At 43.0% G+C, this 67,151-nt stretch overlaps 1 protein-coding gene across 2 annotated transcripts; it reads right to left on the bottom strand.

The window, feature by feature from the left end:
* Positions 1 to 13,046: 13,046 nt before the first annotated feature.
* LOC110537434 (calmodulin regulator protein PCP4) lies at positions 13,047 to 43,656 on the bottom strand. 2 transcript variants are annotated; one of them, XM_021623474.2, is made up of 4 exons: positions 43,508 to 43,656; positions 17,802 to 17,850; positions 15,350 to 15,388; positions 13,047 to 14,198 (listed from the first exon to the last, which is right to left on the bottom strand). In XM_021623474.2, exons 1-4 carry the CDS (start codon positions 43,514 to 43,516, stop codon positions 14,062 to 14,064), a joined length of 234 nt encoding a protein of 77 aa, XP_021479149.1. In that variant the 5' UTR covers positions 43,517 to 43,656; the 3' UTR covers positions 13,047 to 14,061. The 2 variants fall into 2 exon arrangements, with proteins under 2 accessions (XP_021479149.1, XP_021479150.1); XM_021623475.2 differs by lacking the exon at positions 15,350 to 15,388 and having other exon boundaries at positions 43,508 to 43,654.
* Positions 43,657 to 67,151: the final 23,495 nt, after the last annotated feature.

Genomic DNA, 67,151 nt, shown 5'->3' with positions numbered 1-67,151 from the left:
TAAATAAAAGGTGCGGGCCGGACTGAATTCCCTCTGATATGAAGGAGAAATATGGAGCTGTCTGTCACTGGGCCGGGCTGGTATGTTGATTGCATCTATAGATGGACGTGGAGCGCTGCTTGATTTGCTTTAATTAAGACATGTTAAATGCAATCACATGGTCGGCCAGGGGTGTATGTTGTGTGTGGAGAGGGGGGTATGGAGTTGGTGTGGCATCTGGTGTGACATATGGAACATAATGTTTTTTTTATGAGATATTGGGATATGGGTACATGATGACAGGGTAGTAGGAAGATTAATCGTTTCACTGTCCTCATTTCAGATGTTCTTTAAAACTACGACCATATGACTCAATGGAGATGATATAAGAATTATTGAACTGGGTGTGTGTTACAGTTCAGTTGCTGTACCGTACATCCTTCTTGGGTTCAAGAATCCATGGCATGGGTGTGTGTTACAGTTCAGTTGCTGTACCGTACATCCTTCTTGGGTTCAAGAATCCATGGCATGGGTGTGATTGCTCAGAGTTTTGGACCTCCAATTTACTCTGAAGTCAGTATATTTATCCAATGTACCACCATCCTACTCAGTATACTGGTCTATCTCAACTCCTACTCCCAACCCTGGTTTGTATGCTGGCTTCCTGCCAGCTTTGACATCAAACAATGCTGCAGCATCTTTCAGGAAGAGAAACCACTTCACATATCTACATATTGTTTCCTTATGCCAGGCAGCACATCCCACTGACACCAACGTCGCAAATATGAAGTTCCATCTGCATGGACTCTGGGGTGCACTAACCCCTTGGCAAATCGCTACTGTAGGTTAAACCACTTAACAGCGGTGTTAGTTAGCTTACCAACAGGGTCATCCCAGTATATTTTCATTCAGTAACTTAAAATGTACAAATGCCCTTTGTAAAAACTGCATACAGTACATAACAGCAAGATTTTGAGAAAGTGTAAACGCGAAGACAGAGACAGAGTGTCATTGATCTTGGGCAATGTATTTATAGTAGAGCGGTGAGAGTCTGTCACCTCTGACAGAGACCCTCCATTGACCACCAGCACTGAGTCATAAGGCTGGATCTCTTGGTGCCTGAAAACACAAGTGCTTCAGCAGCTGTCAGTAGAAAGCATGAATAGGACATTCTTGGGTTAGGGTCAGCCCTAAAAACATTCAAAATAGACTGAAGAGGATGATATAGTTCCACCATAGTAAACCGTATGATGTGGCAAATCAATAGTCTATCCATACAACACATGTAGATGTCAAACCCAATACATGTTAATACCATCGTCACCAATCAACTGCATTACAGTTAAAAACGACTTTGACTACAGTACCACCACCGGTATGCTAGCTCTACTACCAGTTTATATCAGCGCGAGTTAGCATTCACTTCTTCTAAACCTGAAAACTTCTAATGTGATGCTGCGATAGCCAAATATATCCAAATTGGACTTTAGTAACCACACCGTGGGCCTGTTACAATACACATATCATGACGGATTAGACAAACATCCACTGTTAGTTCATATTTGTTAAATGTGCACCAATCCGTCGTCCTTCTTCAGTACCCCACGGCCTGCGTTCCATTGACCTCTTTACCGCATCTATAGCCAGGTTATAGATTCCTGTATGTAGGATTAGAACAACACTTAAGGCTTGCACAACCTCAGTGATAGTATTTTTACCGCAAGTTTGTGTCCTGGGATCCCGCTTAATAGCTTAGTGGTTAGCTGCTAGCCGTCAAGCTAATAGAGCAGGCTAGTAGTGTTAGCCACCTGGTGCTTTTATCCATGGCTGGGCACAAATGTGATAGGTGCAAGATGATTTCCACACAAGAGGAGGGAGGGAAAGTGGAATTGATCAATGGACAAGATTTTGTCTGCCCTACATGCATCACCATCAAGCAGCTTCGGGAAGAGATTGTCCAATTGCTAGTGCAGGTGCAGCAAAAGCAGGACCTGCTTTCCAAGTTAACCGACCTGGCAACAACCCAGGAAAATCCTATCTCAGTCTCGATTGCCTCCTACTGCAACCATGGTGAGTCAGGCAGTGTCTTTATATTGAATGTAAGAATGCAATAAACTGATATACAATGATTTAATTATTTCCAATGACATTTTCATGCTTACTGAAACCTGGCTTAAACCTGAGGATTGTAGGACTCTAAATGACACTACCTCTCCAGCCTTTTCTTATGTAAAGAAATCCAGTCCTTATGGCTGTGGTGGTGGGGTGGCTGTCATTCACAGAGACAAATATACAGTGGATTCGGAAAGTATTCAGACCCCTACCCTTTTTCCACATTTTGTTACATTACAGCCAAATTCTAAAACTATGTCCACACAATACCCCATAAAGACAAAGCAACATTTTTAGAAAAAAAGTCAGGTCATCTGATGAAGCATTCCATCACTTTCCTTCTAGGTCAAATAGTCCTTACACAGCCTGGAGTCATTGTTCTGTTGAAAAACAAATGATAGTCCCACTAAGCGCAAACCAGATGGGATGGTGTATCGTTGCAGAATGCTGTGGTAGCCATGCTGGTTAAGAGTGCCTGACAGTGTCACCAGCAAAGCACCCCCACACCATCACACCTCCTCCTCCACGCTTCACGGTTGGAACCACACATGCGGAGACCATCCATTCACCTACTCTGCGTTTCACAAAGACAAAGTGGTTGGAACCAAAAATCTAAAATTTGGACTCATCAGACTAAAGGACAGATTTCCAGATTTCCTTGTTCGAGAGAGATTTACATAGTTATCAAAATATCACACCAGGTTAAGCATACACAAAACACAGCCCTTATTTTAGGTCATTCTAAAATACCCTATGGGAAAAATTATTGGTGGATGACTATTATGACACCTCCACTGTGGGTCTCTGTTGTTCCTTAAGCAAGGGGGAGGCCGATGAAATCACATATTCCCAGCAGATCAACTCCTTGAATGCCATAACATATATTTTTTACCATTTAGTGTGTGCACTGTATTTACACTTGGGATATTGCATTTCAACATTAAAGTTAAGACAATCGCTGACGGACATCTTTAACTCGTCGCCAAACCCACTGACTCCAGGTCATCTACAAGTCTTTGCTAGGTAAAGCCCCGCCTTATCTCAGCTCACTGGTCACCATAGCAGCACCCACCCGTAGCACGCGCTCCAGCAGGTATATCTCACTGGTCACCACCAAAGCCAATTCCTCATTTGGCTGCCTTTCCTTCCAGTTCTCTGCTGCCAATGACTGGAATGAACTGCAAAAATCACTGAAGCTGGAGACACGTATCTCCCTTACTAGCTTTAAGCACCAGCTGTCAGAGCAGCTCACAGATCACTGCACCTGTACATAGCCCATCTGTAAATAGCCCATCCAACTACCTCATTCCCATACTGTATTTATTTATTTATCTTGCTCCTTTGCACCCCAGTATCTGTACTTGTACATTCATCTTCTGCACATCTAACATTCCAGTGTTTAATTGCTATACTGTAATTACTTTGCCACCATGGCCTATTTATTGCCTTACCTCCCTTATCTTACCTCATTTACAAACACTGTATATAGACTTTTTCTACTGTATTGTTGACTGTATGTTTTGTTTGTTCCATGTGTAACTCTTTGTTGTTGTATGTGTCGAACTGCTTTGCTTTATCTTGGCCAGGTCGCAGTTGTAAATGAGAACTTGTTCTCAACTAGCCTACATGGTTAAATAAAGGTGAAATAAAATAAAATATTTAATTTAATAAACCCTCCCAGGAAAATGTTCAAGGAACCAGAGTAAAACGTTCTCAAAACCTCCTTGTAACCTACAAAGAAAGTTCCCAGAACAGACAATATTTACCTCCGTTCTAAGAATGTTTAAAAAACATTTTGTTTTACCAATCATAAAACGTACAGCTTTGTTCCCAGAACAAATTGGAAACCAAAAACGGACATTCCCACAACATCCAGGAAAGCAAATGTGTTTGCTGGGCTCATTCCTATTATATTCACACATGGCTCAACATATAACACAGATCTGAAAACAAATCCACTGTAATTGGTAACATGTTATTGGTGTAAGTTTGGCATATAGAACATACTGTATATGTAAGGGATAATGAGGTGTATGGGAAAGTTTGAGAATCCCATTATGTATCTATTGGATCTTTGAAGGCACTTGATCAGCAGGGTTTCAGTGCAAAAAGATTTTAAACAGTTGTCTCAATTGACTGCTGCAAAATTATTGGCTTTAAAGCCATATAGTAAATCACCTAGATCGATCAATGCAGTCAAATTCAGATTACAGTGCAAGCTCAGGATGAAGCTGTTAAGCTAAGAAGCCTGTCAAACAGTGTAATGATGCTTAGCTTCAACATGTTCATGGTTCAAGCAAACACCTTACCTATCAAGCTGACTTAACACATTCTGCCTACCTCAAATCCTATATGATATACTTTTGTTTTTAAGATACCTTTAAAAGTTATTTGAATTGATCATGTGAGGTCCTACAGTTGAAGTCGGAAGTTTACATACACCTTAGCCAAATACATTTTAAACTCAGTTTTTCACAATTCCTGACATTTAATACTAGTAAAAATTCCCTGTCTTAGGTCAGTTAGGATCACCACTTTATTTTAAGAATGTGAAATGTCAGAATAATAGCAGAGAGAATTATTTATTTCAGCTTTTATTCCTTTCATCACATTCCCAGTGGGTCAGAAGTTTACATACACTCAATTAGTATTTGGGAGCACTGCCTTTAAATTGTTTATTTTTGGTTAGCCTTCCACAAGTTTCCCACAATAAGTTGGGTGAATTTTGGCCCATTCCTCCTGACAGAGCTGGTGTAACTGAGTCAGGTTTGTAGGCTTCCTTGTTCACACATGCTTTTTCAGTTCCGCCCACAAATGTTCTATAGGATCGAGGTCAGGGCTTTGTGATGGCCACTCCAATACCTTGTCTTTGTTGTCTGTCGTGGTAATTTCCTGCATTACTAAATGAGGAGTTTATAAACCACACACCAGTCAGAGTTATACTTAAACTTCATCTTTAATTATATGAGCTTAATCCTTAGGCCTTTGACTCTCAGATCAATTCAGTGTCTATAAATGAATTCTGAAAATGCTAACAAAATAATTCTAGTATCTTTTATAGCCAAGATACACCCCTCTCAACTTACATGACGAACCACAGATCTCAGAAACTTCACAAAGGGCCTTTTACTTGAGAGAGGAGTATCCCATAGCCAGATAGCATTAGCTATAAATTATTATTCAGTTTGGTCTTCTAAACGAGATTCTAATCTCATTCCTGGTACTTCATAGTACCAAAACATTATTTCACTATCTGGAATGCTCTTTAGGCTTTATTGGCCAAAGACATCGTAAATCTCATCTGTCAGTGCTATCTCATAGAGGCCCATCCTCAGGGGAACACACACACACAATATTCGACAGATTCTATTCTATTCAACCATTCTAAAGCAATACAAAGATTCTAAAATAATCTTACAAGCACTATAACATAATCTTGCAATTTTCCACAACATCTCCCCATCACATGGTTTAAAAGATACATTCACATATGAAGACAGGGTTCCATTCTGACCTCTCCCCTTTCTGGGCCCCAAGTGACTTTTCCCTAGAGAAGAAAGGAAAAATGCAACTGCCGACAGTATAGTCCAAAAAGAGACATTCTAATGACAAGTATCTCACATAAGCATATTATGAAAGTAAATAAAACATCTTATTTATCTATGTTATCTAACTAATTCTGATTCAGCTACGACATGTCATTAAGCCATTTTACTACAACTTTGGAAGTATGCTTGGGGTCATTGTCCATTTGGAAAACCCATTTGCGACCAAGATTTAACTTCCTGACTGATGTCTTGAGATGTTGCTTCAATATAGCCACGTCATTTTCCTCCCTCATGATGCCATCTATTTTGGGAAGTGCACCAGTCCCTCCTGCAGCAAAGCACCCTCACAACATGATGCTTCCACCCCCATGCTTCATGTTGTGTTGGTGTTCTTCAGCTTGCAAGTCTCCCCCTTTTTCCTCCAAACATAACGATGGTCATTATGGCCAAACAGTTCTATTTTTGTTTCATCAGACCAGAGGACATTTCTCCAAAAAGTACGATCTTTGTCCCCATGTGCAGTTGCAAACTGTAGTCTGACTTTTTTATAGGCGGTTTTGGAGCAGTGGCTTCTTCCTTGCTGAGCGGCCTTTCAGGTTATGTCGATATAGGACTCGTTTTACTATGGATATAAATACCTTTGTACCTGTTTCCTCCAGCATCTTCACAAGGTCCTTTGCTGTTGTTCTGGGATTGATTTGCACTTTTCGCACCAAGGTCTAGGAGACAGAACGGGTCTCCTTCCTGAGCGGTATGATGGCCGCGTGGTACCATGGTGTTTATACTTGCATACTATTGTTTGTACAAATGAACGTGGTACCTTCACGCATTTGGAAATTGCTCCCAAGGATGAACCAGACTTGTGGAGGTCTACCATTTTTTTCTGAGGTCTTGGCTGATTTATTTAGATTTTCCCATGATGTTAAGCAAAGAGGCACCGCGTTTGAAGGTAGGCCTTGAAATACATCCACAGGCACACCTTCAATTGACTCAAATTATGTCAATAACCTATCAGAAGCTTCTAAAGGCATGACATGATTTTCTGGAATTTTCCAAGCTGTTTAACGGCACAGTCAACTTAGTGTATGTAAACTTCTGACCCACTGGAAATATTGTACAGTGAAAGTGAAATAATCTGTCTGTAAACAATTGTTGGAAAAATTACTTTTTTCATGCACAAAGTCGATGTCCTCTGTCTTGCCAAAACTATAGTTTGTTAACAAGAAATGTGTGGAGTGGTTGAAAAACAAGTTTTAATGACTCCAACCTAAGTGTATGTAAACTTCTGACTTCAACTGTACATACTTTAAAGGTCCTACACAGTCATCCTATTTTGCAAGTAAAAATTGCCTTTGAATGACAAAAACATCATGCATAATTGTTTTCCGCTCTTAAAATGTTCAGAATTGAATATATTGTACCTTTTCTCCCATCTCTAACTATTAGGAAGCATGAAATAACAGGCAGAGGTGGAAAACACACTCAATTGTCGTACTTGAGTAAAAGTAAAGATACCTTACCATAAAATGACTCAAGTAAAAGTAACCCAATAAAATACTACTTGAGTAAAAGTCTAAAAGTATCAGATTTAAATGTACTCAAGTACAGTGGTGGAAAAGGTACTCAATTGTCATACTTGAGTAAAAGTACAAAGTAAAAGTAAATTCTATACATCAAATTCCTTTTATTTAGTAAACCAGGCGGCACAATTTCCTTTTTTATGACTTTTTTTGACAGCCAGGGGCACACTCCAACACTCAGACATTATTTACAAAGGAAGCATTTATGTTTAGTGAGTCCACCAGATCAGAGGCCGTAGGAATGACCAGGGACGTTCTCTTGATAAGTGTGTGAATTGAAACTTTTCTTGTACTGATAGCATTCAAATTGTAACTAGTGCTTTTGGGTGTCAGGGAAAATTATGGCGTAAAAAGTAGCCAAAAATAAAAATAGTGAAGTACAGATACCCCAAAAAACGACTTAAATAGTACTTAAGTATTTTACACCACTGATAACAGGTTCAGTGGGCGTCGAGCTTATATTGTTGAGCTCGCCTTCACTGACAGCTCTTTGAAACACCCTTGTGGTCGTTGCCAGGTAACAAGGTAAACAATGGGCCACATGTCATTGATGACCACTAGGTAAACAATGGACCACATGTAATTCTGAGCTGATCATGGACTGTTGAATATCAGACGAAATGAAGGAATACACAATTGTATTTCTATTGTTTTCTAACTAATTTACAGAATACAGTTCACTGATACACTTCTTCACAATAATTAGTAAGGCCTGAGTCACCTTGGAAGCTTCAACATAAGAGAATGTACATAAAAACACCATACAATAAATGTACTGGACAATTTATTGGTGCCTCTGTATTAGCATAAAAAATAACAATATGTTTCGAATTGTATGTATTGATCAGACATTTATTTGATCATTTACAATAGGCCAGCATAGCCAAAATATTGATCGATTGATCGAGTGTAATGATGCTTAGCTTCAAAAGGTTAATTGTTAATGCACACACCCAATATAGGCACCTGGCCACCTAGCTCTCGAAAACCCTTCTTCTCCATATGTAGGGGTTTCAGCAGTTACATTTGTCAACATTTTATTCCTTCTGAACTATAATTCTGAGGCTTTAACGTTTAGAAAAGTCAATAATCATCGCTGATATTCCCCTTATCTTTCCAACAAGCTCAGTCTCAGTGCAGTTAGACGTTCATCCACGTTCTCCAAATGTCACATTTTGAAGTTGCTCATTCTAGGCACTCATTCCGAATGGTTAAGAATGGGGTTAAGGTTTGGGATATGGTTAAGGTAAGAGCTAAAACAAGAATAAAAAAACAGTGTCAATAACTGGGATAAAAACAGAACCTTCTGATCCAGAGTCATGAGATTATGCCCATGACTTAATTTCCTGACTTCTTCAGGACATGGATAGACGTCCAATTTTGAAGTCAATCTTGAAAGACCTGGCTGTATCTTTCATATCAGAGAGAAAGAATCTTTCAAAAAGATACACTTACTGTAGCAGTTTTGTACAGATCAACAGCTGTGTCTGCCTCCAGTTGACGAACTACACTTCCTACTCAGTTACGCTTACACACAGGTGTTTGGAGCATGCTAGATAACCAATTATGTCTTCCCTTTGTCTTCCGTAAACAAGCACTGCAAAATGGAGAAATGGCCGTGTGGGAACACTATCCCTAACCCCATAAAGGTGTGTAGTAATTTAACGTTTATTTTATTTTTTATTATTATTTGTCACTGATATGAAAGTGTACTGCAAGTGATGCAATATTTGGTTGTGCACTTTTTTGTGAAACTTTTCAATGTTTGTATTTCAAATTTTTGTGTGCCTGAAATGCTCAATTGATGCAGATTGGAAATTAATAAATATGATTTAAAAGAAATCCCGCTATGCCCTCAGACGAACCATCAAACAAGCAAAGCGTCAATACAGGATTAAGATTGAAGGATACAGGATACAGGATTAAATAAAGGCTTAAAAACCTACTACACATGCTCTGACACTCATCGGATGTGGCAGGGCTTGAAAACTATTATGGACTACAAAGGGAAACCCAGACACGAGCTGCCCAGTGACGCGAGCCTTCCAGACGAGCTAAAGGCTTTTTATGCTCACTTGGAGGCAAATAAAACTGAAGCATGAAAAAGAGCACCGGCTGTTCTGGATGATTCGGTGATAACGCTCTCGGTAGCCGATGTGAGCAAGATCTTTAAACAGGTCAACATTCACAAAGCCGTGGGGCCAGGTGGATTACCAGGACGTGTACTCAAAGCATGCGTGGACCAACTGGCAAGTGTCTTCACTGACATTTTCAACCTCTCCCTGACCGAGTCAGTAATACCTACATGTTTCAAGTAAACCACCATAGTCCCTGTGCCCAATGAAGCAAAGGTAATCTGCCTAAATGATTACCACCCATAGCACTCATGTTGGTAGCCATGAAGTGCTTTGAAAGGCTGGTCATGGCTCAGATCAACAGCATCATCCCAAATACCCTATACCCACTCCAATTCGCATATTGCCCCAACAGAGCCACAGATGACGTAATCTCAATAGCACTCCACACTGCCCTTTCCCACCTGGACAAAAGGAACACCTATGTGAGAATGCTGTTTATTGACTACAGTTCAGCGTTCAACACCATAGTGTCCACGAAGCTCATCACTAAGCTAAGGACCCTGGAACTAAACACCTCCCTCTGCAACTGGATCCTGGACTTCCTGACGGGCCGCCCCCAGGTGGTCAGATTAGGCAACATCATGTCTGACACGCTGATCCTCAACACTGGGACCCCTCAGGGGTGTGTACTTAGTCCCCTCCTGTACTCCCTGTTCACCCAAGACTGCGTGGCCAAACACAACTCCAACACCATCATTAAGTTTGCTGACGACACAACAGTGGTAGGCCTGATCACCGACAACAAAGAGACAGCCTATAGGGAGGAGGTCAGAACCCTGGCAGTGTGGTGCCAGGACAACAACCTCTCCCTCAATGTGAGCAAGACAAAGGAGCTGATCGTGGACTACAGGAAAAGGCAGGCCGAACAGGCCCCCAGTAACATCGATAGGCCTGTAGTGGAGCGGGTCAAGTGTTTCAAGTTCCTTGGTGTCCACATCACCAACGAACTATCATGTTGGCTCCCGTGTCAGACTCATGATACTTACATTTAGGTCAGTGCTTGCAAGATCCACTGACCACTGTCCGTAATGGTACAGCATTTGTCTTCAGGATTAGCGTCCTGGAAAGACCCATCGAATGTTCTCCCCAGTTGATAAAGCGACTTTGTTCAAAATGTGCACTGCACGCACACGTGTGACATAATAGTAATTTTTGGTGCAGCCTATCCACCCAAAATGAAAAGCAGCAACCACTGTCGGATGTCTATTCTGCAAATAGTGCAAAGTATAATTTACGCTATGGCATCCATTCACAACACAGTGTGTTTTTGTGGGTATGCTGGTAAGTAGCTTGCTAGCTAACAGTCCCACCACAGATGAAAGGTTACCAGTGTCTTTGGTTGTACGTTCTGCTTGAGCTAGCTAAAGGTTTGTTAATGAAGCCAAAGCAAGGCGTAGGTGGACATGTGATGAGGATTTTAAATTAATTAAAATGATAAGATGCTACTGGGACTGTTGATATTGCAAACACACAACTCAAAGCAATAGGCAAGAGAAGAACATGTATTTTTTTGCATTTTGAACCAGCTTATTTAGCTGTTCTGTGTTGCTATCTAATATTAGAGCATGGATAAGCTTTTTAATCAAAAAAAAATATCATGCCTGTTTATATTGAAAACCCTATTTGGACGTCCTACAGTTAGAATACAATTCTCCACTTTTCCCTGAATGTTGACACTCATTTCAGGTCTCAATCCAGTTTATGTAAACTCATGACAAAAAACAAAAGAAAGATATCCAAACAGCCAGCTACAAAGCACAGTGCCCCCACATAGCTTTGCATCAGGTCCCCTGATGATCCAATGATCTCAGGTCATTTGTCCTACTACTCACTAGGAATGTACTACTACTCATGCATGAACTACAATGCTGCCTTTTATGGTTTATTCATGACATTACTCCTAAGACAATCCATAGTGCTGATTATAATCTTTCAACACCGCAATTTAAAGGATTGCCATCTAAAAAAAGATAACTTCACGGGGTACACGGAAAATCAGTAAAGATAGTTTCAAGTGCTTAAGACACATTCCGGAGTTTATTATATTGTAGCTCCAAGCTATCAGCAGTATTAGCTTTCAGAGCCTGTTCAACCTCCCTAGTGATGAAATGGATAAATATGAGTCATGACATTTTACAAATAAAATGGATTTAGTATTGTCAAAGTAAGGCCTAGATTCAATCGGATTAAGCGTTAACCAGCGGGTCTGAGTTGGCGGTGTCAGAGGTGTTACTGTGTTGGAGCTTTCAAATCGGTGAACAGCTGCTTATGTGATCGTTGTCATGAAGCCACACCCACCTCAATCACGATAGAAGTTCAGAAAGAGAGAGTGTATGCTATATAGAAATAATCAACCTCAAATTGAAAATCATTCAACAAAATAATGATAATTTCTATCAGCCTAACTGAGGTATAGATAACATCTCACATTCAAGTGTTCAAGCTTGTAAACAAGGCCGCAAGGGATTTCTCTTAATGCGTCTCCGTGCAGCCAATGGCAATGTCCGCTTTAGGTAGAATGCCGAGAGCCGCTTGTGGATTTGACAGCTCTAATGCGGTTGTTGGCTAGAGCAGATCTGACAGAATCTAGCCCTAAGAAAATAATTTTGGGCCCTTGTGTTGATTTGGTGTTTGGTGTGGAGTGGAGTGGAATGGTTTAATGGGGCTGTGTACAGGGTGGGGGCTGGATTCAATCCGTGTCATGGAACATTGTCTTTGAATTTCGAGCTGTAACGTGGAATTCCCCCGATGCTTCTGCGATACAGATTGAATCCAACTCCTGGGTGTGTTGCGTGGCAGTAATATTGTGAAGGAATGGAGGAAATGTGATTTTTTCAGGTGGAAGCGGGCAGGGCCATTTGCAGGGCAAACACGGACATTGACGGCATGGGCGGCACAATCTGCTCAGACCTGGATGTGTATTTTGTCGGTGGGGATCGCTGCTGCTTCATGACTAGTTTGAATCATGCTGGCATGTTGTTTTCAGAGTTCAGCTGGGCTTGCCATGTTCGGCACTGGTGTTTCATGCCTGTGTATTTCATGTTTTCTGTGTGGACCTGTGTTTTTGCAATAAAATAAAAAAAGAACACAACTGAAACACTGGTTCACCAGTATGAATGAAATCGCAAGCCGCTTTTTTGTCCAAGCCCTTTTGTCCGTTAAAGATGGTCTGTTTGCATCTGTCAATTTATTGGCTGTCCAGTATCCAGTCAACCTGTCCCCAGAGCTTCCTATACAGTTCATCTCTTTCCATAACGTGTTGAGGCCGGAAATTAAGGATAATGAGATGCTCAATTAAAGATGTTGCAGAACTGCTGTATTTGAAGCACCTCTTCTTTCTGCCTAGTTTCCCTGATGTTGCTATGGCAATCAAGCTGTTTTTACCATCCCTGTAACTCTCGCTTCTGCGGAGAGCTCATTTTCTAAACTAAAACTCATAAAGAACTACCTAAGAAGCATTAGGCTCTCGGTCTGATATGTGCTTTTGAACAGCGGAGTAAGCTCCACTCATTGCACCAGAAACAAACACAAAGCTTCCAAGTAAATTAATTTAAAGGTTTATGAATGTCTTTTGGACGGTTACTGTCAAAATAGTTTATTAAATAAAGAAAGAAAATAGACATCGATGACAGACACATGGGCTAGTGGGGACCATAAACAAACACAATGTTAACAAAATAACTTCTGACTCAATGTTTACCTCTTGGATATTTATTAAGTATTCTTTGAACGTGTCTCTACTGAAGATTGATGGTATTGTACAGTATATTCCACTCATTTGGGTTTGAACAACAAAAGGAAACAATGGGGATTCAATAGAAACACCATTAAAAAACAATTAATGTCAAAACAAATCATACAAACAAAATAAAAACACTTTCCATTGACGTTGAAGTTGAAGGGAAGGAAGGAAATCCTCAATTCTCATGTAAATAACAGAACAAGCCCTAGATTTAGTTGGCAAGTTGAGACACCGGAGACATTGGAAAGCAAACTGTAGCCATTGATTGAATCCTAAATGCATCAGCCACTGGGCGCTGCGATAACTGGGAGGGATCAAACAAGACAAGCTGGAATGTCTGGAAACACTCCCCACAATGAGAGGGAAACACCCTTAATAACGGACATACTAGGGAAAAAAATCTTTAGATTTATGATGCCACAGTTGAAAAGAATGCAGAATCTGACGATCAATCTTCACAATACATTTGGCTACATGTTCCGCCTGAGGGTGAAACCCTGGTTCCAGTTTCTTAATTGCTTTACGAGGAAACCTACTTATCAAGCAGCGTTTTATTGTTCAAATGGGTATATTGCAGCGTACACGACATGAGAGAGACATGAGAGGACTACTAAGGTTTTGGACTGCTACAGCAACTGGAAAATATAGAGTGTAGTAGTATTACAGTATCAATAAAAAACGAAAATAGCAAAATCATAGGAAAGATCAAGATTTATCCAGAACTTAACCATCATTTATGGACACAGCAATCAATTAATAAGTTACATATAATCATTTCAAAGATATCAGTGACCCCTTGATCCTTGAACCCTGACCCCTCCCTCTAGCCTTCCCTCTTCCCCTTAACTCCCCCTCAGTTGAGTCCATAACGGTGTGATTTGATTGACATGCAAGACCAAACCCCCAACTGGTGCAGTCCCGGTCTATGGGAGACAGAGCTGCCCGGCTCTGTCCTGCCCACTCTAGGACTTTACTTCCTGCTTCTTCTTGCTCTGGAACTTCCGGAACTGTGATTGGATGGCCACAGCAGCCTTCTCCGTCTCCGGAGCCTTCATGTCGATGTCCGCAAAGTCCTCCTCAGGAGCAGCCTTAGAGTCATCTGTAGTGAGGCAATAAAGACGGTGAGAGACTGGAAGAGAGAGTGAGACAGCATAGAAAAACTGGGGAGTCTTACTGTATGTGAATCTACCACAGTTGGGGTCACTCTATTTCATCCCTCCATCATGAATGGAAAAGGTCACCTAAAAAGGTCACCTTTGTTAATAGCTATAGAATGTTTCAAAGTTCATAGAAATGTTTAATTTGAATTCAATTCAATAGATTATGTTTAAAGAAGCAGCCTTTTTCGAGCGTATACAGAGGGTAGGGGGCTTTGCAACTTCAAAGACTTTAAATCAGGGGATAAAATGTGAAATATGAAGCAAGGCAAGCCTTTCTAATCTCCCAAACATATACATGCTGTCATGTCCTCTCTTCATCCAGGAGGATTTCATTTTCTAACTCCCCTTTCATTACTCATACATTTCCCCCTCTAATCTAGAAGACAAAAGACATGTACATTAATACATCAGAATATATTTATGTTTTATTTACTTACAAATGTAAGGTTAAACGTTTCCTAATACATAGATAATCACAGCCAAAATGCCAGCAAAGACTAAATGAGTTCAGATCAGTGCCCATGCTAGATACCAAAGAGGGAACATTCTGTGAATATTAAGCCTTGGTTGATTGCTTAAATATGAGGAGTGAACATACAGAATTGGATGCGTGAAGTGACTGTGAATGACCAAAAAAGCAATACTGGGTGCAATTTCTGTGATGCAGGTTCAATTACTAGGTCTCATCCCAACAGCATTGGGATGCGATAGTATACGTCAGTCTCCATTCACATGCATCTACTATGTGGATTGAATACTGAAAGATCCATTCCTTTACAAGATGTCACAAATGCCATTTGCATTTTACATTGTACATAGTTGTGAATGTACACTCTTAGAAAGAAAGGTGCTATCTAGAACCTAAAAGGGTTCTTCGGCTGTCCTCATTGGAGAACCCTTTGAAGTACCATTTTTGGTTCCAGGTAGAACCTTTTTGGGTTCCATGTGGAACCCTTTCCACAGAGGATTTTACCTGAAACCAAAAAGGGTACCCCTATGGGGACAACCGAAGAACCCTTTCGGAACCCTTTCTTCTAAGAGTGTACTAACATATAAAATGTGCACACATACAGCAAAATGAACAACATACGTTTAGGTTTAGATGGATTTTCTTCACGACCGTGGCATCCTTTGAAGACAAAATGTTTTCAATGGAGAGGAATGTACATTTCATGATAGCAGAACCCATACAATTACTCTCCATGCCATCTTTCCTTGTGTAATGGAACAGTGTGGGGACATCCCATTTCCCTGTGGGCCTAACCCATCTAAATTGAAAAAAAAACATCTAAGTCAGTGGCTATTGCCAGTGTGGGTGCGTTGTTTTTTAAATATAGTTTCTGGAGGAAAGGGATGTTTCTCATGTACATATCTTATGTTATTCGTTAACAGACTGAGTGCCCCCCCCCCCCCCCCCCCCTCCTCTGATACATATTGCACACTTCACAACAAGGTCACAGTTCTCCTAAACCATGAATTGAGACTTGAGGAGGTGCATGTGTGAATATCTAAATTCTCCCAAATTGATGATGTCTTCATTTCTGGGGGAGATGGTAAAAGGTCATGTTGGAGCTGGTGACTGTCTGATGTATGCTGCTCAGGGACACTGGGACAATGATTGATGAAGGTATAGTCTCAGAACAACTAGGTGAGAGCACTCAGTAGCATATGGAGGTGTGTTACAATAGCTGTAATCCAAACTACATATAATCCCCATTACCAAGTATATAGTTCACCAAATTTGTCTAGAATAAAACATAGTCAATATAATACTGAATAAAGTCAGCCTTAAAAAAACTATAGGACTGAATGTGAGATTGTGGTAATAGATCATTCACTCATGTTACTAGAGCAGGCATGGGATGCCATTGTCAGTCTTTACATTATTATAGGTCCCTATGGTACATGTATTCTATCAACTTAAACTTAGGCAATAAAATATAACCAAACTGGACCAATACAAGTTGATTAGGTTACTAACAAAAATAAAAAGGTGAAAACAATCAAATGGAAATCGGCAAAAGTCAAATAAATGTCATTCAATCAAATTCAATTGACAGGAGTATGGTATTTGTGTGGCTTTTACCTTTGGATTAAACTGAATAACAATGCAACTCATCGTCCAACCAGTTGAGACTAAAATCCATATGAACACCAGGTCTTACTCTTTATACTGTCATCAGTGGTTCCAGAAGGGTGGAGAGGAGGCTCACGGCCACCCTGTTATGCTGAAGGAAGGATCCATTTAATGTGCAGAATGGCCAAATGAACCCTTTTAAAAGTGATTGGCTATCATTAACCTGCCGGCTTCATTGTGTCTTAGGATGAGATTCCAGGGATGGGGGGGGGGGGGGGGGGGGGACATAGTATATGTTACATCAATTGACTATATTGTGTATTGTTTAAAAACTTAATAGGATCAATTGTTGGCACTGTCGATACATATAGACTACAGGAAGTAGGAGGTTTCACCTTCTAGTGTACAATATGACTATCAAATACCAAAGTCAGGGAATAATCTTGGGGAATAATCAATTATTTGATCAAGAATCTATTTGAAGTAGGACTTTTAATTAAATGTATCCTGTAGTCACATTCACTTTACCTGAATGACTGAATTCTACACTTAATGTCATTTATAGATATCAAAGGATCCTCCAAAGTATTGCAAGCCTAAGTTTGACGTCTCTAACTCTGAGGATTTGAATGTCATTATCATGACAACAATACCATGCCCCAGCCTGGAAAGTAGGTCTTTCTGTGAATTTCAGGCATGAATGTACCCAAGGTAGATTGTCTTTATTTCTATAATGGCATATTTTCTTCCATAAAAAAACACAGAGAGTTAGTCAAGACAAATTATCTGTTGAGTTATGAGACATCTCTGATTCTCTGTTTTTGCTGTTTTTGGACATTCTGCTCTCCATGAGTAGAACTGCAGACTGTGGACTCTCACTCAATGTGTTCTATGACTCTCACTCAATGTGTTCTATGACTCTCACTCAATGTGTTTTATGACTCTCACTCAATGTCTTCTATGACTCTCACTCAATGTGTTCTATGACTCTCACTCAATGTGTTCTAGGACTCTCACTCAATGTGTTCTATGACTCTCACTCAATGTGTTTTATGACTCTCACTCAATGTCTTCTATGACTCTCACTCAATGTGTTCTATGACTCTCACTCAATGTGTTCTATGACTCTCACTCAATGTGTTCTAGGACTCTCACTCAATGTGTTCTATGACTCTCACTCAATGTGTTTTATGACTCTCACTCAATGTCTTCTATGACTCTCACTCAATGTGTTCTATGACTCTCACTCAATGTGTTCTATGACTCTCACTCAATGTGTTCTATGACTCTCACTCAATGTGTTCTATGACTCTCAAGCAATGTGGTCACATGAACCAACATGGATGGCGTTTTCGGAATTTCACAAGATGATTTTTAAAAGCAGGATATTAGTTAGTTACAGCAGGCCTACGTGATGTAAGTTGTGTATTTTGTTATATTTTTCCTGTATAAATCCTGTACACACCTTGTCCAGCAGGTTTGCTGTTTCCACTCATGGCTCCAGATCCTTGTCTCTGCAAAGGAAGAGATAGCGAGGGATCAATATTCCAATATTCAATACTTTACATATGGGGAAAAAACTTAGAGGTAGACCAGTAGCCAGAAGGTCTCGGGCCGTTTGTGTACATACATGCGTACATGTGTGAGCTTCTGCTGAGACTTCTGCTCCGTGGAGGAAGCCCACACTCCCCATCCTGCACATCACATCCCTACCCGAGGTATTAATACAGTGCTTTCAATGAATTTAAACACAGCAGATGAGCTTTGATGCCAGATAGGCGGCTGAGGAGGGAAATCACAACAACAACAAAAAATGGTAGTGTCCTCAGTTTCCTCAGTTCTCCTATAGAAGGGGAAGGAAGGGGAACTAATTTCAAAGCTTTGCCATCTGTCTCACTGTTAGTGTGGAAAAACTCCCAAGGATTCACTGAGGTGATGGGATGGCATCCTTGTTAGGTCTCATCTGTCTGTGTTATACTCTGTCACATGGGGTGAGGTTGATACTGGGGTTCACCAGAGGTTACTAACACCCTCCCTTACTCTCTCCATCTCATTTTCTCTCCCCCTCACTCCATCTCTATCTTTCTTTTCCTCTCCCCCACCTTCTTCTTCTCTCTTCCTCTCTCCCTGCACCCTGCAGCTCTCAACAAACAATGGAGAGAAAGAAAGAGAGAGAGAGAGAGAGAGAGAGAGAGAGAAAGAAAGAGAGAAAGAGAGAGAAGCAGAGGAGGGATGGGAAGCTAATCCAAGTTCAAAGGAATATAACACTCCTCCATATCAGGCCACATTAGAGCCATGAAATGAACTTCTACAGCCCAGACCAGCACTCCAGCGCAGTGCCACACAAGACATTACACATGGCAGTCTATCCTCTATGTAGGGAAACACTGTCAAGGAGTACCGTAGGCAACACTAGGTAGGAACATAGGGATCCACTGAACAGGTATACAAACAACACAACGGACAAGACCTCCTATAGGACAACAAATCCAAAGACTGCCATGCAAGATACTGTAATACAGGCAACTACAGTGAAACAACACACACACACACACACACACACACACACACACACACACAAGCTCAAAAGTTTACATTATGAGTTGGTATTTCCCAACTGGAAAGGAGAGGATACCTTTATTTCTTTTCCACTGGTGCTGCTGTGATACAGTAGAGAAGCTCAGCACATAGAGTGGTTACAGAGGTTAATGAAGAAACAGTCATCGCTATCTAATCTGCTCTAATCTTTGTGTTGTTGATCGTTGTCATTGGTGACCCTGTAATTGTTTAATGGTTGTTTTCTCTTTAATGACACGCAAGCAACGGCCAACAGATGTGAAAGGGAACAGCTGTGATGAAAACCATCAACATGAAGGATGGTTTCTCCTAGTCTTCATCAGTTTGAGGAAAATCCGTGATTTAGGGTCGCATCAGCTCTGTGAACGCACCCCCAGTCTCTACACACTCCTCCCTCTCTCACTTCTCTTCCTCCTCCTCCCTCTCCCTGTGATCCTTCTCTCTGCCTGGATATGGTTAGAGCTTACATAACCAGGCTGGTCATAACGTTCAGGAAGATTACTCTGAACACACGGGCACATTTTCCACATTACTCCTCTTTGCTCTTTTTTTCTCTCCAATGAGTCTTTTATCTCGCCCTCTTTCAGCTCTATCTTTGTTTTACAGCGCCCAATAAAATGTGCCCCCAAAAAATTATACATTTGCATGAGGCTTTAGAAACCATGAGTGAATTCCAAATGAGACGTTTGTCACGGCTGCCTGATTCTCACGTTCCCTCTCTACTCTCACTTCTGCTTGGCTCCTTGATGCTTATCGTTCCCGCACTCGCTCATGCAAGTTTAGCAGCTATTGCCAAAGTCCTGCCAGCAACATCATCAACAAGCCATTCAAAACATTATGTATTCTATATTATACATAATTATGGGTCACATGCTCAGTGTGGTGTGGCGGCTTTCCACACTGAGCATTTCATTAGGTGCAACAAAGTGTGGGCCGTTGTCTGTGCTGAGTGTCAGATGAAGTGATGAAGCTGTAACAGTCTGTTAATTAATAGGGTTACACATGGAGCACAGTCCCTATCTGAGCCACTTTACTAGAATACTGTAGAGGATTGAGCGGGCACAACAATAACATTCTCACACGCCCTCTGCCTATCTCTCTCTCTCAAGCATGCAGAGGAGCAACATTTGAGGATCTAGATTAGCATAACAACGTGGTCCGTTAGGCTCTTTTGCTGTTGTAACTCTGTGGGTTGGCATCATTAGTCCACCAATAGAGTAGCATGTGGATACAAAGTGAACTTGCCGTGTAAGCAGAAAGCATCTTCCATAAAAGAGGAGATAAAGCAGTGGATCATAAATATTTGGTGAATGATGTCGATGCTTCAGGGTTTGGGGAGATGTGAACTGCCTTACTTGTCTTTTTGGGTGAAACTAATGCAAAAAAACTGTTTTTGCATTTTATAGCCAAGATAAAAAAATACCCACAAATACCCATCATTTGTGACTGGCAAGAGTCTCACCACAATACATGGAGACATTGACATGATCTGCACAAACAGAGTTATTAGCATTTTGTCTCATGAAAGAAGGCTTGAATTAATATGTATGTCTGAATGAATGAATGAATGAATGAATGAGGGACACAATATGCACTGCCAGTTTGGCATGGAGGAGAGACCAGCAGATTTGTCACGCACCTGCAACCCTGTCTCTGGAAGACCTCAGCATCCACACACGCACGCACATACACACTCACACAAATGCTCTCTAACTCTCTCTTCCACTTCCTGAAAATCCCCCATCTTTGCAGTGGAGTGTGAGCAGGGACCGTCTTCAGAACCTACTGCTTTATTTCCGATTATATACACTACCGTTGAAAAGTTTAGGGTCACTTAGAAATGTCCATGTTTTTGAAAGAAAAACTTTTTTTTGTCTATTAAAATAACATCAAATTGCTCAGAAATAGTGTAATGTTGGAAATTACTTTTGTAGCAGGAAACAGCAGATTTTTTATTGAATATCTACAGTACATAGATGTACAGAGGGCAATTATCAGCAACCATCACTCCTGTGTTCCAATGGCACATTGTGTTAGCTAATCCAAGATTATCATTTAAACGGCTAATTGATCATTAGAAAACCCTTTTGCAATTATGTTAGCACAGCTGAAAACTATGCTCAGCCGTGCCTCGCAAGTGCTACACCAACTGATCTATTTTGTTATCAAAGCTCGAGTTTTGAAATATAATATGGTCTGAGAAGAACAATATTGGCAGGCCAGGCATATGCTGTGATAATGTAATGGGCATACTGCACAAACCTCATTCCTACAGAACTGTTTTTATTAGGTTAAAGACATTTAAGCCATGGTTAAAAATAAATCTGAGTGGTCGATGCCGGCTTGCTTTTGACCGCCAAAGTGATCTTGACTCAGAAAAGGTTGGCGACCACTGGTATAGATAAAGGTGAGGAGACAGGTTTAAGAAGGATTTTTAAGCCTTGATACAATTGAGAAATGGATTGTGTATGTGTGCCATTCAGAGGGTGAATGGGCAAGACAAAGGTTTTAAGTGCCTTTGGATGGATTATGGTAGTAGGTGTCAGGTGCACTGGCTTGTGTAAAGAACTGCAACATTGCTGTGTTTTTCACACTCAACAGTTTCCCGTGTGTATCAAGAATGGTCCACCTCCCAAAGGACATCCAGCCATCTTGACACAAAATGTGGGAATCATTGGACTCAACATGGGCCAGCATCCCTGTGGAATGCTTTCGACACCCTATAGAGTCCATGCCCGGACGAATTGAGGCTGTTCTGAGGGCAAAAGGGGGGGTGTTCCTAATGTTTGGTATACTCAGTGTAGAATGCAGTGTATGTTACTGATAGGAGAGTCTTCATATGAGAGGTAGATTGTAACCACAGATTTAGAGCTAAGTGTGTTTATATGAGTGTACCCTCCACTTCATTTCTGATTGTGTAACTAATATCCCAAACTAGAGATGGGGGTAATGTGTACTGTCCCCTGGCAGGCTTCAGTCCAGGAGGTCTGCACTACAGTGTGTCCTGCTTCAGCTCAGCACAGTTCAGCCTGGTTGGGCCCATGGACAGCGCAGCTCACACAGCAGCCATGGAAAACACTACATTAGGTTGGCCACTGAGAGATGCCAAAACAGATGGCTCCCAATGTTGGAATACTTGTTTGGTGTGGCCCGCGAGTGAGCAAGAGAGTGGGTGTGTGTGTGTGTGCGCATGTGTGGGTGTGTGAGTTTGTGTGCTTTGTGAGTCCAACTCATGCCAGACCTAAATAAAACCTGAAACTCAGATGTGTGAGGGTATGTACAAATCTTTATATTTAGTTGTGTGTGAACGTGTGCGTGGGTATGTGTGTGCGCCAGTGTGTGTCTGTTACACGCTGGCATGCCTCGGTTCCATCACACCTCGTCCCAATACATCTGAGCCTCTCCTTCACTCCTTTCCTCCCCTATCTGCTCTCCTCTCCTCTGCTCTCCTCCTCTCCTCTACTGGGCTTAATTTCATTAACCCACAGACCTATCATGAAGGATGACCTTGTCTCCACCTCATTTCATCTTAACTGATAGATGTTCCTGACACAAGAGAGCCTAGGACACACAAAGAGTAATGATGATCTTCCATCAGAGTAATGAATTAATGGTGCTGTGGTGAAAAACATAGGAACACAGCAATGAGAGACAGATTAACAAAGCTTTTACACAACCTAACCTTTGCACACTCAAATTTCAATCCAAAATGCTTATGATCATTTTTCAGAAATGTTGGTAAATGAGCTTTAATTGTTTAAAGAAATGATGAAAAAGATTGGTGCTTTTTCTAATCATGGCCTGGGGTTGTTCAACGACAGACATGTATTTATTTAAAAACTTTCATTTTAGAGAGACAATTAATCATGTTTTCTTTGCACACACAGAAAAAAATATGTTTTATTGTCACATACACTGGATAGTTGCAGTGAAATATGTTATTTTACAGGGTCTGCCATAGTAGTACAGCACCTCTGGAGGAAATTAGGGTTAAGTGCCTTGCTCAAAAGCACATATTCAACATATTTTCTTCCACCTTGGGTATTCAAACCAGCAACCTTTCGGTTACTGTACCAACACTCTAACAGCGAGGCTACCTGCCACCCCCTGCTATAGCGCTTAGCAAAAAATAACACACATTTTCATACACATCTAAAAGCTACGAATTCAAAATATGACAACAGTAATATTTTACACACACACGAAGGAACCCACATTTATTTGAAGAGTTTATTTCCAAAACGCTATAATCACCAATTTTTCACACACACACACACAAAACGTTCCTTTTTCAGGACACTGTCTTTCAAAGATAACCCAAATAACTTCACAGATCTTCATTGTAAAGAGTTTAAACACTGTTTCCCATGCTGAACCATAAACAATTAATGAACATGCACCTGTGGAACAGTCGTTAAGACACTAACAGCTTACAGACGGTAGGCAATTAAGGTCACAGTTATGAAAACTTAGGATACTAAAGAGGCTTTCTACTGACTCTGAAAAACACCAAAAGAAAGATGCCCAGGTTCCCTGCTCATCTGTGTGAATGTGCCTTAGGCATGCTGCAAGGAGGCATGAGGACTACAGATGTGGCCAGGGCAATACATTTCAATGTCCGTACTGTGAGACACCTAAAACAGCGCTACAGGGAGACAGGATGGACAGCTGATCATCCTGGAAGTGGCAGACCACGTGTAACAACACATGCACAGGATCGGTACATCCGAACAGCACACCTGAGGGACAGGTACAGGATGGCAACAACAGCTGCCTGAGTTACATCAATAATGCACAATCCCTCCATCAGTGCTCAGACTGTCTGCAATAGGCTGAGAGAGGCTGGACTGAGGGCTTGTAGGCCTGTTGAAAGGCAGGTCTTCACCAAACATCACCGGCAACGATGTTGCCTATGGGCACAAACCCACCGCTGTTGGACCAGACAGGACTGGCAAAAAGTGCTCTTCTCTGACGAGTCACAGTTTTGTCTCAATAGGGGTGATGGTCGCATTTGATTTATCGTCGAAGGAATGAGCGTTACACCGAGGCCTATACTCTGGAGCGGGATCGATTTGGAGGTGGAGGGTCCGTCATGGTCTGGGGCGGTGTGTAACAGCATCATCGAACTGAGCTTGTTGTCATTGCAGGCAATCTCAACGCTGTGCGTTACAGGGAAGACATCCTCCTCCCTCATGTGGCACCCTTCCTGCAGGCTCATCCTGACATGACCCTCCAGCATGACAATGCCACCAGCCATACTGCTCGGTCTGTGCGTGATTTCCTGCGAGACAGGAATGTCAGTGTTCTGCCATGGCCAGCGAAGAGCCCGGATCTCAATCCCATTAAGCACATTTGGGACCTGTTGGATCGGAGGGTGAGGGCTAGGGCCATTCCCCCCAGAAATGTCCAGGAACTTGCCGGTGCCTTGGTGGAAGAGTGGGGTAACATCTCACAGCAAGAACTGGAAAATCTACAGCTGGTGGCCACACCAGATACTGACTGTTACTTTTGATTTTGACCCCCCTTTGTTCAGGGACACATTATTCAATTTCTGTTAGTCAAATGTCTGTGGAACTTGTTCAGTTTATGTCTCAGTTGTTGAATCTTGTTATGTTCATACAAATATTTACACATGTTAAGTTTGCTGAAAATAAACGCAGTTGACAGTGAGAGGACATTTCCTTTTTTTGCTGAGTTTATATACACACTTTTAGAACCACATATACCAAGCTCATGCTTATGCAAAAGGCACCACTTTTTAGAGGCTAAAAGTTCACAAAAACTTCACATCTAGATACAGTAAAATATGTAAAACTGTACCTATTTATCTTTCTTTTAACATTTATTTTAAGAGCTTATATCCAAAATGATATATCTACCGATTTTTCTGGGTCAGAGATTAAGAGATTGCGTTGGCCCCTGACCTCAGTGGCTGGGTCTGTCTGTGGTGAACGCCAGTGGTTGCTGGTCACTCTCCCCGACCATGTCGTGCCGACAGTCATTCAGGAGCATCATGGTGATACATTGAGACATCTGTCACAACATTATGTCAGACTCTCACTGAACACGCCAACTTGCCGTTCATCATTAAACACTGCACTCAGGCAAAGGCATAAAATACACAAACATAAACACAAGCACAAACTAAAACAGATTCTCATGTTGGGCCACCAAGCAGCACAGCACAGCCATTTCCAGAGATGCCACTGATTAGGAGTAGGGGATTGGAGAAAGAGGAACAACAACAGCAGCCATGGTCCACTCAGTCTATTACATAGTGTTTCACTGAGACTCAGGCAGTAATATGGCCAGTTAAACTGTGAGTGGGCACAGTTACTGCAGGAACTGCAGAGATAACGATTCCATGGTGTTCATTTAGTTCAGTTCAGTCAGTTCCCAGTTGAGACAGGCATCATGGGCACAGCTTGGACTGAGGCACTGAGGAGCTGCTTGTCACGTCATGCTCCCAGTCCCATATGTCAAAGCCAGAGAGGAAGCTTAACTAATGGGATGAGGGTGATGATGGTGATGATATTGATAATGATCATTATGTTTCCAGCACATAAGGCTGGTTTTTCCTAGCATGGTTGTGTCATAAGTTGTAGTGAGCACACAGCTCTGAGCTTAGGGAGGTGTTGGTAGATAACTCAGAGCTATGATTCCTTCTTACACACACACACACACACAAAAGACGTAAGCAAGCATAAGACCCTGCCATCCTCTGTCCCTTCCACAGGAGGTAAATTGCTGACGGGTGAGTCGTGAATCCCCAGGGCATGCCCAGCCCAACCTGGTCCTATACTCGCATGCAGAGCTTGGAACGCACCACAGCGCAGTGCGTTTAACCTGGTGCCACCCAGAGGTCTGCACTCAGCACTCCACAGCCCTTCAGCTTGACTCTTCAACCTATCTGTCTACCTGACAAAGCCACCCCAAACTGTTTCCTCTCACTGTACACCTTAACCCCTTACTAGGGGTAGATGGGAGCCGGGTTACTGTATCTATGAGCCAAACCTCATTGCCTCAAGCTCACATTGATGGTCTGGATATATGGTATAGAGCTGCCTTTATGGCATAGCTAGTACGTAACCTTAACAACGATGTGTTGTTGTGAAATTAAATATCATCAGTAGGCAGATAGAGACATTCTCTTCCTGCTGTTAGTTAATGTATTCATCTCATCTCTCATGACTAAATGGAGTCAAATTTCTGCTGTAGTTTAAACCTAGATCGGAGCATCACTTCCTGTTTGATGTTAAACATGTATGTTTAACCATTGATATAATTTATTTAATAAAGCATGCCCTCACAATGATGTGATGAAAGGGTGGTGTGGTAGTTAGTAAAATAAATAAATGTCTCCTCGCTGACGTTTCTGGGGCTATTTTGGGTGTTTCTGGCAGCTTGGTCTCTCCAGAGGTTCTCCACACTGCAGTCAGTGTCTATTAACTATTCAACAAGGAGGAGAGGAGACGCTAGGCAAACTAGGACACAGATGACAATGTCGACAACTCAGCCCCAACAAACAGTCCTCAGCAGCACTATCGTTGTGGGGTGTGCAGGGGATGGGAGTCGGGAGCCGGAGTGACAGTGTGGAAGACTGGCTACCACGGCTCAGAGGGATAGGAGGGAGGTGGGAGCTGAAGGGAAGCAGGGTTCAGGTAGGATGGAGCCGGCTACTGAGACAGGCTGATTCAGACACTGGACTATGACAGCTATGGTTCATAGCCACCAGAACTGTTACCAAAAATGTGCACTCAAGCTTAGTGGATTTTCTGCTGCAAAGCACCCATTGTGATTTGGTACCATACATGGACGCTGAAATTGTATCCACCTAAGCATTGGGCGCTCTCCTAAGCTTATCTATGTACAGGTCCTACTGTGATTTGTATTGTTGTCTGGTAAATTAAATTAAATTGGACAAGACAAGAAATAAGCCAGCTGATTGGAGTGAATGTGGACTATTCAAATGAACCATTTTCACCACTGACCAATGGAACCCTCACTGTATTAACCTAAGAATAACCCCTTCTTCACACATTACCAGGTGTCGAAACTCATTAGCATACTGGTACGCCAATGTTCCCTAATCAAAAAGACCTGACACAAGAAGAGTCTCCTTTAAATTAATGCTTTCAAGGCAGAGCTTTAAGCTGAGATGGTCTTTGTCATTATTCCAGGCTCTATGGGATGAAAGGGATCTCCTCAGCTCAGCTGCCAACACATTAGATAACTCTGGCTTTACCATAATTCTGTTTTGTAGCCCGATATCCAGCTTAAAAGCTCCGTACTTGGCAACGTTGGATGGAAATGGGCAAAAATTCAATGCATGCACATACAGAAATTATTACTTAGCCTAATAATCGCTGGAATCCTGTCAAGTGTCCATCTACCTTGAAGGGTAGTGCTAGAATGCCTACTCGTTAAGCAGACGCACAGAAGCCAAGTTTAGAGGATAGAGGATGTCCATGTTGGAATGGGATGGCATAATGGTAAAGGTTGTCCTCTCATGCGTTAATGCTCTGGTGTTGGAGGGCACAGTTAAGGCTTTCAACTTTATATTTAAGTCATTCAGCACACATTCTTATCTAGAACAACTTAGAGAAGGGAGTGCATACATTTTCACACGGGTCACCCTTGGGAACCGAACTGGCGTTGCAAGTGCCATGCTCTACCAAGTGAGCCACACAGGCTTGACTCATCCATCTATCCAGAATCTGAAGCTGACATCGTCATTAGTAGATACAGACTAGGTCAGCGGTGCCCCTGAGAGAAGGAAAGTTAGGGGACGACCTTGGTGGTAGGAGTGACCGTGGGAGAGACTATTTTGAGATGGCCTCCTCTTCGTGACAGTGTTAAGTGACAGTTGTTGAACTTTAGTTCAATATCAGCATAGAAGTCAATTGAGTAGATTCTGCCTCTGCTCTTCACTTTAGACCTGGGAATGTTGCCTATGTTCGTGCAGTCTGCACACTGACTGATGTAACAAAGGAGAGTGGAATTTTGCAATGACAATAACAAGGCTTCAGACTTAGGTATGAGCATCATAATTCCAGATACTGTCTGAGTATAATGTAAGTTCTTTATGTTTTTCTTTCCGTCCATACTTTCTGGAAAGTTCAGATTCTGTATTACTGTCTTTGTATAAAAGGTAATTATCATTCCATGCGTTGCCATGGTAAACATTGAAGGACGGAAAATCTTTATGTAGAGACAGACAATCCAGCAAGACATGAATCTCTAATTATAGAAGAAGAGGGACCTAGTGACATGCGAGTGCTGTGCTTCTAGTGGGCCACTCATTCGAAGTCGGGTACTTCCATTGACATCCAATCTGCCCTGGCTGCCAGCCCATGATGTGTTAACAGAATCTTCCTTCCCTCACTGACCTGTATGTGTTGTACTAACTACAGTACTCATTATCAGACAGACAGGAAGTAGCAGTTTTTCTCCCTGCTGGAATAACCGGAGCAAAACTAACGATACAACAGCATGGTTTCCCCATAAAACATTAACACGCATTAGACAGACTCCAGGGCTCTCTCTCTCAGCACACATCCAACAAAGTGCACAACATCTTTCAGCAGCACATCTGTATATACAAGCGTCTCAGAGTAGGAGCGCTGATTTACAGTAGTATCAGTTTTGTCTTTTAGATTCGAATGAATGGACCTGATCCTGGATCAGCACTCCTACTCTGAGATGTTTAATGAATACAGGCCCAGAAAACATGACGGCTGTTTAGAGGATGTTGTCCTTTGTCTACACTGTATTTCTATTAGGATGAGTAATCATAATGAGAAGTTGATCCATACAGTCAATCCTGTGCCTCAGTCCTAGCTCGAGGACATGGCTATATGTAGCTGGTTATTATACAGTAAGTGTAATCCTTTGGCATCACATGGAATGTGTTTTGAAAGCATCATAAAAACAATGGGGTACTAGATGTTTAGGCGTTGCTATAAATGCATCGTATTTATGTTACTTTATTGAGATTAATGCTGAATGAGACTAAAACAAATGTCCTGAGACTGACTGTTATGAGAAACTGGAGCTCAGATACTAACCTCTCTTTATGACTCTCTGAGACATGCAAAACTGGGTTCAAATAGTTCGTTTTCTTTCAATACTTTAGCTGTGCTTGAATGAGGTCTGTCCAACGCTGGTCCGACCAAGCTGACTCCACACTCCAAGACTGCTTCCATCACGTGGACTGGGAGATGTTTCGTATTGCGTCAGATAACAACATTGACGAATACGCTGATTCGGTGTGCGAGTTCATTAGAACGTGCGTTGAAGATGTCGTTCCCATAGCAACGATTAAAACATTCCCTAACCAGAAACCGTGGATTGATGGCAGCATTCGTGTGAAACTGAAAGCGCGAACCACTGCTTTTAATCAGGGCAAGGTGTCTGGTAACATGACCGAATACAAACAGTGCAGCTATTCCCTCCGCAAGGCTATCAAACAAGCTAAGCGCCAGTACAGAGACAAAGTAGAATCTCAATTCAACGGCTCAGACACAAGAGGCATGTGGCAGGGTCTACAGTCAATCACGGACTACAGGAAGAAACCCAGCCCAGTCACGGACCAGGATGTCTTGCTCCCAGGCAGACTAAATAACTTTTTTGCCCGCTTTGAGGACAATACAGTGCCACTGACACGGCCTGCAACGAAAACATGCGGTCTCTCCTTCACTGCAGCCGAGGTGAGTAAGACATTTAAACGTGTTAACCCTCGCAAGGCTGCAGGCCCAGATGGCATCCCCAGCCGCGCCCTCAGAGCATGCGCAGACCAGCTGGCCGGTGTGTTTATGGACATATTCAATCAATCCCTATACCAGTCTGCTGTTCCCACATGCTTCAAGAGGGCCACCATTGTTCCTGTTCCCAAGAAAGCTAAGGTAACTGAGCTAAATGACTACCGCCCCGTAGCACTCACATCCGTCATCATGAAGTGCTTTGAGAGACTAGTCAAGGACCATATCACCTCCACCCTACCTGACACCCTAGACCCACTCCAATTTGCTTACCGCCCAAATAGGTCCACAGACGATGCAATCTCAACCACACTGCACACTGCCCTAACCCATCTGGACAAGAGGAATACCTATGTGAGAATGCTGTTCATCGACTACAGCTCGGCATTCAACACCATAGTACCCTCCAAGCTCGTCATCAAGCTCGAGACCCTGGGTCTCGACCCCGCCCTGTGCAACTGGGTACTGGACTTCCTGACGGGCCGCCCCCAGGTGGTGAGGGTAGGCAACAACATTTCCTCCCCGCTGATCCTCAACACTGGGGCCCCACAAGGTTGCGTTCTGAGCCCTCTCCTGTACTCCCTGTTCACCCACGACTGCGTGGCCACGCACGCCTCCAACTCAATCATCAAGTTTGCGGACGACACAACAGTGGTAGGCTTGATTACCAACAACGATGAGACGGCCTACAGGGAGGAGGTGAGGGCCCTCGGAGTGTGGTGTCAGGAAAACAACCTCACACTCAACGTCAACAAAACTAAGGAGATGATTGTGGACTTCAGGAAACAGCAGAGGGAACACCCCCCTATCCACATCGATGGAACAGTAGTGGAGAGGGTAGCAAGTTTTAAGTTCCTCGGCATACACATCACAGACAAACTGAATTGGTCCACTCACACAGACAGCATCGTGAAGAAGGCGCAGCAGCGCCTCTTCAACCTCAGGAGGCTGAAGAAATTCGGCTTGTCACCAAAAGCACTCACAAACTTCTACAGATGCACAATCGAGAGCATCCTGGCGGGCTGTATCACCGCCTGGTATGGCAACTGCACCGCCCTCAACCGTAAGGCTCTCCAGAGGGTAGTGAGGTCTGCACAACGCATCACCGGGGGCAAACTACCTGCCCTCCAGGACACCTACACCACCCGATGTCACAGGAAGGCCATAAAGATCATCAAGGACATCAACCACCCGAGCCACTGGCTGTTCACCCCGCTATCATCCAGAAGGCGAGGTCAGTACAGGTGCATCAAAGCTGGGACCGAGAGACTGAAAAACAGCTTCTATCTCAAGGCCATCAGACTGTTAAACAGCCACCACTAACACTGAGTGGCTGCTGCCAACATACTGACACTGACTCAACTCCAGCCACTTTAATAATGGGAATTGATGGGAAATGATGTAAATATATCACTAGCCACTTTAAACAATGCTACCTTATATAAATGTTACTTACCCTACATTATTCATCTCATATGCATACGTATATACTGTACTCTATATCATCGACGGTATCCTTATGTAATACATGTATCACTAGCCACTTTATACTATACTATGCCACTTTGTTTACATACTCATCTCATTTGTACATACTGTACCCGATACCATCTACTGTATCTTGCCTATACTGCTCTGTACCATCACTCATTCATATATCCTTATGTACATATTCTTTATCCCCTTACACTGTGTACAAGACAGTAGTTTTGGAATTGTTAGTTAGATTACTTGTTATTACTGCATTGTCGGAACTAGAAGCACAAGCATTTCGCTACACTCGCATTAACATCTGCTAACCATGTGTATGTGACAAATAAAATTTGATTTGATTTGATTTGATTTGAATGAGTTTGCCAAATATATGGGTCTGGCGCAATGGAACAAATGGAATAGTTCCAAAAGTACATACTTTAGTCCCATCTGGCATACCTGGCAGGCTAAGTCTAACAATCAAAGTATTTGAAAGATCTTAAATACAATTTGAACCCAGGACTGCTTCCATGCTTAAATGTGTCTGCAGTGTAAAGCTTACCACAAGCTCTACGCAGATGCAAGATTCAGAGTGTTGCAATATTTCATATTTATCTTTGCCATGCAAATGAACTGAATCCCCCAAAAAACATTTCCACAGCATTTCAGCCCTGCCACAAAAGGACCAGCTGACATCATGTCAGTGATTCTCTCGTTAACACAGGTGTGAGTGTTGACGAGGACAAGGCTGGAATTCACTATGTCATGCTTACTGAGTTCGAATAACAGACTGGAAGCTTTAAAAGGAGGGTGTTGCTTGGAATCATTGTTCTTCCTCTGTCAACCATGGTTACCTGCAAGGAAACACGTGCCATCATCATTGCTTTGCACTAAAAGGGCTTCACAGACAAGGATATTGCTGCCAGTAAGATTGCACCTAAATCAACCATTTATCAGATCATCAAGAACTTCAAGGAGAGTGGTTCAATTGTTGTGAAGAAGGCTTCAGGGCGCCCAGGAAAGTCCAGCAAGCGCTAGGAAACTCCTAAAGTTGATTCAGATGCAGGATCGGGGCACCACCAGTACAGAGCTTGATCAGGAATGGCAGCAGGCAGGTGTGTGTGCATCTGCACGCACAGTGAGGTGAAGACTTTTGTCAAGAAGGGCAGCCACTTCTCTCCAGGAAAAACATCAGGGACAGACTGATATTAGGCAAAAGGTACTGGGATTGGACTGCTGAGTACTGGGGTAAAGTCATTTTCTCTGATGAATCCCCTTTCCGATTGTTCGGGGCATCCGGAAAAAAGCCTGTCCGGAGAAGACAAGTTGAGCGCTACCATCAGTCCTGTGTCATGCCAACAGTAAAGCATCCTGAGACCATTCATGTGTGGGGTTGGTTCTCAGCCAAGGGAGTAGGCTCACTCACAATTTTACCTAAGAACACAGCCATGAATAAAGAATGGTACCAAACATCCTCCGAGAGCAACTTCTCCCAACCATCCAGGAACAGTTTGGTGACGAACAATGCCTTTTCTAGCATGATGGAGCACCTTGCCATAAGGCAAAAGTGATAACTAAGTGGCTCGGGGAACAAAACATCAATATTTTGGGTCCATGGCCAGGAAACTCCCCAGACCTTAATCCCATTGAGAACTTGTGGTCAATTCTCAAGAGGCGGGGGGACAAACAAAAACCCACAAACTCCAAGCATTGATTGTGCAAGAATGGGCTGCCATCAGTCAGGATAGTCTTGAAAAAGAAGGGTCAACACTGCAAATATTGACTCTTTGCATCAACTTCATGTAATTGTCAATAAAAGCCTTTGACACTTTGGAAATGCTTGTAATTATACGTCAGTATTCCATAGTAACATCTGACAAAAATATCTAAAGACACTGAAGCAGCAAACTTTGTGAAAATGTATATTTGTGTCATTCTCAAAACTTTTGGCCACAACTGTACACAAGCAGCATATCAAACTGGGATAATATTTTAAGTTACACTAGCAAGATTAAGTATATTTACCAGGGCATACACTAAATTACTAAAAGTATGTGGACACCTGCTTGGCGAACATCTCAATCCAAAATCACGGGCATTAATATGGAGTTGGTCCCCCCTTTGCTGCTATAAAAGCCTCAACTCTTCTGGGAAGGCTTTCCACTAGATGTTGGAACATTGCTACTTCCATTGAGCCACATGAACATTAGTGAGGTCGGGCACTGATTTTGGGCTATTAGGCCTGGCTTGCAGTCGGTGTTCCAATTCATCACAAAGGTGTTCGATGGGGTTGAGGTCAGGGCTCTGTGCAGGCCAGTCAAATTCTTCCACACCGATCTCGACAAACCATTTCTGTATGGACCTTGATTTATGCACGGGGGCATTGTCATGCTTAAACAGGAAAGGGCATTCCCCAAACTGTTGCCATAAAGTTGGAATCACAGAATTGTCTAGAAAGTTATTGTATGTTGTAGCCTTAAGATTTCCCTTCACTGGAAGTAAGGGGCCTATCCCAAACCATGAAAAACAGCCCCAGACCATAATTCCTCCTCCACCAAACTTTACAGTTGGCACTATGTATTCAGGCAGGTAGCATTCTCCAAACCCATTTCGTCCGTCGTTTCCACTGCTCCAGAGTCCAATGGCGGCGAGTTTTACACAACTCCAGTCAATGCTTGGCATTGCGCATGGTGATTTTAGGCTTGTGTGCAGCTGCTCGGCCATGGAAACCCATTTCATGAAGCTCTCGACGAACAGTTCTTGTGCTGGCGTTGCTTCCAGAGGCAATTTGGAACTCGGTAGCCACTTGTTGCTCCTAAACATTTCCACTTCACAATAACAACACTTACAGGTGACTGGGGCAGCTCTAGCAGGGCAGACATTTGACGAACTGACTTGTTGGAAAGGTGGAACCCTATGATGGTGCTATGTTGAAAGTCACTGAACTCTTCAGTGAGGCCATTCTACTGCCAATGTTTGTCGATGGAGATTGAATGGCTGTGTGCTATTGCCACCTTGACAATGGGTGTTGGACCAGCGACGATATAATGTTACCAAAAGGTGTCCTCTACTCCAAGAATCCCACTCCACCCACCTGCGTGCATGCACATAGATCAACGAAGTGAAACTTGAAGTAACCTTTAATAATTGCTAGAAATTAAATCTGCCTCCTCTCCTTCTCCTGGTGTCTGTCCCCATCCCACACCTCTGATGTTAGCCCTATGTTGTGGACCAGGTTATGGGGAGTGCACAGCAGACAGGGATCAGACAATTTAGCTGGATTACAGATCATTTTAGCATAATCTCTGCTCATTGTGAGGGGCGATTAGGGTCAGAGTGTGGCATCGTGATTCACAATGAGCACTGAATAATTCTGAACCAGGACCATGTATCACCAGCGTAATGTTGCATGTTTCGTACACCGTGGAGTATTACATAATGGACTGATCTGAGGACTGTGACCAATTTCAATTTCAGAGAAACATATGATTTTAAAAAGTTATACCTATGCACTCTGTCAGATGCCAGTTAGTCATTCAGAAGAGATTATACCAATTAATATGACATTTCCACTAACAGATTAACTCAAAAATATTGTTCAGGTCAAAAACAACAAAAAATTTACTTTGGCTAATTTCCTCAGACTTCCATTGACTGAATTGGTGCCTAAATCTGTCGAACAGGCACTTCTGAGCTGAATTTAATTCCCTCTTTCTGACTTTCATCAGTAGAAACGAGGGTAAAAAGGACACAAAGAGACACTACTCTTCCCTACCTTCCTCGCCTCTGCTACACCGACCTTTTTACACTAATTGGTAGCAACCTTCTCTCATTCTTCTTTTCCATTGATGTAGAAAAGGCTAGAGTGAAGAGGGGGCCTGGTGGTCCACTTCTGATGATGAAACAGAGGGCTTTGCTAAGTAGGCACCAAGGCCACCATGCATCCAAAATCTTGGATGCAGTTCCATATTGGACTCTTTGTCTGATGCATTGCCATTACTTAGACAGAGCATCAATAGGTTAAGATTTAAATAATACTATTTTCAAATAGAGGATGTTATGAAATTGATTAAGTTTCTATATTATAGCAATGTAATATGTCAAAATCAAGTTATATACCACTGTTAGTTGATCATAGCATGCATGATTGATGGTTTTTGAATCAATGAACCATTTCCTTATTATTCTGCATCTACTGTACACACATCCATATGAATGGCATACTTCAGTACTTGTCATCTTAACCTACACTGACAACTCACATGGAAAACACCAAACCACTGGACCATGCTCTCAAAGCTAATCAAACAAGGCTGACTGCACCCTGTTTTTAAGCCTGGAGGCGACACTGGCTGTGCTGCTCTTTCTGACTATATATCTACCAATCTATCTCTCTTCATCTACTTTATCTATCTGTCTGCACGATCACAATCGACAACTAACTCAGAGACATTGGTAAGGTTTATTTACAGCACGTTAAGCGTCTGTTGGTTGGGTCCCCCAAGTCTCTACAGGGATAGAACATTCTGGATCATCTACCCATCTTCTTAACCACACTGCACCTTCACTGTGGAGGCAGTGTTTTATCACATCGTGTTTCATAATTTCATAATGACATCACGCTCAACGTACTAAAATGCTTATTTTTACCCCAAAATAAATTTGAAGGCAATAGAACAAACAGTGTTGTGATTTGTTGCCATTGCGAAGAGGCTGTGAAATTAAACAAGTGAGTGTCTCATCAACACGAAATATATCATGGCTGTTGAATGAGCCTGACCTGTCTAAATCTGAATGTTTTTTTTTATTTACCCTTTATTTAACCAGGTAGGCTAGTTGAGAACAAGTTCTCATTTGCAACTGCGACCTGGACAAGATAAAGCAAAGTAGTGTGACACAGACAACAACACAGAGTTACACATGGAGTAAACAATAAACAAGCCAATAACACAAACAAGTCAATGACACAGCAGAGAAAAGAAAGTATATATACAGTGTGTGCAAAAGGCATGAGGAGGTAGGCAATAAATAGGCCATAGGAGCGAATAATTAAAATTCAGCAGATTAACACTGGAGTGATAAATGAGCAGATGATGATGTGCAAGTAGAGATACTGGTGTGCAAAAGAGCAGAAAAGTAAATAAAATAAAAGCAGTATGGGGATGAGGTAGGTAGACTGGGTGGGCTATTTACAGATGGGACTATGTACAGCTGCAGTGATCGGTTAGCTGCTCAGATAGTTGATGTTTAAAGTTGATGAGGGAAATAAAAAGTCTCCACCTTCAGCGATTTTTGCAATTCGTTCCAGTCACTGGCAGCAGAGAACTGGAAGGAAAGGCGGCCAAATGTGGTGTTGGCTTTGGGGATGACCAGTGAGATATACCTGCTGGAACGTGTGCTACGGGTGGGTGTTGTTATCGTGACCAGTGAACTGAGATAAGGTGGAGCTTTACCTAGCATAGACTTATAGATGACCTGGAGCCAGTGGGTCTGGCGATGAATATGTAGCGAGGGCCAGCCGACTAGAGCATACAGGTCGCAGTGGTGGGTGGTATAAGGTGATTTGGTAACAAAACGGATGGCACTGTGATAGATTGCATCCAGTTTGCTGAGTAGAGTGTTGGAAGCTATTTTGTAGATGACATCGCCAAAGTCGAGGATCGGTAGGATAGTCAGTTTTACTAGGGTAAGTTTGGCGGTGTGAGTGAAGGAGGCTTTGTTGTGAAATAGAAAGCCGATTCTAGATTTGATTTTGGAATGGAGATGTGACAGGACGGGATAGATACACCGCACCACAGACAGAACCAAATCTCCACCCGAGCGGATTTACATAATCCTGCATGCAACAAAAAAATATTGAACAAATCTGCTTAATATCTGAGTATTTGTGGAGACCATTCCAATCTAGCCTATTGACAGAGGGACGGTCACTTGTCTCTAAATGTGGAGATGATGTGGATTTAGGGCCCGGGTTATAATGCTATCGCCAGAGGCCTGACACAAGAACTTAATGCATGTACAGATGCAGTTACAAATAATACACAGGCGTATACTTAAGAAATTACCCAGCTGCTTTTCAAGACCACAGATGGCTCCTAAAGCCCCCAGCCAGGAGGCTGCAGCGTGGACGGTTGCGATGTGTTTAAAAGACACTGAGACCAAGCAATTCTTCAAGGCTCTGGCTGAGACTGGGACCAGGGTGTGTGACTGGTTTATGATTGCATGTGATTCTTTCTCTGATTATCTCCCACCCTCCCCCATACACCGTGCGCACCACCTCTTTTCTACTCCACACATGCATAGTCTGATTATATAACCCAGTAGTAACGCAATACTGGGCCCCATCTTGACTGGTTACCTGCACATTGTTTGGAACACATTGTCATTCCATACCAGTGTCTTCATACTGGGCACAAACTGGTGAGTATATTTAGGCCTATTTATAGCTCCATTAGGTAGAAACTTTGTGTGAAAGTAAATGGGTGGTGGGGTGGGAGGTGAGCTAGTGGGGACTATTGGCATTGATTTCCATTTAATTATTTATTCACAGAGCCCCTCTAGAGCCTTGGCTTGATTCTTTATGGGCATATAAATCCATCATGGAGATGGGAAGCTAGTGAATGTCTTGTGTGCTGCAAGATCCCACTTTGTAATGTCTTATTAAATCACATTTTATTTGTCACTTGCTTCGTAAACAACAGGTGTAGACTAACATTGAAATGCTTACTTACAGGCCCTTCACAACAATGTAAAGATATATTTTTTTCAATAATAACACACAGAACAAATACACAATGAGTAACAATAACTTGGCTATATACACGGAGTACCAGTATTGAGTCCATGTGCAGTGGTACAAGATAATTGAGGTAGATATGTACATATAGGTAGGGGTAGAGTGATCTCATTTATAAAATCCTGTGTTCATGCAGTACCATAGAAACCTATATAAACATGAGCAGGGAGAATCATTGTCAGATAGGTGCTCTGCGACGGTCACACCCTGACCTTAGAGAGCCTGTTCATTTCTCTATTTGGTTAGATTTGGGTGGGCATTCTAGTTTTCTATTTCTTTGTTGGCCGGGTATGGTTCCCAATCAGAGGCAGCTGTCTATCATTGTCTCTGATTGGGAATCACATGTTTTCCACCTGAGTTTGTGGGATCTTGTTTTGGCACAGTAGCTGTATAGCCCTGCAGAACTTTACGTTTGTTTATCTTTTGTTGTTCATTTTAAATAAAGAAGATGTACACTTTCCACGCTGCGCTTTGGTCTCATTCCCGACGATGGCCGTAACAGCGACGTACAGTATGATCTCATACCTCAGTGTATTTTGTATTTGTACTTATTATGGATCCCCATTAGCTACTCGTCCTGGGGTCAAACAAAATGAAGGCAGTTTATACATTTTTTTAAACATTCACAGATTTCACAACACACTGTGTGCCCTTAGGCCCCTACTCCACCACATATCTACAGTACTAAATCCATATGTATGTATAGTGCGTATATTATTGTGTGTGTGTGTGTGTGTGTGTGTGTGTGTGTGTGTGTGTGTGTGTATCTGTGCCAATATTTGTGTTGCTTCATAGTCCTCGCTGTTGCATAAAGCAATTTTTTAAATCTGTTTTACAAATCTAGTTTTACTTCTTGCGTTAGTTACTTGATGTGGAATAGAGTTCCATGTAGTCGTGGCTCTATGTAGTACTGTGTGCCTCCCATAGTCTGTTCTGGACTTGGGGACTGTGAAGAGACCTCTTGTGGCATGTCTTGTGGGGTATGTGTAGGTGTCTGAGCTATGTGCCAGTAGTTTAGACAGCTCGGTGCACTGAACTTGCCAATACCTCAATACCTGATGAAGTCAATTTATCCTCCACTTTCAGTCAGGAGAGATTGACATTAGTTCTCTGTGTACATCCAAGGGCCAGCCGTGCTGCCCTGTTCTGAGCCAATTGCAATTTTCCTAAGTCCTTTTTTGTAGCACCTGACTACACGACTGAACAGTAGTCAAGGTGCTACAAATCTAGGGCCTGTATGTAGGACCTGTCTTGTTGATAGTGTTGTTAATAAAGCGATGCTCTGCCTTCTTATAGACAGACTTCTCCCCATCTTAGCTACTACTGCATCAATATGTTTTGACCATGACAATTTACAATCTAGGGTTAGTTCAAGCAGTTTAGTCATCTCAACCTGCTCAATTTCCACATTATTTTTTACAGGATTTAGTTGAGGTTTAGGGTTTAGTGAGTGTTTTGTTCCAAATACAATGCTTTTAGTTTTGGAAATATTTAGGGCTAACTTATTCCTTGCTACCCACTCTGAAACTAACTGCAGCTAGTTTCAGTCATTGTGTGTTGTGTTGCAGTCATTTCAGTCGCTGTAGTAGCTGACGTGCATAGTGTTGAGTCATCCGCATACATAGACACTCTGGCTTTACTCAAAGTCGTTAGTAAAAATTGAAAAAAGCAAGGGGCCTAAACAGCTACCCTGGGGAATTCCTGATTCAAACTGGATTATATTTGAGAGGCTTCCATTAAAGAACACCCTCTGTGTTCTGTTAGACAAGTAGCTCTTTATCCACATTATAGCAGGGGGTGTAAAGCCATAACACATACTTTTTTCCAGCAGTAGACTATGATCGATAATGTCAAAAGCCGCACTGAAGTCTAACAAGACAGTCCCCACAATCCCTTTATCATCAATTTCTCTCGGCCAATCATCAGTCATTTGTGTCAGTGCTGTGCTTGTTGAGTGTCCTTCCCTATAAGCACACTGAAATTCTGTTGTCAATTAGTTTACTGTGAAATAGCATTGTATCTGGTCAAACACCATCCTTTCCAGAGGTTTACTAAGGGTTGGTAACAGGCTGATTGGTTGGCTATTTGAGCCAGTAAATGGGGCTTTACTATTCTTGGGTAGCGGAATGACTTTAGCTTCCATGCAGGCCTGAGAGCACACGCTCTCTAGTAGGCTTAAAATGAAGATGTGGCAAAAAGGAGTGGTAATATCGTCTGCTATTATCCTCAGTAATTTTCCATCCAGATTGTCAGACCCCAGTGGCTTGTCATTGTTGATAGACAACAATCATTTTTCATGTCTTTCATAATTGTCATCACAAGTAGATTTTGGTTCTTGTCGACTTAATGTTGCACTAAAGACCGGTAGCCAACACACCTAGAAAGCCAATCCAAAACCCAGGTGTGTTATGTGTTTTCTAGTCAATGTGTTTCATTTGTATTTTTTTTATTTAACTAGGCAAGTCAGTTAAGAACTAATTATTATTACAATGACGGCCTACCCCAGCCAAACCCTCTCCTAACCCGGAAGACGCTGAGCCAATTGTGCACCGTTCTATGGGACATCGAATCAAGGCTGGTTGTGATACAGCCCGGGATGGAACCAAGGTAGTGTAGTGATGCCTGGAGCACTGAGATACAGTGTCTTAGACCGCTGCGCCACTCGGGATCCCACTGGGTAGGGTTGCCTGGGAATGCTTCCCTCACACACACACTGAGGCAGCCACTGACCGAGCCTCTCCATTGGACCACCTATCCAGGCAGAATGTGTACCAGGATAGAGAGGGAGCAGTTGTAGAGAGAGGAGGGGGCAGCTGTTGAGAGGGGAGGGGGGGGCTGCTGTAGAGCTAAGAAGACTAGCCTCATCTGCCACTACCACGGCCAGCCAGTCTGTCTGTCTGTCTGTCTGTCTGTCTGTCTGTCTGTCTCTTTCTCTCTCCTGTCTGTCTGTCTCTCTCTCTCTGTCTGACTCTCTTTCCCTGTCTGTCTCTTCTTCTCTGTCTCTCTCAGCCAACTGCTGCTGGATTCCATTGACAGAAAGCAATTGTGTTGCACGAGGCCAACTGTACTAACCTATACACCGGGAAAGTGACCAAAAAAAATGCAGCTCAATTGTTTCTAAGATTGGCCCATTGTTCTGAGGGAACGAGACAGTGATAAGGTCCAAGATTGGGGGCCTCACTTATTTCCATTTCCCCCTGCTCTGCGCATGCAGTGACAGAACAGAATGTGTTATTGCAATGGGTCAGCAGTATACCTTGAATTATTCAGTGACTGTAGGATGTACTCTTTTCCAGCGCTCAGTGCAGTGTTTGCATATACTGGATTCTGGGATGGCTTGTTCTGTTTTTTTCTAGCAGTGTAATAAACACAGAGACCAATTGCCTTCAGCTGAGACATGATTGTTATAGACATAGTTTTATGGCTTAACTGAACTGACTGATGCATTTGGTTGATTGGCAGACTTCGTGTCTAGGTCAATATCACTCCCGCTTCAACTAACACATATACTATTCATGCTGGATTAAGCATTACTTTACATGTCATAGCTCAACAATCTTGTTTATCAAATGATTCTCACACAGGTAGAATATTCCCTTATGTAGGCCTCTCTAAGTAGTTCTGCCTACTTCAAATGCAAAATATTAAATGTGAAGACTACATGATTGAGTAGACCTTTACAGTATGACAACAACTGTTAAATAAAGACTGCATAAAACATTTTGACTATGTATGGCTCTTACAGCGGCCATTAGACAACCTGCTTTCAATTTCCCGGAATATTTGTATTTTGCGCGCGGAACACCTGGAGCGGAATGCTGGATTGTTCTTCGGTGATTTCTGCCAGATTAGAGGCCATATGAAACTGTATCCATTCAACAAAGATCTTCAGTTATTATGTAACCACGTAAATTCATGTTTCCTCTTGTCATTGGGCTAATTGACAGTTTATAATCCTAGTATGTCCTCACTTTTAAGTATAGAGTTAGTCAGATGATTTATGGTTCTCTTCTAACAATACATTAAAATCATAATGCACCAGAAAACAAATGTGGAGCTGCTGCTGGGCTGCAACCTGGATTCAAGGGTAGAAGTAACATAGTAAAAGTTAATCTGTTTCCCTCCATTTAGTATGCTATGTTAGGTTTTGTATGGTATGTATTCATTTGTGGATGTCTTTCATCCATTTCGTATTATTTGATACGAATTACAATTTGTATGATATCCCAATCGGCTCAGATGTCAGTTCAACGTATAATTTGATTTACATTTGGTTGAGTTGTCAACTAATGTGATTTCAACATGATATGAAAAAAAGTTTGTGTTATATTGCCTACCTGTCCACCTTGACCAACCACACTCCTTTCATTTTGCCTTAAAGATTTCTTCAGGATCGGTGTCCCTTCCACGGGACGATTGAGCTAATGTATGCTAATGCGATTAACATGAGGTTGTAAGCAACAACAACATTTCCCAGGACATAGACATATATGATATGGGCAGAAAGCTTAAATTCATGCTAATCTAACTGCACTGTCCAATTTACAGTAGCTATTACAGTGAAATAATACCATGCTATTGTTTCAGGAGAGTGCACCATTTTGAAAATGAAAAGTTATTAATAAAACAAATTAGGCACATTTGGGCAGTCTTGACACAACTTTTTGAACAGAAATACAATGATTCATTGGATCAGTCAAAAATGTTGCACATACACTGCAAAATCGAAATTGCACCTGGTCTGAAAATAATACATTGTGGCTTTTCTCTTGCATTTCAAAGATGGTACATAGAAATACAAAATAACAGTTTTTTTTTCTTTGTATTATCTTTTACCAGATCCATTGTGTTATATTCTCCTACATTCCTTTCACATTTCCACAAACTTCAAAGTGTTTCCTTTCAAATGGTACCAAGAATATGGATATCCTTGCTTCAGGTCGTGAGCTACAGGCAGTTAGATTTGGGTATGTCCTTTTAGGTAAAAATTGGGGGGGAAATGGGCAGATCCTTAAGAGGTAACCATAACAAGGTAACCATAACAAGTGTGATATACTGTATTACACTATTTTGAGCATCCTGGATTTACGTTTCCTATGTTACGTCTAGTCTATGAGACCAGGCCTGGAATTGTGTTTACTTTAAGGTGTCTACCCTACAAAGATAAGCACGCAGGCTATATTTCCAAAGCTATATTTCCAAAGCATGCATCATTGTATTAACAAACTAAACAAAAAAATCCGCGTAAGGACAAAAATGACCAGTGGTGGTTCAGAGAGGACCGTTTTGGGTTGGTTTACTGGGAGTTGGATAATACATTATTTTAGATCGGCTGGACTTCACTGACACTTGCTTATATTCTAGCGAAACGTTTACTATCGTTGCCATAGCAGAAACTACCAACAATTTATTTTATTTCACGCTGTATCCTAATTGGCTACTTTGACACGATTTGTTTGCGCTCCGTTTGAATACTGAAATTAGCAGCAGCAGACTATCCATAGATTCGTTTATTAGCCTACGCTATTATGATAGCGATAATTGAAATAAAGCAGGTACACCTACCTCACTCATGATTCCCAAGTGTTGTAGTGTGGCAGCTAGGATGATTCCAGTATTTGATATACAGTTGATGTACAGTTGTCACTGGTAAGAAGTCCTGTCCACGATGCCTTGGATCCGTTATAGAGGGGAGGTTTTATACTACGTGAGTAAATCTTACATGTCATCACGTTTCCATTAAACCAATAGGAATGCCGTCGGCACTATCTCAAATCACCACTCAGAGCTAAAACATGCATTATAGTCGTACGTAAAGGCAGCATTATCAAGTTATTGTCACCTCAGCTGATTATTAGATAAAACAAACCAATACCACTTCTGTTGTCACAGCACAGTGTAGACGACACATCAAAGCTACCCAGATGTTTTCATGAAATGCAAAGCAGCTAATGTCATCCAATGTTAATGGCACTGCAAGTTGTATAGGAAATGTGTTATAGCAACACATTTAGCCTTATTATGTGGGAAGACAGCTTTGCCCCGACCAACATAGCTGCAGGAAGTAGGGGTTCTGAGAGTGCTGCAGTTCAGTTGAAAAATCACAATTAAAAGGGTATTAATACCAGTCAAGTTGATTTTTTATTACTATTTTTTACATTGTAGAATAATAGTGAAGACATCAAAACTATGAAATAACACATATGGAATCATTTAGTAACCAAAAAAGTGTTAAATCAAACTACATTTTTGATTAGAGATTCTTCAAATAGCTACCCTTTGCCTTGATGACACCTTTACACTCTCTTGGCATTCTCTCAACCAGCTTCATGAGGCAGTCACCTGGAATGCATTTCAATTAACAGATGTGTCTTCTTAAAAGTTCATTTGTGGAATTTATTTCCTTCTTAATGCGTTTGAGCCAATCAGTTGTGTTGTGACAAGGTACGGGGTTATACAGAAGATAGCCCTATTTGGTAAAAGACCAAGTCCATATTATGGCAAGAACAGCTCAAATAAGCAAAGAGAAACGACAGTCCATCATTACTTTAAGACATGAAGGTCAGTCAATACGGAAAATGTCAAGAACTTTGAAAGTTTCTTCAAGTGCAGTTGCAAAAACCATCAAGCGCAATGATGAAACTGGCTCCCATGAGGACCACCACAGGAATGGAAGACCCAGAGTTACGTTTGCTGCAGAGGATAAGTTCATCAGAATTACCAACCTCAGAAATTGCAGCCCAAATAAATGCTTCACAGAGTTCAAGTAACAGGCACATCTCAACATCAACTGTTCAGAGGAGACTGTGTGAATCAGGCCTTCATGGTCCAATTTATGCAAAGAAACCACTAGTAAAGGACACCAATAACAAGAAGAGACTTGTATGGGCCAAGAAACACGAGCAATGGACATTAGACCATTGCAAATCTGTCCTTTTGGTCTGATGAGTTCAAATTTGAGATTTTTGGATCCAACCGCATGTCTTTGTGAGACGCCGGGTAGGTAAACGGATTATCTCTGCATGTGTGGTTCCCACCATGAAGCATGGAGGAGGAGGTGTGAGTGTGCTTTGCTGGTGACACTGTCTGTGATTTATTTAGTTTCAAGGCACACTTAACCAGCATGACTGGCACAGCATACTGCAGATAAGCCATCCCATCAGGTTTGCGCTTAGTGGGACTATAATTTGTTTTCAACAGGACAATGACCCAACACACCTCCAGGCTGTGTAAGGGCTATTTTACCAAGGAGGAGAGAGATGGAGTGCTGCGTCAGATGACCTGGCCTCCACAATCCCCCGACCTCAACCAAATTGAGATGGTTTGGGATGAGTCAGACTTCAGAGTGAAAGAAGAGCAGCCAACAAGTGCTCCGCACATGTGGGAACTCCTTCAAGACTATTGGAAAAGCATTCCAGGCGAAGCTGGTTGAGAGAATGCCAAGACTGTGCAAAGCTGTCGTTAAGGCAAAGGGTGGCTATTTGAAGAATCTCAAATATAAAATATATTTTGATATATTTAACACTTCTTTGGTTACTACATGATTCCATATGTGATATTTCATAGTTTTGATGTCTTCACTATTATTCTACAATGTAGAAAATAGTACAAATAAAGAAAAACCCTTGAATGAACAGATGTGTCCAAACTTTTGACTGGTACTATATTCAACAAACTTCTGGCTGTCTTTTTGAGTGGGTGAATGAAGGTTGATCAAAGTCTCATCCATTATAATTTCTACACATTAAAAAAAATAATTATCTGTTTTTACACTTTCAAGTTATGGATTCATGATGTGTAAATTATGGGCCAATACTTACATCTAATATTTTATTTGTAAACATCGACCAATACCGATGTATACAGTGCATTCGGAAAGTATTCAGACCCCTTCACTTTTTCCACATTTTGTTACATTGCAGCCTTATTCTAAAATTGATTAAATTGTTTTTTCCCCTTCATCAATCTACATGCAATACCCTTTAATAACAATGCAAAAACAGGGTTTTAGACATTTTTGCAAATTAATAAGAAAATGGAAATATTTCATTTACATAAGTATTCGTACCATTTACTCATTACTTTCTTGAAGCATCATTGTCAGCGATCACAGCCTTGAGTCTTCTTGGGTATGACGCCACAAGCTTGGCACACCTGTATTTGGGGAGTTTCTCCCATTGCCTCGAAGCCACTCCTGCACTGTCTTGGCTGTGTCCTTAGAGTCGTTGTCCTGTTGGAAGGTGAATCTTCACTCCCAGTCTGAGGTCCTGAGCTTTCTGGAGCAGGTTTTCCTCAAGGATCTCTCTGTACTTTGTTCTATTAATCTTTCCCTCGATCCTGACTAGTATCCCAGTCCCTGCCACTGAAAAACATCCCCACAGCATGATACTGCCACCACCATGCTTCACCATAGGGATGGTATTGGCCTCGTGATAAGTGGTTCCTGGTTTCCTGCAGACGTGACGCTTAGCATTCAGGCCAAAGATTTCAATCTTGGTTTCATCAGACCAGATCATCTTGTTTCTCATGGTCAGAGAGCCCTTTAGAGACCTTCAATGCTGAAGAAATGTTTTGGTACCCTTCGCCAAATCTGTGCCTCTACACGCATTCACCCATAGGGACCTCCATTGTTCCAGTGGTTAGGCCCTTTCCCGTTCACGCGTTGGACAGTCGATCATTAGGGTCCAGCTTTATCAGGGAGGCCACCACTCCTTTGGTCATGTTGACGCAGGGGGGTCACAGGGAGAGCATCAGTCTATTCCTCATTGACTCTCCTGCATTTCCCGTGGTGCTAGGTCTTCCCTGGATAGCCTGTCATGACCCCACTGTTTCATGGCAACGGGGTGGTCGCGAGAGTGCTCAGGGAGGTGTTTGGGGGTTTCCATTGCTGCTACTACGGTGGAAAATCCAGACCAGGTCTCCACCGTGCGCATTCCCCACGAATATTCCGATTTGGCTCTCGCCTTCTCTGAGAAGAAGGCGACTCAATACCACCCCATCGTAGGGGGGATTGTGCGATAAACCTTCAGGTAGATGCGGCACTTCCCAGGAGTCACGTCTATCCCCTGTCACAGGCGGAGACGGCGGCTAAGGAGACATACAGTATGTCTCCGAATCTCTGTGTCAGGGGTACATTCAGTCCTCCACTTCACCCGCCTTCTCGAGTTTATTTTTTGTGAAGAAGAAGGAGGGAGGTCTGCGCCCGTGTATTGACTATCTAGGCCTTAACCAGATCACTGTGAAGTACAGTTACCCGCTACCTCTCATAGCCACAGAGATGGAGTAAATGCACGGGGCGTGCTTCTTCACTAAACTAGATCTCTGGAGCGCTTACAACCTGGTGCATATCCGGGAGTGAGACGAGTGGAAGACGGCGTTCAGTACCATCTCAGGGCATTATGAGTACCTCGTCATACCGTACGGGTTGATGAATGCTCTGTCAGTCTTCCAAGCCTTTGTGGATGAGATTTTCCATTGCCTCGCTGCTGAAGGGGGTCCCGGTGCATTTGCGGTGGTTGGCTGAGGCGGACAGGGATTTTGGTCACCTAAGGACTCTGTTTACCTCAGCTCCCGTGCTGGCGCATCCGGATCCCTCTTTGGCATTCACGGTGTAGATGGACGCGTCCGAGGCTGAGATAGGAGCCATGCTCTCTCAGCGCTCGGGTACGCCACCGAAGCTCCGCCCCAGTGCCTTCTTCTCGAACAGGCTCAGCCTGGCGGAGCGAAACTATGATGTGGGGGACCGGGAGCTGTTGGCTGTGGTGAAGGCGTTGACGGCGTGGAGACATTGGCTTGAGGGGGCTCAACACCCTTTTCTCATCTGGACTGACCACCGCAACCTGGAGTACATCCGTGCAGCGAGGAGACTGAATCCTCGTCAGGCAAGGTGGAACATGTTTTTTACCCGTTTTGTTTTCCCCCTTTCTTTCAGACCAGGATGTTGAGGCAGATGCACTCTCCCGGCTGTATGACACAGAGAAGTGGCCCATGGACCCTACCCCCATACTCCCGGCCTTCTGCCTGGTGGCGCCGGTAGTATAGGAGCTGGACGCGGACATTGAGCGGGCGTTACGTGAAGAGCCCGCTCCCCTCCAGTGTCCCGCTGGGCGTCTGTACGTTCCGTCTGCTGTCCATGAACGGTTGATCTATTGGGCCCACACGTCACCCTCCTCTGGTCATCCAGGCATCGGTCAGACGGTGTGTTGTGTGAGTGGGAAGTACTGGTGGCCCACCTTGGCAAAGGATGTGAGGGTTTATGTTTCCTCCTGTTCGGTGTGCGCCCAGTGTAAAGCTCCTAGGCACCTGCCCAGAGGTAAGCTACACCCCTTACCCGTTCCACAGCGGCCTTGGTCGCATCTGTCAGTCGTTTCCTCACCGATCTTCCTTCCTCACAGGGTAACACCATGATCCTGGTCGTTGTGGACCGTTTTTCAAAGTCCTGTCTCCCTACGGCCCTACAGACTGCAGAGGCCTTGTTTACACATGTCTTCAGGGCACTACGTGGTGCCTGAGGATATATTGTCTGATCGGGGTCCCCAGTTCACTTCGACGGTCTGGATAGCGTTCATTGGAACATCTGGGGGTCTCGATCAGCCTTACCTCAGGTTTTCACCCCGAGAGTAATGGGCAGGTGGAGAAAGTGAACCAGGATGTGGGTAGGTTTCTGCAGTCTAATTGTCAGGACCGGCCGGGGGAGTGGGCGGCGTTCGTGCCCTGGGTCGAGATGGCTCAGAACTCACTCCGCCGCTCCTCCACTAACCTCTTGCCCTTCCAGTGCGTACTGGGGTATCAGCCGGTTCTGGCGCCTTGGCATCAGAGTCAGACCGAGGTTCCTGCGGTGGACGACTGGTTCAGGCGCGTGGACGAGACCTGGGATGCCACCCATGTTCACCTCCAGAAGGCCGTGCTGCGCCAGAAGGCCAGCGCATACCGTCACCACAGACTGGGTCTGGCTCTCAACCCGAAACCTGTCCCTCTGCCTGCCCTGCCGGAAGCTGGGGCCGCAGTTTGTGGGGACATTTAAAGTCCTGAGGAGACTGAACGAGGTTAGTTACCGGTTATAGCTTCCCCCCGATTACCGTATTAACCCCTCGTTCCATATGTCTCTCCTCAAGCCGGTGGTGGCTGGTCTGCTCCTGGAGTCTGAGATGCGGGAGGTTCCTTCGCCCCCTTTGGACATCGAGGGGGCCCCGGCGTACCCCGTTCGCTCCATACTGGATTCGAGGCGTCGGGCGAGGGGCCTTCAGTACCTCATGGACTGGGAGGGGTACGGTCCGGAGGAGAGGTGCTGGGTCCCGGTGGAGGATGTTTTGGACCCTTCTATGCTGTGGGAGTTCCACCATCTTCATTCGGATCGCCCTGCACCTCGCCCTCCGGGTCGTCCCCGGGGCCGGTGTCGGCGCACTGCTGGAGCCGCGCGTCAAGGGGGGGTACTATCACAACGTCCGCCGAAGTTGGTCCCTCTCCTTGTTCGGGCGGCGTTCGGCGGTTGACGTCACCGGTCTTCTAGCCATCGCCGCACCACCTTTCATTTTCATTTTGTTTTGTCTTGTTTTCCCACACACCTGGTTCACATTCCCTCATTAGACTAGGTGTTTATTACCCTATGTTTCCCCCATGTCTGTGTGTGGAATTGTTCTTTGTGTAGGGTGTTACGCTACAGGCTGGCTTGCACTAGGTTTGTTTCAAACCTAGGTTTGTTTGAGTGAAATGCATCAGAAAGGTATTGGAAAGTTCCGGAAAACATCAGGGAAGACAATAAGGTTAAAATTGCGTGTAGAAAAAAAAGATCTGCGTTGTTTTTATTTGAGGTTTTGTCACAGTCCCTTCTAACGTGTCCTGCACTGCCTGGTATCATCGTAGAGAGGCACGCACATGTTCCTGAGAGTCATAGCTTTTAGACATGGGTCGTAATAGCGAATAGCCCCAACTGCTCAAAAGCTTCAGACAAATCCGGAGGAAGAAAACAGAAACCAGTAAGTTTGTTATAATAGCGCACATCGGAGATTACTCACAAATGGAGGAGGGTCTCAAGCAGAGGAGGAAGGACAAATAACATAAATAATATATTATTACGGGATATTATGCCAAGTTTCAAGAGGCCCTCTGAGGCCCCAGGCAATGTTATTTATAATAAGGGTCATGTGGAGAAAATTGGAACTCTCTGAAATGAAAATGTATGGCCCTCCCTTCAGCAAAATATGTTTTATCTAAACCCTCCCTGAACGCTTCCCTTAAAGTGTATAGCAGACAACGTGCCTAACATTTATCCTCACTTCTTGGACAGACCAGAGCCTTAGTTATGCAGTTTTAGAAACTGTTCTTCATCCTGTAAACATTACATGGCAACGCAGGAATGGCGCACAGGGCTGCAGGCCAGATGTTTGTTGGTTTGCAGACCACCATGGAGAAGAGTAGGGGTGGAAAGATGTCCTTTATAGTAAAATCATTGCATGAATCTATCATTGTATTTGCAGGTCTGAGAAAAAAATTCCTTTTATAAAGATTTCATGCATTTCTACATAATTTTACAAAACATTTTAATACCACACATATTACAGAAATTATGGTTTAAGAATGGACAGAGAGTTCATGTGTTCATTTTATCATTTCTCCAATGCCAAAATAGTTTGTCTTGTTCGCAAAGAAACTGTCCCTGCTTGCAAATAATAAAGAAATCTGAGCATGGTACTTTCAAAAGTTAGGCCTACCTTTCCACCCCAGACAGAGTAGGCCTACCGACGCAGAAACTTTTAAGCTTTAACTGCTGACTACTCTTCTTTCATAGCTTAACACAATGACAGAAGGTTACAAGTGTTTACCTAAAAGCTGCCTATAGCCTAATGTCATCTGTCAAACAGGTAGGCCTACCTCTTATTTCTTAAATAGGAAGAAATAGGCTCCAACACAAAGCTTTCTTGTTGTTAGTAAAATCTAATTAAAATGAAGACGGTTAAAATGAATTATGCCTTCTCGAATTTGCCTACTTTCAGCACCATGAGCTGTCCATTTCAGATTGAATGCTCTGCAGCTGCTGCTTCAAGTTTCAGCACCACAATGTAAGTTACTCGAATCTGGCTTATTGTGAGATCAATAACGCTGATAAATACATCATGGGCAAGAAACATATTGTTTTTCATCAAATCAATTATAGTAGTAGCATGCAATCAAAGTTGACCTCCAGTCCTCCTTCTCATCTTTGCGTTTTTCCTACAGGTAAAACGCAAAGATGTATTTATGTAAATTTCGATCCATCCCTTAGTTCCCTAATGGTAAGTCCGCCACTGACTGCCTCACTGCAGTAGCAGATCACCCACCAACAGAAATGAGTGGGTCCTGTCTGTACAGCATGGAGTGGTATGGTTTATGATTCCTGTCTCTGAGGGGTTTACAATTAGTCTCCTATTGTCCAGTAACAATGTTTTGTTTTTTTTATTTTGCTTTAAGCAAGGGAGGCATCGATTATATTCATTGGCTGGGTTGAACAAGTGTAACAGTATTGCTTCCTCTCCTTACCCAAACCTGGGCTCAAACCAGGGACCCTCTGAACACATCAACAACTGCCTCCCATGAAGCATCATTACCTATTGCTCCACAAAAACCACAGCCCTTGCAGAGCAAGGGAAACAACTACTTAAAGGTCTCAGAGTGAGTGACATCACTGATTCAACCACTATTAGCACTCGTTGCTAACTAGCTAGCCATTTCACACCATTTACACAAGTCCACTGGCCCGCTCTGTTGTTTGATAAGGTCTAGAGGTTTATAGCTTTCATATCGCAGCCATTTTGCCGACTTTGGTTGTCCTTATCTGTCAAATGGCATAGGGAAAGTGTTTTCAGGTCTCCACACTTTATCCTTGTTACCGGGATTCATGTTTTTCTTTGCAGCTTCGTCCAATATTGATTCACCTGAGTAGTTATTTGGATTCAAAGCCGCCTCACTTTTGTTTAGGTATGTGTTCCATAAATTCATCAATTTAAGACTAGCTAACTCTCAATCAGCCATTGTTCCACATCACAACCAGTTGGAGCACCCAGCTGCATCCGAACCAGCAGACCCACCTGTCTTCCTCTGGGCCAGGCAGGGGGATTGGGGAATAGTGCTCTATGTTTTACCTCCATTGATCATCAGTCATTCTGTGCATGAATTTACCTGGATCCAGGAATTAAATGTTTAAGCCCTACTACACACAAACATGCACATGTACACACACACACACACAGAGAGAGAAAGACAATCCCCAGGGGAGACACAGAGTTTGTTGTTACACATGGTTCAGTAAAAAAAGGAGTCTCTTCAATTTGTTATGTTCGTTATGTTAAAATACAATTCTATGGTTATGGGTCTAATTGGTATTCTGTGAGAACATTTAGCTGTATTTGCATAAACAGTTCCCAGTAATTCATTTGGCAGTTAAAACTTGGAGATCCAGATGACGAGCAATCGATGTGAGATGAATTTTTGTTACAGTTTACGATGTGAGTTCCTGGTGATTAAGTAGCTCCAGTGGTATTTGGTGGGAAGAAGCGGTGCAGGCCTGCATTCTAAGCACACACCCAGTTCCCACAGCAAGATACAGCACTATATTTCCACAGAACCAGCTCTGAGATGAGCAATGCATGAGTCCTAATAACCAGCTTGCATTGACATTTAACCTCAATTTGATATCATAACATACAGGAAGTTTACTTTGAACTGTTTGTAATATTATTCAAGATCATTGGCAAGCTGCTCACTCCAGTCGCGTGGATGTATCTCTAGGAGGTCTATATGGCAGATGCTTGAAATAAAGATCATGACATGAAGCAACAAGATCAATCACTTTAGTTTTCAAGCAGTTGTACTGGAGTTCATTCAGGAACAACATCTACCCACTCTGCAAAACATCTACAGTGGGGCAAAAAAGTATTTAGGCAGCCACCAATTTTCATCATAGGGACACTTCAACTATGACAGACAAAATGAGAGAAAAAAATCCAGAAAATCACATTGTAGGATTTTTTATGAATTTATTTGCAAATTATGGTGGAAAATAAGTATTTGGTCAATAACAAACGTCTGTGAGAGACAGAAATCTTGCTTGTTTGTAGGTGACCAAATACTTATTTTCCACCATCATTTGCACATAAATTCATTAAAAATCCTACAGTGTGATTTTCTGTTTTTTTTTTCCCTCATTTTGTCTGTCATAGCTGAAGTGTACAATTGGTGGCTGACTAAATACTTTTTTTCCCCACTGTACATGGAAAACTGATTTGAAAAAAGTAATCAAAATAGGGGAATTTTGTCTTTTTTCACCCAACTTTTAACCTAAATCCAATGACATGGTGACACGTTTTGTTGATTTCACATTGAATTCACTTTAGTTGACAACTCAACCAAATGTAAATCAAAACTAAACGTTGAGCTGACGCCTGTGCCCAGTGGGTACTCTGCAAAACTACTTATGCAAGCAGGATATCATCATTGCGCTCTTGAACACAGCCCTGATCGATTACCTCTGAATATCTTGATGTGAGGTTAGAGGAGCCTTGTCATTGAGTCACATTCCCTCTCTGACCGAAAGACAATGCAGAATTACTGTCAGGGTGGCTGTGGAATAAACTTCTGATGTGGGGAATATTTGAGTAGACTCTGATGAAACCTAAAAACGGTTGTGTAAACACAGAGAGGATTTCAGCTTGATTGGCTGTTTCACCATCCTGTCTGTCTGTCTGTCACGCTGGCTCTGGCCTTGGCACAGACAGCTAAAGTCAGCTGTGAGTCACCACTCTGCTCTCCTTTTTCAGGTCACATTATTGCTTTTAATAGAGGTGTCTTAATTGTAGAGGGCAATTAAATAGCACTCTGTGACACCCCCTACTCCCACGCAGCTTACTTGGCCTTCCATTCAGCTCCAGGAAATCTATTTTTCTCTCTCTCTCTCTCTCTCTCTCTCTCTCTCTCTCTCTCTCTCTCTCTCTCTCTCGTTCCACACTTAATCACACTCTTGCTCTACCTATAACACAAACCCCTCTTCCTGTCTCTCCCACTGTCTCATTCCCTACATATCAAATTCATAATATCTATCTACTCTCTCGCCCTCCCCCTCTGCAATGCATTCTGTAAACAGCAGTGAGGGTAAGGGGTCTGTAAGAGCCTCTGTGTGTTTTTATGTGTCAGGCTGGCGACTTGCATCTAATCCCAGTAGTCTCGCCTCTGCCTGTGGCCAGTGTGAAGAGACAGAGACAGCTGCCTGTTGACAGCCTGCCTGCACGGCTGCCTGCCTATACTGGGAAAGTCCTCCAGCCAGCCCTGCACTGTGCTTTACTGAGGGTTAGGCTTGGCATGGTAAGGCAGTGGTTCTACTCTTTGCAATAAATACACTTTTTTTATTCAATTCCATTTGTCATTTAATGTTCCTGAATCTCCTCTCTGCAATGGTAAGGCATTGGTTCCAAACTCCAGTCCTCGAGTACCCCCAACAGTTCACATTTATATTGTAGCCCCGGACAAGCACACCTGATTCAACTTGTCAACTAATCACCAGTCCCTCCAATGAGTTGAATCAGGTGTTTTTTTGTCCAGGGCTACAACAAAAATGTGTGCTGTTGGGGGTACATGAGGACTGGAGTTGGGAACCACTCTGGTAAGGCACAGAATGTAAGGGATTCCTACTACAGGCACTGCTGATTGGTTGATTGAGCAGCCTGTTTAAGTGGCCTTTATCCACAGGTTAAATTATTCTCCATAGGTTCATTTTTGTAGTGAGTCATTCTTACAAATACATTTTTGTTATACTATCTACATTATTTATTATTTAATCATTCATCCAACATGCTTTAATGACTTCAGTAACTTACAATGGTAGGGGATCGTTTGTTTTTTAATAGTTACTAATGGTATTTACACACACATACAGGCTGACCAGAAGTATAATAGCCTACTGAACATGAGACTGTGACAGCACACCACAGTTTAGGCACTCCGTTTACCTGACTGTGCTTCCTTTTAAACAATAGTTAATTGTGTGACAAATCAAACTAAGCCAAGCAGTTCTACCCTGTCAGATGTTATACTTAGAGACGACCCTGGAGCCTATATGCATTCCCAAAGCTATGCCTTCCGATGCACTGTGCAACCCAGACTCTCCAAGCAGTCCACACTTGCCGAGTCTGACAATTTGAAGCCCAGATGCAATGTTGGTGTCATATTGCTAAGGTCAGGTTCATATAGGCAAGAACCATCTACTGGTGAGCATTTGTAAAGACAATGTGGTGGTCTGTATTAGGACATGCAGGACCGACCGATAAAGTGTTATATTCCACTGTCAATACAACAGACCGCAATCAACTATGACATGCACAAACGAAATGACCTCTCATGTAAAGCATTTTCACACTGAAGATTACAACGAACATGGGTTGTATTATCTGTGCCTGCACAAGGCAGAGTCTCGACTCCCTCCTCAAAGCAACCAATATCCAATAGGTAGTTACAGTCTTGTTTTTAATTTTTAATTTTTAATTTCACCTTTATTTAACCAGGTAAGCTAGTTGAGAACAAGTTCTCATTTACAACTGCGACCTGGCCAAGATAAAGAAAAGCAGTGCGACAGAAACAAAAACACATAGTTACACATGGAATAAACAAGCGTACAGTCAATAACACAATAGGAAAAAAAGAAAGTATATATACAGTGTGTGCAAAGGGCATGAGGAGGTAAGGCAATAAATAGGCCATAGTAGCAAAGTAATTACAATCTAGCAGATTAACACTGGAGTGATTGATGAGCAGATGATGATGAGCAGATGATGATGTGTAAGTAGCAATATATAAATAAAAACAATATGGTGATGAGGTGGGTAGATTGGGTGGGCTATTTACAGATGGACTACGTACAGCTACAGCGATCGGTTAGCTGCTCAGATAGCTGATTTTTAAAGTTGGTGAGGGAAATGTAAGTCTCCAACTTCAGCGATTTTTGCAACTTGTTCCAGTCACTGGCAGCAGAGAACTGGAAGGAAATGAGGCCAAAGGAGGTGATGGCTTTGTGGATGACCAGTGAGATATACCTGCTGGAGCGCGTGCTACGGGTGGGTGTTGTTATTGTGACCAGTGAGCTGAGATAAGGTGGAGCTTTACCTAGCATAGACTTATAGATGACCTGTAGCCAGTGGGTCTGGCGACGAATATGTAGCGAGTTCCAGCCGACTAGAGCATACAGGTCGCAGTGGTGGGTGGTATAAGGCGCTTTGGTAACAAAACGGATGGCACTGTGATAGCCTGCATCCAATTTGCTGAGTAAAGTATTGGAAGCTATTTTGTAGATGACATCGCCAAAGTCGAGGATTGGTAGGATAGTCAGTTTTACTAGGGTAAGTTTGGCGGCGTGAGTGAAGGAGGCTTTGTTGCGAAAGAGAAAGCCGATTCTAGATTTGATTTTGGATTGGAGATGTTTGATATGAGCCTGGAAGGAGAGTTTACAGAGTCTGGGAGGAGAGTCTGCGAAGTAGTTGGTGAACCAGGCGAGGCAGTCATTTGAGAAACCAAGGCTATTGAGTCTGCTGATAAGAATACGGTGATTAACAGAGTCGAAAGCATTACCCAGGTCGATGAAGACGGCTGCACAGTACTGTCTTTTATCGATGGCGGTTATGATATCGTTTAGTACCTTGAGCGTGGCTGAGGTGCACCCGTGACCAGCTCGTAAACCGGATTGCACAGCGGAGAAGGTACGGTGGGATTCGAAATGGTCAGTGATCTGTTTATTAACTTGGCTTTCAAAGACTTTAGAAAGGCAGGGCAGGATGGATATAGGTCTGTAACAGTTTGGGTCTAGAGTGTCACCCCCTTTGAAGAGGGGGATGATCGCAGCAGCTTTCCAATCTTTAGGGATCTCGGACGAAACGAAAGAGACTGGTAATACGGGTTGCAACAATGGCGGCGGATCATTTTAGAAAGAGAGGGTCCAGATTGTCTAGCCCAGCTGATTAGAACGGGTCCAGGTTTTGCAGCTCTTTCAGAACATCTGGTGAAGGAGAAGCTGGGGAGGCTCGAGCAAGTAGCTGCGAGTGGTGCGGAGTTGTTGACCGGGGTTGGGGTAGCCAGGAGGAAAGCATGGCCAGCCGTAGAGAAATGCTTATTGAAATTTTAGATTATCATGGATTTATCGGTGGTGACCGTGTCGCCTAGCCTCAGTGCAGTGGGCAGCTGGGAGGAGGTGCTCTTGTCCTTCATGGACTTTACAGTGTCCCAACATTTTTTGGAGTAGGAACTACAGGATGCAAATTTCTGTTTGAAAAAGCTAGCCTTTGCTTTCCTGACTGACTGTATGTATTGGTTCCTGACTTCACTGAACAGTTGCATATTGGTGGTTTCCTTTATAATTTGTGTGATTAAAGGCATCTATCTTAGATTGTAGAACTGCTGGGGTTTTAAGCATATCCCAGTTTAGGTCACCTAACAGAACAAACTCTGAAGATAGATGGGGGGCAATCAATTCACATATGGTGTCCAGGGCACAGCTGGGAGCTGAGGGGGTCTATAACAGGCGGCAACAGTGAGAGACTTATTTTTGGAGAGATTCATTTTTAAAATTAGAAGCTCAAATTGTTTGGGCATAGACCTGGAAAGTATGACAGAACTGCAAGCTATCTCTGCAGTAGATTGCAACTCCTCCCACTTTTGCAGCTCTATCTTGACAGAAAATGTTGTAGTTGGGTATGGAAATCTCCGAATTTTTCGTTGCCTTCCTAAGCCAGGATTCAGACACGGCAAGGACATCAGGGTTGGCGGAGTGTGCTAAAGCAGTGAGTAAAACAAACTTAGGGAGGAGGCTTCTGATGTTAACATGCATGAAACCAAGGCTTAGTCGATTACAGAAGTCAACAAATGAGAGTGTCTGGGGACACGCAGGGCCTAGGTTAGCCTCCACATCACCCGAGGAACACAGGAGGAGTAGGGTGAGGGTACAGCTAAAAGCTAGCAAAACAAGGGTATGGTGGGGTGCGGGTACAGTGGAGTTAAGCCCATGCACTGAGTGATGATAAGAGAGGTTGCATCTCTGGACATGCTGGTTATACTGGGTGAGGTCACTGCATGTGTGGGAGGTGGGACAAAGGAGGTATCTAAGGCATGTACAGTGGGACTAGGTGCTCCGCAGTAAACTAAAACAATGATAATTATCCTAAACAACAGTATACAAGGCATATTGACATTTGAGAGAGACATAAAGCGAGACATAAAGCAATCACAGGTGTTGATTGGGAGAGCTAGCTAAGTCAACAAAGGGTAAGACAGCAACAGCTAATCAGCTAAGTCAACAACAACAGGTAAAATGGTGATGAATGGGCAGAGAGGATCGGTTAACTACACACAGGGCCTGAGTTCGGGCTAGGGCCGACAGATAAACAAAGGTAAACAAAGTGGAGCACCGTGATAAATGAACAGTCCAGCAGGCATCAGCATTGTAGCCAAGTGATCATAGGGTCCAGTGTACAGCAATAGATGAAACAGGGAAGCCGCTAGGTAGTCGTTACTACGCTAGCACGCGGGAGACACAGCGTTTAAAGTTAGCAGTCCGGGGTAAGGGGAAGCGTCTGCTCCGTCGTCCGGCAAAGGCCGGACGATGGAATTACGTCTGCGGACCAGTTGTGGTGGAATGGATGGGCTCCATGTTGACAAAGGGACCGGGCCAGATGGCGAAAGAGGTATTGTAGTTGTGGTAATTTCATTTGCTAGCCGGGAGATGCGCCTGACTCAGGGCTAGCTTTGTGGCTGGGTCACTCAGTGGCAGCTAGCTAGCTGTGATGATCAATGGTCCAGGGTTTACGGCAGAAATCTGGCGTTGTAAGGGAGAAAAAAAGTCAGAGGCTGGCAGGTATTATCCAGGCTAAAAAAACGGCTGGTGCCTGAGCAGAGGGTAAAGTCCACTAGCAGTGGCTAACAATGACTAAATAGCTAGTAACTTAGCTATTTAGCTGGCTACCTTCTGATGAAAGTTTTGGCTATAGGGTCTACAAAAATAGCGGATCCGTGTCACATTGAGTGAGGCGGGTTACCGGAGGGTATATTAAATGGAAAAAGAGATTGAAAAATATATTGGAATATATACAAAAAAGACGAAAAATACAAAAAGTAAACGAGAGGACAACAAACCACGTCTTCACTGCTACGCCATCTTGGATTCGTTCGTCCCATCGCTTCAACTCCCCTACGGACTTGGGAGAGGCAAAGGTCGAGAGCCATGCGTCCTCTGAAACACGACCCTGCCAAGCCGCACTGCTTCTTGACACACTGCTCACTTAACCCGAAAGCCAGCTGCACCAATGTGTCAGAGGAAACACTGTCCAGCTGGCAACCAAAGTCAGTTTGCAGGCGCCCAACCCGCCCCAAGGAGTCGCTAGAGTCCAATGGCACAAGGAAATCCCGGCCGGCCAAACCCTGCCCTAACCCGGACAACGCTGGGCCACCTAATGGGTCTCACGGCCGGCAGCCTGGAATCAAACCTGGGCCTATGGTGACTGCTGCGCCACTCAGGAGGCCCCCATTATCTCATTGTTATGGATGTATCCAAAGAAATGTCACTAGAAAACAGCTTAAACAAATGATAATGCAGAAATGTTGCTGTTATTCTGGCTGAATTTTTTGATGTGACTGTAAGTTAGACATAGTTGGCTAGCTAGTAAGCAAGGGATAAGAGTGTTGCCAGCCAGTATGGCAATGGAACATTTAGAACAAATGACTGGATCGCGTCCATAGCTACAGAACAAAAAGACTGAACGTGTCAGGACTATATCTTGTGGAAGGATGAAATAGTATGAATAAATTAATCAAAACAATGTTTTAAATGAAAATATGTCCATCATTATTTGAATATGTTGGTAACCCGTTGTATAAAAGTGATAATGCCATCGAAGCCGGTGTTTGGGGGATATATTGGCACGGTTTGCCGGCCCTGGACTTCGTCTTGGGCCTAACAACACCCGTGCCAAAATATCCTCCAAACACAAGCTTCTCGGGCATTATCACTTAAGTAAAACATGAAGACCTACTCTTCCTGGCTGTGACCGATGGTGGGATGTGTTCTCTATTCAGATGTTTTGTTAGATGTTCCTTGTGTGTCAATCAGTGGTGGCTGGTGGCAGTTTAAATGGGGAGGACAGGCTCATGGTAGTGGCTGAAACGGAATAAATGGGATGGTATCAAACACCTGGTTTTCCATGAGTTTGATACCATTCAATTCACTCCATTCCGTCCATTATTATGAGCCGTCCTCCCCTCACCAGCCTCCTCTGATGTCAAGCCGAGATTGCACCAAAGTGGGCTGCAGTCCATCACATTTTTGATACTGAGGCAGCCTCTCAGAGTAATCACAGAGTGACCAATCAAGATGCTGAACTGTAGATGCTCCTGTTGCTCCTCAAACCTTACCACTGAGGGATGGGGAGGTATTCTGAGTACACACGTCATAAGAAAATGTTATTTTATTATTATTTTCTAGAGGATAGTCAGAATACTCTGGAGATATTACACAGTGTGGTCTCGTAAAGGATCTTGTATCTCGTATAGACATCAGCTTTCTATTAAAAGACTAGTTGGTGCTGAGTCAACAATAATAGGTAACTCAGATAATTGTGCAGGTTCAGTGTCCTGTAGGTATGATAATGCAACAGCAAAAGTCCAACTAGATATTCAAATCAAACATATTCAATCAAAAACAATACTTCAAAAATCTTGTCAAAAGTTTTACCAAATGGTTGTCTCAGTGTCCCTGGTGGCTGTTGATGAATCGTACTCTATACACCCTCTATTTCACTGTTTGAGCATGAACATTAGAGAAACATCAGCTATGGATTAAACAGCACTGCTGAAAATGTGGACTCGATGATACTCAGCCAAGCACAGACTGAATGTTAAATCATAACCCTGGAGGCTTTGTTACTAGTGCGTAAAATATGTCAAAAATAATGTTTCAGACATGGATTCATTTGTGTTCATATGCATGGTCATTAATATCGTTTTGATCTGTAGACACAGAGGGGGGAAATAGACTTCAAACCACAGGACGTCGATGACATATGGTGTGTCTTATCTTGTTTTCCCATAGCCATTTCTTCTTTCATTTGACTTCCTTTCTTCAGTGACTTACAACCTAAAATGATTCTTAGTTCGTGTTTAGCCTGTTACCATATTTCCTTGTACCAAGGTTTGTTTGCATTGCCATTGCTAGTGGTGTCTGCCTGGTGGTCACCCCTCTCGTCCTGTCAGGCCTGCTCCAGCAACAACACAGTCCACTGTCCACCAGCAAACAGCCAGCCCAAGGCTGCAGGACATGCAGCACATTAATGTGGAATAATAAACTGAACTGGCTGGCTGACCTTCCAAATTCTCACTTCTGCAGTTATCTGCCCAAGGCCGCAACAGCCAATTGAAAGAAATCTAATTAAATCAAACTAATTAAATGACCGCCTAAATTAGCCAATGCTGAGCTCTTTACTCTCTTGCCATGTTGCTGTGCACACGCAGTCACAAACTTAAAACAAGAATAGAGAGATCTCGTCATCACTCAGATGTGTGTGTGTGTGTGTGTGTGTGTGTGTAACGTCGAGGCTCCTGGGGGCATTGGTGTTCGATCTGAGTCCAGACAGCAGGGTGAGTTACTCTCTGCTGACGCGTTGTGGGGTACAAGTGCAGTGTTAATCGTTTGGCTGGCAGTCCCTGGGCTGCCAAGAGCAGGTCATCTGGGTTCAGACCCTGTTATACAGCAGGGAAACCAAACACACACTGACTAGTCAGACTGAATTTGCTCCAATAAATACTTGTGGAGGCTTTGCATCGCTTGTGGGCATCGGAATGCATTTCCATATTAAGAGATTAAAATGAATTGAATTGTAATCGCAAATAAAGCCTATGCTGTCCGTACCCTGCCACCACCACAAACCAGGCTGGCACCCTGCCTTAGTCTTTTTATGAAAGAGACTGACTGAGCTAAAACTCACATATTTATGTGTGGGCAAATATGACTTGTTTGGTTTCTGTCTACTTGATGTACACTGAGTGTACAAAACATTATTAACACCTTCCTAACATTAAGATGCACCTGCTTTTGCCCTCAGAACGGCCTCAATTCATCAGAGCATGGACTCTACAAGGTGTCGAAAGCATTCCACAGGGATGCTGGCTCATGTTGACTTCAATGCTTCCCACAGTTGTGTCAAGTTGGCTGGATGTCCTTTGGGTGCTGGACCATTCTTGATACACATTGGAAACAGTTGAGTGTGAAAACCCCAGCTTAGTTGCAGTTCTTGACACACTCAAACTGGTGCGCCTGGCACCTACTACCATACCCCGTACAAGGCACCTAAATATTTTGTCTTGCCCATTCACCCTCTGAATGGCACACATACACAATCCAATTCTCAATTGTCGCAAAGCTTTAAAATCATTATTTAACCTGTCTCTTCCCCTTCATCAACACTGATTGAAGTGGATTTTACAGGTGACACCAATAAGGGATCATAGCTTTCAACTGAATTCACCTTGTCAGTGTACAGTATAGTCAGAAGATAGCTGTGAGATGTGCTCTGACCTGAGGATAGGTAAAGGATAAAATAAGTTATTTTGATTAGTTTGTAATTAAATCTTAGCTGTGAAAATGGAAGGTGAATGAGGAAAATCATTCAAAGAGGAAAGAGAGACAGCAAAACATTATGCAAGATGGTCATTATGCAAGATTCTGGGAGAGAATCTGGGCTCAACTGGTGCTGCCTGGTCCTCAACCACAAGGCCAGCCCTCCACAGCCCCTCCCCTCCCACCAGGACCAACCACCTTGGGCTCAAAATGTCTCCTCATTACCCATCTAGAGTCATCAGGAGCTGGGAAGGACTGAACTTTCCACTGAAATGTCAGTCAGTCTCTATAGACCTCAAGAGCCTACAGAGGATTCATGCACTCCGTCAACTGTAAAGATGTTCAGATATGTGTCCCTCTAGCGATTCCTATGTATTGTCTATCATAATTTCTCCTGTAAAGCAACAATATTCTGTTATGTTTACCACAAATGTGAGTTGGGTAGCAGTCATGAGATACATAGGAGCTTTCTATCCATGCTACTGAGTCCGTTGAGAAAGAGAACATATTCCTTAGATCCTTAGTTACTCATTCAAGGGTTTTTCTTTATTTTTACTATGTTCTACATTGTAAATTAATAGTGAAGACATCAACACCATAAAATAACACATATGGAATCATGTAGCAACCAAAACAGTGTTAAACAATTCAAAATATATTTTAGATTTTAGATTGTTCAAAGTAGCCACCCTTTGCCTCGATGACAGCTTTGCACAGTCTTGGCATTTTCTCAACCAGCTTCACCTGGAATGCTTTTCTAACAGTCTTGAAGGAGTTCCCAAATATGTTCAGCACTTGTTGGCTGCTTTTACTTTACTCTGCGGTCCAACTCATCCTAAACCATCTCAATTGGGTTGAGGTCAGGTGATTGTGAAGGCCAGGTCATCTGATGCAGCACTCCATCACTCTCCTTCTTGGTCAAATAGCCCTTACACAGCCCAAATAAAATAAAATCTAATTATATTGGTCACATACATACACATGGTTAGCAGATGTTAATGCAAGTGTAGCGAAATGCTTGCACTTCTAGTTCCGACTCTGCAGTAATATCTAACAAGTAATCTAACAAATTCACAACAACTACATTATACACACAAATACACACAATTGTTAAAGAATGAATAAGAATATGTACATATAAATATATGGATGAGCAATGGCGTGCAGCATAGGCAAGATGCAGTAGATGGTGTAGAATACAATATGTACACATGAGATGAGTAATGTAAACATGTAAATGTAAACATGATTAAAGTGGGGTTATTTAAAGTGACTAGTGATACCAAAATGTAAACATTATTAAAGTGGCGTTATTTAAAGTGACTAGTGATACCTTTATTAAGTACATTTATTAAATGGCCAGAGATTTGAGTCTGTATGTTGGCAGCAGCCTCTCTATGTTAGTGGTGGCAGTCTGATGGCCTTGAGATATAAGCTGTTTTCAGTCTCTCGGTCCCAGCTTTGATGCACCTGTGCTGACCTGGCCCTCTCGATGATAGCAGGGTGAACAGAAATGTCTCTGTTGGTTGTTGTCCTTGATTATCTTTTTGGCCTTCCTGTGACATCGGGTGCTGTAGGTGTCCTGGAGGGCAGGTAGTTTGCCCCCAGTGATGCGTTGTGCAGACCGCACTACCTTCTGCAGAGCCTTGCGGTTGAGGGCGGTACAATGGCCGTATCAGGCGGTGATACAGCCCAACAGGATGCTCTCGATTGTGCATCTGTAAGAGTTTGTGAGCATTTTAGATGACAAGCCACATTTCTTCAGCCTCCTGAGGTTGAAGAGGTGCTGTTGTGCCTTCTTCACCACGTTGTCTGTGGGTGGACCATTTCAGTTTGTCCGTGATGTGTACAGAGAGGAACTTAAAACTTTCCACCTTCTCCACTGTTGTCCTGTCGATGTGTATGGGGGGTGCTCCGTCTGCCGTTTCCTGAAGTCCACAATCATCTCCTTTGTTTTGTTGAAGTTGAGTGAGAGTTTTTTTCCTGACACCACACTCCGAGGGCCCTCACCTCCTCCCTGTTGGCCGTCTCGTCATTGTTGGTAATCAGGCCTACAACTGTAGTGTCGTCTGCAAACTTTATGATTGAGTTGGAAGAGGGAACAAGGAGTACAGAAGAGGGCTGAGAACGCACCCTTGTGGGGCCCCAGTGTTGAGGATCATGAATATGAATATGTCCATAAACACACCAGTCACCTGGTCTGCGCATGCTCTGAGGACATGGCTAGGGATGCCGTCTGGGTTAACACGTTTAAATGTTTTACTCACGTTGGTCACGGAGAAGGAGAGCCCACAGGTTTTGGTAGCGGGCTGTGTCAGTGGCACTGTATTGTCCTCAAAGCGAGCAAAGAAGTTATTTCATTTGTCTGAGAGCAAGACGTGGATGTCCGCGATGGGGCTGGTTTTCTTTTTGTAATCCGTGATTGACTATAGACCCTGGTGTTTGAGCTGTTGATTTGCAACTCTACTTTGTCTCTATACTGACGCTTCGATAGTTTGATTGCCTTGCAGAGGGAAAAGCTGCACTGTTTGTATTCGATCATGTTTCCGGTCGCTTTGCCATGATTAAAAGCGGTGGTTCGCGCTTTCAGTTTTGTGCGAATACTGCCATCAATCCACTGTTTCTGGTTAGGGAAGGTTTTAATAGTCACAGAGGGTACGACATCTCCGATGCACTTGCTAATAAACTCGCTCACCGAGTCAGCGTATACATCAATGTTGTTGTCTGAGGCTATCCGGAACATATCCCAGTCCCCGTGATCGAAGCATTCTTGAAGCGTGGAATCCAATTAGTCAGACCAGCTTTGTATTGACCTGAGCATGGCCGTTTCCTGTTTTAGTTTCTGTCTATAGGCTGGGAGCAACAAAATTGAGTCATGGTCAGACTTGCCGAAGGCAGGGCAGGGGAGGGCTTTGTATGCATCGCGGAAGTTCGAGTAGCAATGATCCAGAATACTACCAGTTCGAGTCACGCATTCGATATGCTGATAGAATTTAGGAAGAATTGTTCTTAGATTAGCTTTGTTAAAATCCCCAGCTACAATAAATGCAGCCTCAGGATGAATGATTTCCAGTTTACATAGAGTCCAGCGAAGTTCTTTCTGGGCTGGCGAGGGATCTGCTTGGGGGGGGATATACACAGCTGTAACTATAATCAAAGAGAATTCTCTTGGAAGATAATGTGGTTGGCATTTGATTGTAAGGAATACTAGGTCAGGTGAACAAAAGGACTTGAGTTCCTGTATGTTGTGATTACGCCATGAGTCGTTAATCATAAGGCAAACCCCACTCCTTCTTACCAGAGAGATGTTTGTTTTTGTCGGCACGATGCGTGAAGAAACCGGATGGCTGTACTGACTCTGACAACAAATCCCAAGTGAGCCATGTTTCCGTGAAGCAGAGAATGTTACAATCTCTGATGTCTCTCTGGAAGGAAACTCGTGCCCTAATTTTGTCCACCTTGTTATCTAGAGATTGGACATCGGTGAGTAACATGCTCGTACGCGGTGGATGGTGTGCTCGCCTTCTGAGTCTGACCAGTAGGCCGCTCCGTCTGCCTTTCCTGCGGAGTCCGTTTGTTTTGGGTCGGCCTCTGGGATAAGATCACGTGTCCAGGGTGGAGGTCCGAACAAAGGATCTGCTTGAGACGTATTCCTGGTCGTAATGATGGTAAGTTGACATCGCTTTTATATCCAATAGTTTTTCCTGGTCTGTATGTAATAAAACTTTAGATTTTCTAGGATAACAATGTAAGAGATAATATATAAAAGAACAAATAACTGCATAGTTTTCTAAGAACCTGATGAGAGGCGACCATCTCTGTCAGCGTCATTTCACTGGAGGTATGTTGGGTCATTGTCCTGGGTCATTGTCCTGTTTAAAACTAATGATAGTCCTAATAAGCCCAAACCAGATGGGATGGCGTATCAATGCTGTGGTAGCCATGATAGTTAGGTGTGCCTTGAATTTTAAAAAAAAATCACAGACAGTGTCACCAGCAAAGCACCCCCACACCATCACACCTCCTCCTCTATGCTTCATGGTGGGAACCACACATGCAGAGATCATCCGTTCACCTACTCTGCGCCTCACAAAGACATGGCAGTTGGATCCAAAAATCTACATTTGGACTCATCAGACCAAAAGGACAGATTTCCACGGTCTAATGTCCATTGCTCGTGATTCTTGGCCCAAGCAAGTCTCTTCTTCTTATTGGTGTCCTTTAAAAGTGGTTTCTTTGCAGCAATTTGACCATGAAGGCCTAATTCACACAGTCTCCTCTGAACAGTTTATGTAGAGATGTGCTTGTTACTTGAACTCTGTGTAGCATTTATTTGGGCTGCAATTTCTGAGGCTGGTAACTCTAATGAACTTGTCCTCTGCAGCAGAGGTAACTCTGGGTCTTCCTTTCCTGTGGCGGTCCTCATGAGAGCCAGTTTCATCATAGCGCTTGATAATTTTTGCAACTGCACTTGAAGAAACTTTCAAAGTTCTTGACTGACCTTCATATCTTAAAGTAATGATTGACTGTAATTTCTCTTTGTTTATTTGAGCTGTTCTTGCTATAATATGGACTTAGTCTTTTACCAAATAG

This window comes from Oncorhynchus mykiss, chromosome 12 (genome assembly GCF_013265735.2).
Source record: "Oncorhynchus mykiss isolate Arlee chromosome 12, USDA_OmykA_1.1, whole genome shotgun sequence".
NCBI classification, from domain to species: Eukaryota; Metazoa; Chordata; class Actinopteri; order Salmoniformes; family Salmonidae; genus Oncorhynchus; species Oncorhynchus mykiss.
This window is presented reverse-complemented; position numbering and strand designations above follow the sequence as displayed.

Bases quoted from the DNA above. Each gene is read 5' to 3' on its own strand.
- LOC110537434 (XM_021623474.2), bottom strand. The intron at 15,389-17,801 runs GTGTGTACAGGA...TTGTCTTCAAAG, and splicing joins CAGCAAACCTGCTGGACAAG to GATGCCACGGTCGTGAAGAA. The intron at 14,199-15,349 runs GTATGTTGTTCA...GCCTCACTACAG, and splicing joins AAATCCATCTAAACCTAAAC to ATGACTCTAAGGCTGCTCCT.